General features: G+C 36.0%; 4 protein-coding genes, 2 long non-coding RNA genes and 1 pseudogene across 14 annotated transcripts in view; 3 read left to right on the top strand and 4 right to left on the bottom strand.

The window, feature by feature from the left end:
* Positions 1 to 634, bottom strand: part of LOC121805752 (probable leucine-rich repeat receptor-like serine/threonine-protein kinase At3g14840) — an 11,493-nt gene extending 10,859 nt beyond the window's left edge. For 3 of the 5 annotated variants that reach the window (XM_042205735.1, XM_042205736.1, XM_042205737.1), the window contains exons 1-2: positions 475 to 633; positions 164 to 350 (exon numbers count right to left, since the gene is read on the bottom strand). In XM_042205735.1, the coding sequence (XP_042061669.1) occupies positions 164 to 350; positions 475 to 562 (275 nt within the window). In that variant the 5' untranslated portion in view covers positions 563 to 633. Of the gene's footprint in view, positions 1 to 163; positions 351 to 474 lie in introns of all 5 variants that reach the window. The other 2 variants (XR_006051524.1, XM_042205738.1) reach the window with 1 other exon arrangement.
* Positions 635 to 16,508: 15,874 nt separating this feature from the next.
* Positions 16,509 to 19,423, top strand: LOC121803125. Of its 4 annotated transcripts, none has more exons than XR_006050920.1 (6): positions 16,509 to 16,711; positions 17,336 to 17,472; positions 17,884 to 18,034; positions 18,137 to 18,811; positions 18,929 to 19,018; positions 19,108 to 19,423. It is a non-coding gene; the product is annotated as an uncharacterized LOC121803125 (long non-coding RNA). The 4 variants fall into 4 exon arrangements; XR_006050921.1 differs by having other exon boundaries at positions 17,336 to 18,034; positions 18,137 to 18,218; positions 18,579 to 18,811; XR_006050922.1 differs by having other exon boundaries at positions 17,336 to 18,034; positions 18,137 to 18,218; positions 18,485 to 18,811.
* Positions 19,424 to 21,413: 1,990 nt separating this feature from the next.
* On the bottom strand, positions 21,414 to 21,932 carry LOC121804236. The gene has a single exon (XM_042203752.1). It carries the CDS (start codon positions 21,930 to 21,932, stop codon positions 21,414 to 21,416), a length of 519 nt encoding a protein of 172 aa, XP_042059686.1.
* A 6,190-nt stretch (positions 21,933 to 28,122) lies between these two features.
* Positions 28,123 to 30,802, top strand: LOC121802211. Its single transcript, XR_006050749.1, has 3 exons — positions 28,123 to 28,557; positions 30,146 to 30,205; positions 30,740 to 30,802. It is a non-coding gene; the product is annotated as an uncharacterized LOC121802211 (long non-coding RNA).
* A 20,953-nt stretch (positions 30,803 to 51,755) lies between these two features.
* Positions 51,756 to 55,364, top strand: LOC121805750. 2 transcript variants are annotated; one of them, XR_006051523.1, is made up of 4 exons: positions 51,756 to 52,367; positions 53,664 to 53,950; positions 54,861 to 54,981; positions 55,050 to 55,364. XR_006051523.1 is itself a non-coding variant. In XM_042205733.1 (3 exons), the coding sequence occupies exons 1-3, from the start codon at positions 53,645 to 53,647 to the stop codon at positions 55,346 to 55,348; spliced, it is 726 nt and encodes a 241-aa protein (XP_042061667.1). In that variant the 5' UTR covers positions 53,471 to 53,644; the 3' UTR covers positions 55,349 to 55,364. The 2 variants fall into 2 exon arrangements, 1 of the variants encoding a protein (XP_042061667.1); XM_042205733.1 differs by lacking the exon at positions 51,756 to 52,367 and having other exon boundaries at positions 53,471 to 53,950.
* Positions 55,365 to 55,766: 402 nt separating this feature from the next.
* On the bottom strand, positions 55,767 to 68,441 carry LOC121805749 (pre-mRNA-processing protein 40A-like). Its single transcript, XM_042205732.1, has 29 exons — positions 68,290 to 68,441; positions 68,022 to 68,080; positions 67,717 to 67,785; positions 67,344 to 67,607; positions 67,065 to 67,259; positions 65,870 to 65,943; positions 65,532 to 65,601; positions 63,496 to 63,548; positions 63,305 to 63,362; positions 62,895 to 63,232; positions 62,737 to 62,809; positions 62,301 to 62,399; positions 62,158 to 62,226; positions 62,004 to 62,081; positions 61,818 to 61,904; positions 61,505 to 61,539; positions 61,321 to 61,426; positions 60,654 to 60,734; positions 60,471 to 60,563; positions 60,246 to 60,299; positions 60,051 to 60,167; positions 59,800 to 59,898; positions 58,944 to 58,991; positions 58,763 to 58,855; positions 57,610 to 57,717; positions 57,426 to 57,490; positions 57,227 to 57,329; positions 56,262 to 56,570; positions 55,767 to 56,157 (listed from the first exon to the last, which is right to left on the bottom strand). The coding sequence occupies exons 2-29, from the start codon at positions 68,052 to 68,054 to the stop codon at positions 56,023 to 56,025; spliced, it is 3,006 nt and encodes a 1,001-aa protein (XP_042061666.1). The 5' UTR covers positions 68,055 to 68,080; positions 68,290 to 68,441; the 3' UTR covers positions 55,767 to 56,022.
* Positions 68,442 to 71,958: 3,517 nt separating this feature from the next.
* Positions 71,959 to 72,089, bottom strand: part of LOC121804235 — a 2,533-nt pseudogene continuing 2,402 nt past the window's right edge.

Here is a 72,089-nt window from a genome sequence, read left to right as displayed (position 1 = left end):
AGTCACCACTCGTCAGTTATATCGATATTCCGCTTTTTTCATGAACAAATATCGGTATCAAAGATGAAATAGTCGGCGGCGGCGACAAATTCATAATTCGTCTAATTCATTCGAGTTGCAAGAATTGACAGATTTAGCAAGTGAGTAAGAGTAAGTGACTCACATCTGAGTAACATGACAAGTAGCAGTATTAGTATCATTCCCAATGGCGATGAAGCTGCAGTTTACTCCCTTTCCATCTATAACACTATTATCCCACCATGGGAGCTCTTTGGTGCATGGATCAACTACACCATCGAAATTCCAATCCATCTTCCCCAGCTTCCTTGCTACCACCGACAATGCTTCCACTAACCATAATTTATTAAACAATGGTGTGTTAATTTTAAAAAGGAAATGAAACAAAAAAAATATTGATTATGATCTAAAAAGTAGCTAGAATAATTAGTTAGAGCACGTATAAGACTGACTTACATTCTTGAGGAGGCAAACAAGATGATGCCACATAATTAGCAAACCCCAGAAACCAAATCAATGCTATAAGCCTTGATGCAAACAACATCACTTTGTAGTGTTTTGTAAATTTGAAAATTTGATCAAGAAACGATATGAACAATGTATATGTATATGCATTTTAAGACTTAGTTTATGTTCTGATATATAGATATATGTGGGTAAAATTTTAAAATAATAAAAAAATGCGACCAAGACTTTGACAAAGCATGGTATCATTTCAAAGCAAGCCAATATTGAAATCAGTTAAGAGAATTAAATGCAGTTGAATACTTGGTTTACTTAAAAACGACCACAACGACGTAGAGAAATGAGTCAATTATGAGTGAACTTCCCAAAATGATAAAATGACTCAATTATGAGGGAGAGAGTATTAATTAAATACTACTTTACATTCTAAAACTTATAATCTAAAGTTGCATAAAGGATGGAATGACACCTAACGTGTACACATGTAGTCAATGTTCATGTCGTCTTCTAAGCCACCTTCATATACCCTAACTAAACAGAACTAAGGCTTAATTAATCTTCTAGGATTATAGGTAAAAACCCTAACTAAGCTGATTAACTAAGGCTTAATTAATCCAAACTAAAATCACATTTTCACCCTTCAGGCTTCAAGGGCAAGATAATAAAAAGCGACATTGATTTTAGAATTTTTTGTTATTTTTAACTGAAAATATAATTTTCTTCTAATTCACTCCTTTTCTTAAATAAATATCGCAACACTTGAAATTAAACTGGTCCTACTACATGTGAACATCGTCATTTTGTTTGGACTTCGACTTTTCCCACTTTCTAACTACCAAATCAAATTCCTTACGTTACGCATAATTGATTGATAGATGACATTTTTAATTATTTATGGACCCGTTTATTTTATTATATAATTAATCACTATAAAAAACAGCACTTTTACCGACAGAAATATCCGTTGGTAATTTTAATTTTTCCAATAATACTCCATCCATTCCTTGTTAATAGAGAGTACGTTTCTTTTCCGCATGAAGTTTAAGAATAGTGTGTTAAGTGGATGGTTAATAAAGTAAGTGAGATGAAAAAAAATTAAAGTAAGAGAGATGATTACTTTTTGCCAAACATAGAAATGACTCAATTAACTTGGAACTTCCCGAAATAGTAAAATGAACTATTACCATGGAAATGAGGGAATACTATCAATAGAAATTTTCCGTTTGTAATTTCATTGTCGACAATATTTAACGATGGAACTCAATCCGGCGGTAAATTTCCGTCGGCAGCTCCAACGGAAAACAATGTCGGTAATTAAATCCATTGGTAATTTAATTTCTTATGATAATTTTATCGACGGAAAATTATATTCGGTAATCATGTTTCTTATAATAAATTACCAACGGAAAAAATCTTGTTTCTTTGTAAATTTCTTCCAGGTTCATTTTGTGATTCTGTCGCCGTTATACAATATCGTATTTTCAGTTATACCATTAAATCAATAACCATAGCCAAAATGAAAATCAATAGAAAAATCTGAAGCTATTAGTTAGACACAGCCAAAGTACGAAGATATAATATTAGTTCTTACTCCTTCCGTCCGCCAATACAAGGCCAATTTTGACCGGGCACGAGTTTAAGAAATGTAGTAGAAAGTAAGTAGAAAATATTAGTGGAAGGTGAGTCCTACTATTATATACTCCATCCGTCTCACAATAATTGTCACTCTTATTGTGGGCACGAGTTTTAAGAAATGTAAAGAAAAGTTGGTTGGAATAGTTATTGGAATATGAGATCCACTTTTTTATATTATAATAAAATATGAGTGAAGTGAGTTAGTGGAATGTGAGACCTACTTACCATTTATGGTAAAAATAAAGTGTGACAATTATTGTGGGATGAACCGAAATGAAAAAAGTGACAATTATTGCGGGACATATGGAGTATTAGTTTTATACTAAAATGTGTGTGAAATAAAGTTAGTTAAATGTGGAGTCCAATACTAAAAATAGTAAAAGAACAAATGAGACATTTATTGATGGACAAATAAAAATGACAAAATAAGATATTTATTGGTGGACCGATAAAGTACATGTTAATTCAACTAAAAAAATAGAGTGATCTACATAAATGGTATCTGATCTTTCACTTTCGCACATAAATGGTACCTGATTTTTATTTTATATCATTTTTGGTACCTATTAATCACATTTTTAGTACCTGAAAAGATTTTCACCCCAAAATGCTCTTTAAACAAATGCATTTTTCCATTTGTGTCATGGAGGATATTTTGGACGTAAACAAAATTAGTACCAAAAGTGATATTATAATATCTTATTTCATTCTCCTCACTCTTTATACTATTATTATTAATTAATATTAATATTATAAATTAATAATTAATTTATTTGTTAATATCATTCAAATATACTTAAATACAATTATAGTTATAATTATATTTAATTATTATAATAACATTACTGTTATAAAATAAAAACTAGTAGTAATTAATAAATAATTATAGTATAATTATTTAAATTATGAATCATATAATATTATATAATAATAACAATTATTATTATAATTTATATTAAATTAATAACTAATTAATATAGTCTTAATAAAAATTTAAAATTGTGAATTGTATTCGTAATGATATTAAGAATTGAATATTTTTAGTTAGGTGTTTCAACCCTAAAATGAGTATAAAATAATTTAATAAAAAATATTCAATTGATTTAATTACTTTAAATAATTAATTTAATTAGGTATTTTGTTCTTGATTTATATTATGAATACAATTAGATGTATGTATAAAACACTAAAAAGAAAGAAGGGAAAAGAAAAAAGAGGAAACATAAACTAAGGAGAAAAAAAGAAAAAAAAAAGATAAATACTAAAAAGAAAGAAGAAAATGAAGAAAAAAGAAAGAAAAAGAAACTAAAAAAGAAAAAAAGAAATAAGAAAGAAAGAATAAAAATCACATCTTTGGTACTATTTAATTGAAATTTCCAAAAATATCTCATATAACAAAAAAATCACATGTTTGGTACTCATGGTTATTTTTGTCATGGGATACCAAAAATGATATAAAATAAAGATCATGTATTATTTATGTGCGAAAGTGAAATATCAGGTACCATCCATGTAGTTCACTCAAAAAAAATAAGGCAACTACTCGGTGCCAATTTGAAGAATTCTTGCTTATGGTGCTGATTCTCAGATGAATATTCCAATGTAGGCACTTTTCTCTACTACTATCTTCTTTTCTTTGATTGCCAACTTGTTTGTGATGCTAAAGGCTTACTCATGGGGGCGATGTGTCATCGGATCAATGCTCGGATCAATGCATGCTGCTAAACAAATGAGTGCAACCATGATTATGAACAAGGACAGAACCAGAAAAATAAATTAGTCAGTACTGAAATTTCATACTTCCTCCATCCGCTATTGCAGCGCCCGGATCGCCCAGCGCACCGCCTAGCGCGAAAAAATAAATTTTTTTTTTCGAAACACTATATATACGCGCTTTGTTCGTCATTTTCATTCGCACCACTTGTTTTAACGAGTATTCTCTCTATCTTAATTTCTGTTCAAGATCAACAACGGTAAATGGATCTCAACAACGAGCCTAGTTCCGGAAGTAGCGGGTCACAAACTCCGGCGATCCCTGTGGGAAGTGGATGGGGAGTGAATTGTCACTCCTTTTTATTATTGTATTTTTTTAAAATTTATGTACTTTTTTTATTATTGTATTTTTTTTAATTAATGTACTTTTTAAATTATTGTACTTTTTTAAATTTTAATAGTATTATTAAACTTTTCCCGTATATGTCTCGTAAATTAAATTTCGCATATTGTGTGATTGTTAATTATTTCATTTTGTATATATTTGTTAATAGTGATGTGGATATTAGTGGCTAGGCTATGGCTGGGCTATTGATGGGCTATTTGCTTGTTTTGATGAAGTGGCAGGAGGATTTTTAGTGCTGCTGATGTGGCAGTGGCTGGGCTATGGCTGGGCTATTGCTGGGTTATTCCTATTGTGGATGGCCTTAAGAAATGGACCCGTCAATGCGGAAGACAGCAATCGGCCCATTGGTCCTCCCCTCGGCCCGGACTGACACTAAACCAGCGAAGACACTCTAGAATTAGGGTCCCCGTGTATTGTCTACACCATACCCAAAAAAAACAAAATTTTCATAAAAATATGATTGATCAAAACAGAAACAAGAAAAATCATAGGGTATGGTGTGGCATAGGAGCTGACAGTGCCAGCCGACAGAACCCGGAGAGACAAGCCAAATCTCGAGCGACCGTCGGCACGAACGGTGGCGACCTGCGAGCTATCAGCGCTCGTAGCTAGAGCTACAACCGGCGACGGGGTCCATTCCACCGAATTGGTTCGGTGAACTTTTGGCATCTTCATAGAATACTCCAGATTTAGGGAAATTTTAGGAAATATGTGCGACGACTGAAGAGAAGCATCAGAAAGAAAATGAAGTGGGGACAAAGTAGGGTTTAACCTATCCCGGGTCGGATTTTATTCAATTTCTGTTTCCGGGTCTACATCAGTCCACTTAGGCCTATCTATCTTAATCCATTTGTTTGTGTTTAGGCCCAATCATACTTTTTTCTAACTAGCTATAATAATTAAGTAATACTGGAGCAGTAGATATTTAAATTTAGTTATATTGCTTAAGACAATGTATTACTTAGTTCTAACTAATTGTACTAAAGTATAGTCGAGAATCCAAAGCTACTTGCAATTTCTCTCGTAATTTTAAAGAAAATCGTGGATCCGAAGATTACCTAGATAGTACTCCATGTAGTCTCATAAATTCATTGATATATAACTCAACTAATTTTTCTATTGAATAATCAGTTTTTCATTGCAATGAAATGAGCTAACTTGGTCAATAGATTAACAATCACCTATAGTGAATCTTTCTTTGGAGGTGATAAATCACTTATTTCCATTCGGATATACTAATTGGGTGCAACAAACCTGATGGGACTTGATGTTTAGTTTTAACTTATTGAATTGTTAAGCACTTTGATGCAAATTCTATGTCATATCTCTTCATACCAAGCTACCAATAAAATTCCCTCAAGCCACAATATATTTTAGTACTTCCATGAGGTATTGAATATGAACTATTGTGCGCTTCATGTAGTATTTCATTTTTCAGCTCTTTATCATCCGACACTCAAATCTTCTCTCCATGTAAATAAGCTCTACTCTAAATTAATCTTTAGATTATCGCCAAGTCTTTTGAGAATGTTTAATCCACTTATTAAAAGTATCCCTCTCAAATGCTCCTTTTGTCCTACTCAAGTGTTGTTTTGTATGTAAAGTAGAAAAATTAAAGTAAGAGAGAGGAAAAAAGTAGGAGAGATGATGTTTCTATATTTAGAAGTGTGTCATTTAGCGTAAGATATCCTAAAATGAAAAATGTGTTACTAAAGTGGGAAGGAGAGTGATTTCCTTGTTGATGGACAAAAGCAAACAAAATCTAACTGCATTATGCAAATGAGGAAACTATGTATTATGTTCTCCCAAAATGGGGCTGAGGTATAAATTAAGTAACGCAAATGGTGTGTTGCGTGCAAATATACAATTTCTCTAATCATGTAATGGAATCTTTTTTTTTCAAGTCTGCTAATTAACTTTTCTTATTACCTCAAATTGGTCATTTTTTGGGATAACTTCTTGCAACTCGAGGTTTAAACTACATAGATTATTTTATGTAGTTTGAACATTCAAAAGTTTGAACGTTTGAGCATCCTTTTTTATCTTTAAAGATTTATCAAAATCCTTATGGTAACATTTAATCTTTGTTGCTAACTGAAGTTGCTAACTGTTTTAATTAAGTTGGGTGTATGTTTTATTATATCACTCCATTCTTTGTTTTATTAGTGTTGATACATTTCTTTTTTCCATTCATTTTGAAAAAACGATATAATAAATAATTAAAGTGGAGAGAGTAGAGTAAGAGAGATAGTAGCGTAAGGGAGACTCTTCTCTACGTTGTTGTCTCTCTTACTTTACTCTCTCTCCACTTTAACTATATATTACTCCTTCCGTTCCATGTTACTTGCATTGTTGCTTTTCGGCTCGTCACAAACTCCTTACACTATTTATAGTTTAAGTTAGAACTAATGCATTTAATTAATATGTTAGTTTAAGTTAAGAGCTCATTTATTAAGTAATGTCTCATTACACTTAAAATTATAATTTAATTACACTAAAAAATCAATCCCAAAGTTACGGCCTAAAATGAAAAGTGCAAGTAACATGAGATGGAGGGAGTATATTTTTTTCAGAACGAGTGCGATAAATAAATGTGCCACACTAATGGAATGAATGGAGTATTTTTTTATTGAAATGCACTTCAATCGATATGCAGTGGATGGCAGCTACTTTTGGTTTCTCTGGTTATCTTTTCAGCATTTGTGCCTCCGCTTGAAATGGTGTTTCACAATGGATCATGGGGTGGTCTTTTATCTGTTATGGACAATATTTGCAATGCTTTACTCGGAACTGATATCATCCTAATTATTTTCTTTGCTTATGTGGACGAAAACACGTATATCTTATTGTGGACAATCTCAAGAAGATTGCAACCACGAAAACATGCATATCATATTGCGGGCAATCACAAGAAGATTGCAACCTAGTATGTCATTTCTTGGTTGACTCTGGATATCATCTTCACAATCCCTACTATTGTTATTTGGTCTATTTCACCGATGACTCTGAATGAATATGGCTTAATCAGCTTGATTCGTTTGTGGTGTCTTAAATTAATATTGAACGTGTTTAACAAGTAATACCCCAATTTATTATCTCATAATACAAATACCATGTTGTATTGTATTGCTTGCTATTTTTTTAATATCAGATTGAACTACAATTGGGTGAGTTGTGCCAAGTTTGTATCAGTAAGTATATTACTCCCCCCGTCCCATGTTGCTCGCACTTTTCATTTTAGGCCGTAAATTTGGGATTGATTTTTTAGTGTAATTAAATTAGAATTTTAAGTGTAATGAGACATCACTTAATAAAGGAGCTCTTAACTTAAACTAACATATTAATTAAATGCATTAATTCTAACTTAAACTATAAATAGTGTAAGGAGTTTGTGACGAGCCGAAAAGCAACAGTTCAAGTAACATGGGACGGAGGGAGTATAATTTATAAACTCATGATTAGTTTATTGATTAAAAATGATTTAATTATTGAATCATTCGATGTTGTGTACAAGTAGGTATTTATGCTGTTAATCGTGTTGTATGCTTCTTTTATGTCCTTGTTGGTTACAACGATATCCAACCAACACTTTGACCAGTCAATCTATGCCTCTAGAAGTTGATGTTCGCCAACACAATCTTTGGTCTTTATACATTATATGGATGTACTGGTCCATCACGTCATTTTCCACTGTTGGTTATGGGAATTTTCATACATGAATTCAATGATGAGGGTGGCGTGCATTAATTATATGTTCTTGAATTCGGGGCCACGTTATATGTGATTGGTAATATCATACAACTAATCAGTTGATCGATGTTACTATGAAAACCAAAAAGTATGTAAGTAGTATATCAAGTTTATTTTCTTTGAGTATTTTTATTTGTATAAATAATTTTTTGGTTTAATAATAGAGAGAATCGATTCAATCTGCTATGAGTTTTGCACTAAGAGACCGACTGCCTTTTCATCTTGAAAAACATATTATATCGCATCTGACTTTAAACTTTAGAACCAACTCGGAGGGGCTACAACAAAAAGTGGTACTCGATTCACTTCCTAATGTCATTAAGATGTATATCTCACACATTTCTTTCACTCAGTAATTGACAATGTTTACTTATTTCAAGGAGTCTCAAAAGGGGTTACTCTTCCAACTGGTAAAATCATAATAACTAACACTTTTTTTTCCTTTACCACGTCTTTCAATCTCGTATGTCACACTATTTTGTAGATTCATGTGATGAGAGCAGAGTATTTCTCTCCCAACCAAGATGTGATCTTGCAAAATAAAAAACCAACCGATTTTTATATTATTATCTCTAGGGCAGTGATAAAAATAGGATTCATAAACTTCTCTCCTCTCTTTCATCAATATGAACTATGATTAATTTTCTACTTTATTAAATGCTTAGCTTTTTATAGGAGCTATTGATTATGAAAAATGAAGCTCAAGTGACAAGTTTATTTCGTGTACATCTTTTAGAGTACTAATGTTTATAGCTAGAGATGTCAGTGTAGCCTGCAACTTATAGGCTGATCCGAATAGCCCACTAAAGTGAGAGTGGTTAAGGTTGAAAATTTCCAAACCCAATAAAAGTACAACCGAATTAGCTCCCATCCGATTAGCTTATAACCCAAGTGGGCCAGACTCGAAATCCGATGGGTTGCCCCAGTGGATTGACCCGGTGGGTTGGGCCGGTGGATTTGACCTAAGTACAACTATTGTCTACTCCCCCCGTCACCCATTAATTAACACCAATTTTCTTTTTCGTTCATCCCCTATTAAATGACACTCTTACTTTTTACTATTTTTTATAATAGATCTCATATTTCACCAACTCATTTCACTCACGTTTTATTATAAAATTAATATATAAAAGTAGGTTTCACATTCCACTATACTCCCTCCGTCCCGCTACAAGTGAGGCGCTCCAAATCAGACGTTGTTTTGCAAAAATGATACCAATAAATAGTTAGAGTAGAGAGAAAGTAAATTAAGTAAGATAATAATATATATACGACTCTCTTCTATATTATTCTCTCTCTTACTTTATTTTTTTTCCACTTTACCAAAAAGAAACGCCTCACTTGTAGTGGAACAGATGGAGTATTTCTTAAAACACGTGACAAGTCAAACGGTACCAATTAATAGGGAACGTAGGGAGTAGTTTTTTCATATTTGACATCTAATTCGGCACTCCATTAATTATTTTTATAATATAAACAACTATAAGAAAAACTTTAATTTTATATTTAATATTAAATTGAGATAGTTATATGCATTTAAAGTTTTGAGATATTTTTTAAAGTTAGTTATAACTAATTTGTTGTTAATTGACATACAAACCCTAACTGATATTTTTTTTCACTGTATTGATACCTAGAACTGAATGATCATGAGGCTTGATTTGAATATCTAAAGTCTATCATTTAGTTGTAGTTAGCAATTTAAGGATGAATTAACAATATAATGCATCACTATAAACAAATAAAATGAGAAAGAAAAAAAAAATGAGATTTCATAAAGTAATTAACATAATAATTAATGATAAATAGACATTACTATCAGTTAATAAATATCTTCACCAATAATTTATTATTCCCTCCGTCCCATTATATGTGACACTTTTTTACAAGTTTTTAGGTAATACTCCCTCCGTCCCAAAAGATTTTACATTTTAGGTTCGACACAAGATTTAATGCAAAATTGATAAAGTAAGAGAGATGTAAAGAGAAAAAGTAATTAAAGTATTGTTAGTGGAAAATGAGTCTCCCCTTATGAGGGAGAAAAATTTTTCAAAATTAGAAAGTGCATATTCCTGTGGGACGAACTAAAAAGAAAAGAGTGCATATTCATGTGGAACGGATGAAGTAGTGTTTAGTAGTTAAATGAAGAGAGAAGTAGGAGCGAGAAAAAAGTAAAGAGAAAAAAAATGGAGAAAAGGATAACGTAAGAGATAGATAAAGTGTTGTTTTTTTGCCTAAAGGAAATGTCTCATTTATAGTGGGGCAGTCCAAAAAGGAATACATCTCACTTATAATGGTACGGACACATTTTTGTTTTTACATTTTTCATAATAATAATAATAATAGTACTCTTATCTAATTCCATTTAATTGATTTACAATTAGGAGTATAAATGTTTTTAAAATATCTTAATTTATGCTTCATTAATACTAATTTTTTTAATATTAAACATTTTTAGTAAGAACTAAAACATAGTACTCCCTCCGTCCCACCGAAGATGACTCACGTTCCTTTTTAGTTTGTCCCAACCAAGATAACTCATTACTAAAAATGGAAACACCTTGATACGAGTCTTATCTAGTTTAGATATTATATGGATTTAGCATATCTTCTTTTATTATTTTGTTTAGATATTATAAGGATTTAACATATCTTTTTGTATCCACACATATTATAAATATGTGTGGAGTATTCCATAATATTCAGTCAATCAATCTATGAAATTATTTACTTGGCTCAATTCATTGTGCATCAAGAAACGTCTTTATCGCTGCCGACGAGAACCTCTCTCGCGCCCAACACCCCCCTCGACCGACGTCATCGCCGACCCAAACCTCTTGGGCGCTCGACGAATACGGTCTCTGTTTCTTGATTGTGAGGATTCCGACCGTTAAGGAAAGGCATTCCTTAACAACTGATGCTTTCATTGCGTACTCACCATGGCTGGATCGGATGAACGTATACCGCCGACGGGGCTCCTCACCGGAGGCAATGCGCAAGTCCTAATCGGAGACTCTTCGCGCCGCGCGTCCACAAGCGCTTCACGCGGCGACGATCAGCCGCGATATCCGCGGCGCGATTTCCAGGCGGCCGAGGCGCCGCACGATGTGGCAGGAACAACCGCGATTTCCTCCACCGGGTTGGAGAAGATCTTGGCGCGATTTGACATAATGGAACTCAGGCTGGAGAAGTTGGAAGCGCCGCGCATTCCCGAACCGGATCCCCCCTATTTCTCGGACGAACTTGATGACTTGTCGTACCACTCCCCGCGCGACGCTTGGGCGGAAGACGACGATGTCCACCGGCCTTTCATCCACGGACGACACGACCATGGTGGGGATATCCGTCGTCGACGAGGCGCTGCCCGTGCATTACATTGGCGCGACGACCGTTTTCCGCAGCAGAATGTTCATCGGGTGCCGTACCACGATCGCCCCGAGCCTCGGCACCGCACGTGCTGGGACAGGCCGCGGGACCGATATCTGGGGGATGTCGACACGAGTTTTCGGGGGTACCGCCACCCGACGTCTTGGGACTCACCCCTCCATCGGCAAGATTACGGTACCCACATGATGGAGAGACCGAAAGAGCTTTCCATGAAGGCTCCTCACTTCGACGATGCGACGAATTGGATTTCGAGGGTCGATTATTATTTCGACCACCTGGGGATGGACGAGTCCGAATAACAACACTATGTGGACTTCTATTCCGGATCGAGGCACCCCATATTCCCAAGCCCCCGTACCCCCACACATCCACAGCTCGTTCTCGACCAGAAGCCACCACTGCAGCACGTGCTCGACCAACAACCACAGCCAAGTCACCGCCGCGCAGCAACGCCACCGGCCCCCGCCTCTGCACATGGATCAGCAACGATCTCCATCCTACGACTCACCTCCGTCAAGCTGAGGCCTACCTCGAATGGCCCACTACTGTGAAGCAGCCCCTGCTCCAACGCCCGCCCTCCTGCCTGCGTCCCCCGAGCCTCCACTCCACTACGAAGCTTGTTTCTTGCGAAGAGAAATACTTGGGAATTGAGGGTGATTCAAAAGTGTTGAATCAAGTTGACTTGCGGCTCAATGAGAAGAAATTAGTAGATGCAGAAGTACGAGCTATAGAGGTGGATAAAATTGATGACGATGATGGTCTTCAAGATTCAAGTAAAATTGCAACATTTGATTTCGATGGTTGTCTCGCAAAGACATCTGTGAAGGGAGTGAATACAGATACGTGGTCCCTCGTGTCTCATTCAATACCAGAGAAGCTCCATAATCGGTACAACGATGAGCTACAGGATGCTCGCGAAGATACGGTTAATGGGTTGAAAGACAAGTCCATATACTCTCCTATGGGTGTGAAGAGGATAGGGGAACTTGATAACAAGCCATTTCATGTTACGATCATGAGGATGTTCATTGAGGATGTTTATATCGATTTTTCAATAGTAGGTTATTGGAGATTGAAACAACGACCGTGCACGTTTACATTTGATCCCGGAGGAGATAAATCGCCAAAGCTTTTTCTTTCAACTCTTCGATGCTCCGTGGTTTCCACCTTGAGGACAAGGTAGATTTTAACCGTGGGGGAGTTGATACGAGTCTTATCTAGTTTAGATATTATATGGATTTAGCATATCTTCTTTTATTATTTTATTTAGATATTATAGGGATTTAACATATCTTTTTGTATCCACACATATTATAAATATGTGTGGAGTCTTCCATAATATTCAGTCAATCAATCTATGAAATTATTTACTTGGCTCAATTAATTGTGCATCAAGAAACGTCTTTATCGCTGCCAACGAGAACCTCTCTCGCGCCCAGCACCCCCCTCAACCAACGTCATCGCCGACCCAAACCTCTTGGGTGCTCGACGACTACGGTCTCTGTTTCTTGATTGTGAGGATTCCGACCGTTAAGGAAAGGCATTCCTTAACAACTTAGTTTGATAAGGACTATCTTCCTTAATTCGTTCGAGCCGTGAAACAATCAAGAAATGAGTCCGTAGCAGTCGAGCGCCCAAGAGATTTGGGTCGGCGAAGGCTGACGGCGGAGGGATGCTGAGCGCGAGGGAGATCCTCGTCGGCAGCGGTGACAATGTTTCTTGATAGACAAGTCGTTTGAGCCAAAATTATATTTTCATAGATTTATTGACTGCCTAAAATAATTACATTCTTCCCTATTTATAATACTAAACCCTTAACTTACCAAACAAGAAAATAATATAAAGATATTCAAATCCCTAATATATCTAACTAGATGAAGGCTCGTATCAACTCCCCAACGGTTAAAATCCACCTTGTCCTCAAGGTGGAAACCACGAACCAAGGACGAGAGTTGAAAGCAAAAGTTTTGGCGAGGCATTTCCTCCTGGATCAAACACATATCGAACAACTGAATGCCTTCCTTTACCACCTCCAAGAATGCTCAAATATGGCGAGTCATTGCGCAGAGGGATCAACCTTGCATCGGTGTCGAGCGATGTTGATCGATGATTCATACTTGGTACATCACCGACACAAGCAATGACTAGTAAACCGGTGTAAGCACCATCTCCTTTATTGCTCCAACAATTTCCAACAACATTTTAAGATGGCGCTTGAACAACATTGAGTAAGGCGACGACCTTCTTCACTTCATTAGTGGAATCGTCCTCCTCTACATCGTTCAACAATGCCTTTTCCTCCTTCTCTGTACTCATACCGGGGTTGCGCGGTGGGCAGATTTCCACAAAAGATGAACCTTGTTGGTCTTCGAGTCTGCCATCACTACCTTTGCTAGATTGATGCTCTATCTCTATTAACTCACCATCATTATAAATGGCCTTATCACTATTATCATCTAATATGGATGATTTTGATTCATCAACCACATCAAGAAAACTACCCCTCCAATTTAAGGAATCAGTTAGTTTCATTGTTGGATGAGCACCATCGTGATCAAGGCTTGAAGAATGGCTGCTTGGAATCCCTACTGTTTCATAACAAACTTCTTCATCCACTAATTTCATCCCGTTGAGCTGCAAGTCCACTTGATTTAACACATCTGAATCACCTTCAACTTCCAACTACTTCTCTTCACAAGAAACAAGAAACATCGAACGTTGGTGACTAGGTGAATCAAACACCGGGCGATTAGGGTGCCAAGGTTGTGTGCCAGGGCATGGGTTGCGCTGCTGCCGGAAGTGATCGGTTTGTCGCCTGGGTGTATCCCCACAACTAGGCAGACACGGTGGTGGCTGATCATAATCCGAGTATCCCTGCGATGCACGGTGAGGCAGTGGTTCCCAACAAGAGGGCCGCCATGACCGTGGTGGGTCGAAGGGCTGGAAGCTCGGTATTGGACGGTTACCGGGAGGATCCCAACAGGAGGGCCGGTTAATGGGGGGTCCCACGATGTAGGTTGCCGGTACCACTGAAAGCCCCTATCAAACTCCCGAGTGTACCGATCGGGCTGCCTATCCCAACTAGAACGCTGCAGAGTCTCCTGGCGCGAGCGATAGGGGGCAGCTGTCGTGCCGAACTGCGGAAAACGGCCCCCTCGGCTGCTTATATCTTGGGCAGCCCCACGCCGGCGTCGGATATCCCCACCACGGTCATACCGGCCGTGGTTGAAGGTCCCGGGAACATTCTCGTCGGCAGTCCACCCGTGGTGCTGGGAGCGTTGGCCGTCCAAGTCCGCGTCATCCGAGAAATAGGGTGGATCCGGGTCAGGGATGCGCGGCGTCTCCAGTATATCAAAGCGCCTATCCATCGAATCCAACCGGAATTCCAATCGGTTGAAACGTGCCATGATCAAATCCAAGTCTTGGGGCGAAAGATCGCCCGCCCCTGCAGCGCCGCGCTGTGTGTTGCTGCCCTCCGGTGTATCGCGATGGGGCAGCCGTGGGTTGCTCTCGCTGCGTCGGCCGCCTGCCTGGAAACGCCGCGATGTGTCACCAATCAACACTTGAGCGTTGCCGTCCATTGAGAGTTCCAATGATAGCACCAGTTTGATAAGGACTATCTTCCTTAATTCGTTCGAGCCGTGAAACAATCAAGAAATGAGTCTGTAGCAGTCGAGCGCCCAAGAGATTTGGGTCGGCGAAGGCTGACGGCGAAGGGATGCTGAGCGCGAGGGAGATCCTCGTCGGCAGCGGTGACGATGTTTCTTGATAGACAAGTCGTTTGAGCCAAAATTATATTTTCATAGATTTATTGACTGCCTAAAATAATTACATTCTTCCCTATTTATAATACTAAACCCTAACTTACCAAACAAGAAAATAATATATGGAAAGATATTCAAATCCCTAATATATCTAACTAGATGAAGGCTTGTATCACACCTTTTATCTCTATTTTATTCCCTCTCTCTTACTTTATTCTCTCCACTTAACACACAAAATAAAGTTACATAAAATCCCGCGCCGCCCAAGGAAGGGGTCATCTTCCTTGGGACGAAGGGAGTACTATTTTAACTTTTTTTCTAATTACTCCCTCCGTCCCGTGCTACTGGCACGTTTGCTTTTCGGCTCGTCACAAAGTCCTTACACTATTTATAATTTAAGTTAGAATTAATGCATTTAATTAATATGTTAGTTTAAGTTAAGAGCTCTTTTATTAAGTGATGTCTCATTACACCTAAAATTCTTTTTTAATTACACAAAAAAATCAATCCCAAATTTACGGCCTAAAATGAAAAGTGCGAGTAGCATGGGACGGAGGGAGTATTATTTTTATAGCAATAAATTATAAATAAATACTCGTACTGTATTATGATAAATTTCGGAATATGTAATTTCGCTGACCTTTCGAAATTTAGGATTAAATTCGCAGACCTTTCGTAATATGGATCGAGGCATGCGATTTTTTCAGAATAAGGGGTTTTTCTCTTCTTTTTCTAATTAAATCCCTCACAAAATATATGAATAGACCATAATATCCCACATAGATTTCTTTTTGTAATCGGTTTTTTCATCTTCCCTACGCTAATCGTTAATCTTGATAATGAAACCCCAATTTTGAACCTCAAGCTCGCCATCTCTCTCCCCTTCATTCCCCACCCTCATATTATTATTGTACACTATGTATTTGTTCGTGCCTTTAAACTATATATTGTTGTTATTTATCTGCATATACGTATATTATTGTTTTTTTCTTAAGCAGCAGAAAGAAACTGAGCAACAACACTATATCCTTACATATCAGTAGGGCTAGTTTTCAAATTTGAAATCTACTTAATATCTAATTGTTAATATTACTTGATGTTGTGGAAAGTAGAAATACTCCACTTGATTCTTGGCTTCTGGAAAGGCAAACGTGAGTTTGGGGGAACTGGGGAAATATATGTTAAATTTAATAAATGGGTAGTTTGGTCAATATATATATTTTGTGAGGAAAATAATAAAAAAAAGATTAAAAAAAATAAAAATCCATTATTCTGAAAAATTCGCATGGCTGGATCCTATATTACGAAAGTTCAACGAAATTAATCACATATTCTGAAATTTTTCTTTCTTATTCAATATATCAGCGAAATTAATCTCAGAAATTTGTCTTTCATATTCAATATCTCTCTGTCATCCTGATTTTGACGTTTTTTTCCCCTCTTCTCTTGTTTACTTAACCAAACGAAATCAGGCTATTTTCGAGCACTATCTCATCGGAGGAACGGTTGATCACAATTTGAATAAAAATACAGGAGCAGCAATGGAGATGCATATGCCAGATCATGCAGCGAGGTTGAGTTTATTGATGCTGGATCATCTTAGCTTATTGCTGTAGTTGATTTTTCTTTAAAACCATTGTATACTCGTTCCCCTCTTTGAGAATATGTGTTTTGTTTGTCTTAGTTTATTTATATTTATCTTTTTCGATTCCTCTTTTGCTTTTAAACTATGGAACACTTATACAACTTTAGTTAATCAAATCAGTTTCAATCAATCAGAGGTTTGAATAAGCAAATCAATTTGATATTCGCGGTGAATTTTACCTTCCTCTTTGTCAAGTACTATTCCTTTTTTAGCTAAATTGGTTTATCCCATTGAAAAGTGGACAGTAGTCTGTAAGACATGGGCATATATATGTTCTATATCCTCTCATACACGTACCTATGAATCATTACACATTAATACTTGGAGTTATTATTTATAAAGGAGATACGGCATTTTTTTCTGTGTTATTATGGATAATAACTTGTGAGGATGGCCACTGTTTCTAGAATTTTAGGACACTTGTTGACTGTACCTTTAGACTTGTATATGAACTCGTCCTTGCTTTGTTGGTTGGAATCACTTCTGAAGTTGTATAGGGCTTCATGTATGAGCAGAATGGGAGGATACTAATTTCTGACATTGCTGCAACAGGTACTCCTTTTTGGCGACTTGTGCTGAAACAATTTGATGATTTACTTGTGCAGATACTAATTGTAGTTGCTATGGTCTCCTTCCGTTTGGCATTGGCTAATGGAGAGACAGGGTTATCTGTCTTCTTAGAGCCTTCAGTAAGATATCATATTTATCAGTTACTACAGCGCATATCCATTTCATTTATAGCATGTGATATGTCAAAATAACTTTATTGAGCATAGAAAATGCTATTAGCTTTCTGAAACTTGAGTACGAGCGGATTGTTAGCAACAAACGGGCACACGTGTCTGTTTCATGCATTAATTACATAGCTGAGTTGCAGTGTGATGAGAAAAAGAATGCATCAGATATTATTTGCAAGAATTTTTTGCTCCAGTATTTTGATCATTCCTTGTTTATCCAAAGTTTCTGAATGAGACATATCCATGGAATTATTAAGGTTCATGGGAAAGAAATTCAAGGGATTATGCGACAATAACATCAAGATTGCCAAAAGCATGAAACGTTTCATCAAATCTTTAGCTTCTTTCTTGTTGGCATCACAGGTCGTTTAGTTTAGAGACTTCAGTACCTGGTATGCAGGAACTACGTGCATACCAAGCTGATGTTGCAACTGTCCTACGAAATGGTAATACAGACTCTTCTGTTGTTTCTCAATCTTACCCGCTGTCCCTGGAGATATTGTAGAAGTCACCGGTATGCCAGCATTACACTTTTATATTTCCTCCCTATCTCCTTGTGTGGCCCTTTTCCCTATCTCCCATCCCTCCCTCTTTCTAAATTTTGTCAATCACACAGTTGGATGCAAGATTCCAGCAGATATGAGGATGATAGAAATGCTTAAGTGATTAATCACATGTTGATCAAGCAATTCTTACAGGTACTTTCATGCCTTAGAAAAAGAACTATGAAGGTATCCACTGTAATATTATTGTTGATTTTATGAGAACTATCATTAGAATCATTTTGTTTCCATATATATGAAAACTCAAAATCACTGGTAAGTTTCACGGAACAAACAATGTGGGGTCTTGATTCCCTTTTTTATAGTGTTTTTCGTGTTCATTTGCTGAATTCTGATATACATATATTTTGGATGATACAAAATTCAATAATTGCTTCAACGGGCCATCTTGTGATGTGAAGAAGAACAAAATGAAATGACGAATTGAGATCCGGTTCTTTTTATTGGACTTTGAAGTATCTCAATCAATTTTCTCATGAGACAATCACATTGCAGTTGAGCTTGTTCGTTATACTTCGTTGCTGGGATCTCAATCCTACTTTGAATTGCCTGTTGTGTTTGACTTGGGAGTTGCAAAGGTGATATTGCAAAATCTTCTGTTAGAGGGTTGATTGCAAGGTCAATCCTTCTGTGAGGACGCCTGCACAGTTCGGACAGATCTAACATGTTCACATTTGCTCTGTATATTGTCCCTTTTCTTTAGGGTTATTGCCCCTTTCTAGTTAAAGGTAAAAAGAATTAATGTCAGTTTTTTTGTGATAATTTCCACTTTCCATCGAGAAAATTTTCACTTTTATCTATTTGCACCATACAGACACGTCCTTACAGTAGTGTTTGCATTTCAGTTTCTAGTTCAGGAAAGGAACAGTATTTGTAAACATCTTTACAAGACAAGAAGCTTCAAATGTTACTGTAGGGTTATGGTGAATAATGTGGTCTGTTGCACCTTTCCTGTTTATTTCTTCATGAGAATTTGTACCTACTTGGTATATTCTTGTTTGACTAATGTTTCTTTAAACTTCAGGTGGATTTCGACACTTGTTCCACAAGGGAAACAAGCTATCCTTGCACCGTGTTTAGTGATAAGCATCCTTCAACGGTTTCAATGACTATACTTGTTGTTGAGATGTTGAACAACCTTAGTGAAAACCAGTCACTCTTGTGAGTACGTACCCACTCATCTGTAACTTAATAGCATAAACCTTAGGTGTACACACACATCGGAGCTTTTTGCTGCTCCGTACCTAATTGAGTTGATATGTTTGAGCCACATTGCATATTGTTTGCTTCTTAAAGCTAGCTTATGAGAATGTTTAATCTGAAATATCTTCTTCCTCTTTGATAGCTCTCTTCCTCTTTTATGAGCTTAACACAAACATGCTCTTGAAACCACTAGCTATTGCAGGACTGCAGTATCTCTTTCCCTTAAATCTTGTGAATTTTAGAAGCTCACATTCTGAAAATATCTTTGAAATAGTTACTGACCACGAAAGTGTATTGTGCACCTTGGTTGAGTTACATTTATAAACATTGATAAATTAATTTTTTTTATATTGTACTACATAGCTTTATAAAGAGACAGTGTTAAACAGATAATTTTGAAAGCAATGATCATATGCACGTAAACACAAGCAAAGGCAAAATGAACCAAATAAAAACTGGATAAGACATTTGCATACTCATTTAACAGCGATAAACCTGTGTTTGATGTTCAAACACAAGTAGATATAATTGATGAGATATTGAAGTTCTTTTCAAGTAGCTCAAGAGGTAACTTTCTTCCTGATCAACGTTTTCAATTCATCCTAGAACTCAATTACAATGGTATATGTATGTTTTTACTAATTTGGAATTAAATAAGTTGTTGGGTCCGCTTTTATGCTTGGTTGGCGTTTACTATGTTTGGATAAGCGGTGCCCAATATGTGTGGTCCGCATGGGTAGGCGGCATCCGGTAATTGTTTTGAGAATCTTCGATTCCGACGTTCAGTTGCATCACAGGCATTCCGTTCAACTTAAGATTGAGGAGAATGGATTTACCTTATCAGTGGATGGAGTTATTTTCGACTTGAGTGCTCAAGAACTGCGTGCCAGAAACCTTTTTGATCGACAGATTTGCTTCAGCTATAATGACTGATTCAGCTAATCTAGAGACCATAATTATTATTCAAAGAAAGAGCTGTCATGCTTGTGGAAACTAAAAAGATGTACAGAAGAAACATTTGTAGAGATATTTATAGAGGTAAAAGTAAAAGGGAGATCAATACAATACTACTACTATTCAAAATAATGAAAATATTAGTTTCTATTTTGATACCAATTTTTGTTTATTACTACATTTTGTGGGATTTAATTCATATTTTATTATGCAATTCTAATGACTCTTGAACATGGAGTATTAATTAACTCATTGGAGTATATAGAGCAAATGCCAAAACTGGTCCTGAAAATATGCTCATTTTATGATTTTCGGCATATACTTTATCTTTTGAATTTTTGCATCCTGAACATTTCAACTCGGATCACAATTGTTCCTACACTAACAATTCCGTCAAATTTTAAACGGTTTAAACCCGATTTTGACCAATTTTTAAACGGTTTTAACCCGAATGAGACTGTTAAAACCATCAAAATCGGGTTACAACCGTTTAAAAATTTATGGAATTGTTAGTTTAGGATCAATTGTGATCTGAGTTGAAATGTCCAGGATGTAAAAATTCAAAAGATAAAGTATATGACCAAAATCGTAAAATGGGCATATGTTCAGGACCAGTTTTGGCCTTTAATCGAGTATATATATCATTTGTTTAGATTAGTATTATAAATTACCTTAATTATATCATTACAAAAATTATCTTAATTAATTAGATGAGCAATATATAACGTTATTAAATTACCTTAAGTCAGAAACCGGTTTAAATTACATATTCACATTTACACATACAATTACAAAAATGACACAAATAACTATTTATATAACGAAATTTGTCCTATTTTCAAATCACAAAGTTCCAAAGCATGATTAATTTCAGTTGTCATTATATGATTCAAACACTCTCCGCCAAATCAATCTAACTACAACATTAATACTAGATATAATCATTAACAACAATTTAATTTGTAATTTCTTATGCTCCTACCGAAAAACACAAATCTAACATACACTAATATTGCAACCTACCTATATTATTTCCAAAAATGAAAAAAAAGAGGACCATAAATGGTTACACACGAGCTTGCAACCTAGCTATATTGAAGTAGGAGTATATTAATTTCTTGCAAAAAAAGAAAAAGAGGATAAATGGTTCCACACGTGTAAGTAAACAAAATATCAAAGCAGTGCGGTTCTCACCGCAGCATGACTTTTGCTTCTTGGATACTTCAATTCACACTTCCTATCAACAATTTTACTATTATCAAATTTATTAATATTACCAATTTTAATATCTTCACCAAAATATCCAGTTGGCCTCTCCTCATCAATTCTCCCCATTGCCACGCTGGCGCTTCTAGACGGCAGGGCCCGCCGGCCGGGCTTCGCCTTCCGCTCCTGCTTCACGTAGGCATCGAGATCGACCCTGCCGCCTATGGTACGGGCCGAAGCAGCCCGTACCAGCTCGCGGTAGTCCACGTCGTCGTCGCGGCGAGACCGTGACGACGACATGGTCGCGCTGAAGCTCCGAGGCAGGGCCGGGCCGGGCTGCACGGAGCTCTGCAGCCCGATGGCGTTTGAATTCGCGCAGTTTAGCATGCTTTTCACGTAGAAGTCGCGGGCCTTGCAGAGGGCCCGGTATGGAGTGGTGATTATGAACACAAACAGGCTTTGTTGTTGGCTCGCTTTTTTGTTCATCTTGGCGCCTCTCCTTTTCTCTCTCTTGAGACTAGAAATGGTTGTTTATTTTGTATGGCAAAAAGAAGAATGGAGAATGAAGAAATAGTTGTGTTGGGACCTATCTCTTTGTTTGATAATAATGAAGTCAAATAATTTAATATAGATGAGGGATAAACTTTAATGCCAACTGACTCTATTAGGAGTATTAAATACACCTACAACCAAAATAGTATTTTCTAAATAATTACCCTAAATCAGTGGCATAAAATATCTAATGCATGCCAACATCAACGATAATAGTATTAGTAGTAGTACACATGTTTTGTGCTTATTATAATTTAAAAACTTTTAAATACTGAGTGATATAATTATATTTGCTGACTCGGTAAAAATCAGTATTGAAAATTTTGCATCAGTTACCGATAACAGAACCGTTGAAAATTGTGCATCAGTTACCGATAACAGAACCGAATAAGCAATCCTGTAAAATTGACGGTCGGACCGCCATGCACTGGTCGTTGAAAAGGGGCGCCGACTGGAGGACGTTGATGTCGTTGTTCGACCCGGCTATTCCAAAATAGGCATGTCAAATCCATAGCCGGTAGTCAGCTACCGCTTCAAGGATCATCGTGTGATTCTTGCCCTTGAAACCCGTAGTGTACACCCCTTTCCAGGCAGCTGGGCAGTTCTTCCACTCCCAATGTATACAATCTATGCTGCCTAGCATCCCCGGAAACCCGTGCTGAGTCTTGTGCATATCCAGCTGGGCCTGACAATCTTCGGGGGTAGGCTTCCGAAGATACATATCCCCGAATATCTCCCTAACGCCCTGACAAAAATACTTAAGGCAATCGCGGGCAGTCGTCTCGCCGACATGGAGGTACTCATCGAACATGTCGGTCGTGCCTCCGTACGCCAGCTGCCTCACTGCGGCAGTGCACTTCTGAATCGGCGTGTGGCCGGGTTTACTAGCCGCATCCTCCCGCACCCTGAAATACCCGTATCGACTCTCTAAAGCGCTCACGATACGCAGAAAGAGCGAACGATGCATCCTAAAACGTCTCCGGAACACGTTCTCCTCAAATCGTGGCTCTGGAGCGAAGTAATCCTCGTACAACCGACGGTGTGCAGCGAGGTGGTCCTGGGGTACTATAGATCGACGATGGATGGGTCGAGGTACCACCGGCGCCAAGGCAGCCTGTATCTCCCTCTCCGCTGCCTCCCCCGCACACGTGCATGGATTCGCCCCATAATGTCATCATACCCCCCACCACTACCACCCGCACCAAAACCACTACCACTACTACTACCAGTCATTCTGGATATATAGAGAGAGATACTCATTAATACAAGTGGTGCGAATGAAATGAAATTCAACGAGCCGTATTTATAGAATTTTCGAAAAAAAATATAAAATAATCGGAACGTCCGCGCGGACGTCCGTGGGGTCAACGCAATGGCGAACGTCCGCAAGGACGTCGCGACGGACGTCCCGGGAACGTCGGTGTCCGCAGCGGACGTCCGTATCCGCGTCACCTTTGCACAATGGCGGACGTCCACCTGGACGAGCGCCATTGCGGATGCTCTTAGTTTCGTGAATGTATATTTAATTTGTACTATTTGAATATTCAAGTTATGAAATTCATTTTTGATTTTTTTAAATATACGTGGGTGACACATTTTGAATTTTGATGCCAAATAGACTGATTTTTCTAAGAAGCGAGAACGACAGTTTTATCACTCAATATATATGATACATGATCGAAAGTTCATATTGATTTCAAAAAATTGAAAGTTCAGATATTATTAGTAGTATAAAATATTTTAAAATACACACGTATAGATAATTAGACCGCGTATATACTATTTTCTAAATACAAGTACACACGCATATACGTATAACAGAATTTATTGAATGCGTTTATGTATAAATATTAAGTACTCCATGTCTGCGTTTATGTATAAAGAGTAGTGCTAAATGGTCATAATGTGGCTGGCCATAAAAATAAAATATTGTTACCTTTAATGCTTATTTACTTGGATTTAGTTCATCTTAAAAGTAACAATTATCTAAGACTAATTTACCCCTTGTCCCGAAATAATACACTTAAAAGACTAAGTCGTCAAATCATCGTGGAACTTTGAATACGTAGCTCATTTTCGTTTCTTATGTTAGATATCCACTCGGTTTTTTAAACTTTAATTTATTATTTTATATTTTATAATTTAATTGTTTAATATCTATAACTACTTTTAAATCAGAATATATGAATATCTTTATGATTTTATTAATTTATTAATTGTTTGGTATGTATATTGACCAAAATATCCTATTATGGCCCGCCATAATGTGGCCACGTAGCATTTCCCTATTAAAAAAGAGCAAAATTAATAGGCCGCCGACTAATTAGGAATTAGTCAGCCTGATGTGGAATATAATAGTGGCCAAATTGAATGAAAGAATAACTATAAATAGGACTTTAATTCTTTATTTTATATCTACTTCCATGTCAATATTTACATGTTTCTTTCTATTTTTATCCGTTCCTAAAAATTTGTCATATTTCACTTTTATCATTTTTATTAGTGGACTCCACATTCCACCAACTAATTCTCACTCATATTTTTTTATACAACTAATATATAAAAATAAGACCTATATTTTATTAACATTTTTAACTCATTTTCTATTACTTCAAAATATTTCTTAAAACTCGTATCGGATCAAACGGTGACAAATTATAATGGAGTGATGGAATACTAGTATTAGTTGTCAAATGCTGTCATAATCCCTCACTCATACGTCAGCTGACGGAACTTGAAAGCTTCAATTTCACTTTTTTAGACATATTAGGGCATCCACAGCGATGCGGATGTCCCGACAGACATCCCCGTGGACATCCCAAAAACACATCCTGTCATGTCATAAGGGCTTCCCACTGCACTGCCACGTCATAAGGATTTCCCACTGCACAGTGGCGGACATCCCAACGAACTTCCCACATTAAAAAAAATTCACAAATTCACCAAATTAAATAATTTAAGGAATTAAATAATTTACGGAATTAAAATTTACGGAACGATTACGGAATAAAATTTTCATTAAATAAAAAAAAGAAAGGTACATTTAAAAAAAACTAAAAAAAGTACATTTCAACAAATAAAAATTTCATCCACGACGACCCCTTCGCTGACATACTTCTTCAATTATATAAAATATGAAACTTTTGGAAAAAAATATAAAATAATCGGGACGTCCGCACGGACGTCCGTGTGGTCAGACGTCCCGGGAACGCCGCGAAATTCCGATGTCCGCGGCGGACATCCGTATCTGCGTCATAGTTTCATATACCACCATCCAAAGAAGGGTCACCTTCTTTTACACAGAGAGAAAACCCATTAAAATTTAAACTGAATGTAAATACATGATTCATGGTCAAATTTAAATTCATCTACCACATAAAACAGCCTAATATAAAGATTCATAGTTTCATACCACCATCTATAGAGGGGTCACCTTCTTTTACACACAGAGAAAAAACATTAAAATTTAAACTGCATGTAAATACATGATTCATGAATCAAATTTAAATTCATTTCATTGTTCATGTGAATAAAAGCCTTTTTTGCCAAACAAAAAAAAATCTATAGTATAACATACCAAATTTCGACAAAAGGATAAAGTTTAATTAGTGGCATCAATTTATAATCATAATTCTAATTGTTCTAATGACCAAACTCAATATTATGAATATCAATAGTAGAAAATTATGTCTTTTGATAATGTCTTTAAATCAAATTTCAAAATTTGAGTTATTGACAAATCAAATATTGACTCATGTTACAAAAATTTAAAAGCTTACATTTCTGACCACAAAAACAGGATAAGCTAAAAACTAAAATTTATTTATAATTCACATATTTATAAATTGAGCATTTTAAAAGATATTTCACCTGATATTTATGATTGGACGAAATAGAAGTATTATTTCTAAGGGCTTAAGAGTCTTAAGACAGTGATGGAATAAATTAAACAAATGAATACTAAGTAACTGATTGAGGAGGTTAGGAATTGCATTTAAGCTGAATTAGGCAGGTTTGAAAATTAAGGTGAGTTGATGTAATGTTGCGTGACACGAACTAATTACTACAATCATTAGTCTCTGAAATTATTATTGCGTGACAGAAACATATTATTAACTATTATGCTTTACATACGTGTGACTATGTCTGCTCGTAATCACTAATGTATTAATATATGACAAAATTAGGTGCAAGATTGTAGGAAGTTTAATAGAGTATTGGAAAAACACGTTACTCTAGTAGTATGTAGTACTATGTTACTGTATGTTTTAATTAATGAGACGATATTTTAGTTAGTCTAATATGAAAAAGTAAAAACAAACAAGTGTTGATTTTAGTTGTTTTGATAATCATCATTATTTTTGGACTCTATTCGCCACTATTCCTGACTTTATACCTTTTGCTAAATAAGATAGAGATGGACATGCCGTTATTGTTGTTTGATTTTATAGTTTGCCAGTTGGATTTTATATTTTGTTAAGTGTATTGTCTAATTGGTATGCAAAGGTGATTTTGTTTTGTATGGATTGTCACCATTTTTATGGATTTTGTTCCTCAGTTTTCGATTTTAATCATTTTTATTTACACTCATCGTGAAAAATTGAACAAAAAAGAAGTAAATTTATACGAAAAATTAAGTATTGAATTATCCATAGTTTAGCACAGTACGCGAGCAATAACAAGCTCTTTAAAATGATTTTCTTTTTAAGGTATTAATAATAGTCTTTAAATTAATGAAATTTTGCCATTGAGTGCATGCAATTTCATTTTTAATTTAATGAGTGGGAAATAACAATATAGTTACTTGGTGATAGTATTAATCCGGGATAAGATAGTAGTATTAAGATAGTGTTTTTATATGGTGTTTGGTTAATAAAATAAGCAGCAAATTATTATGTGATATAAATAAAAAATATCTTTAATACAAATATATACCATATTTTTTTGTTTAAATATTTTACACATATTTTTTATTATGTTAGCGTAGTTAATGTTTCATTAATTATTTTATGGCAACTATCATGTAATTAAAAGCACTAATCAAAATATCAAATACCGATAGACGATAGTCAATCAGTGAAGAATTTTGACAAGGGAATGTGGGATTAATATTAGGAGTAATTAATTTTTCAACTCCATGAATTTCATTTCAAATAAGAAGCTTTAATCCACTGTATCTTACTTATTGAGAATCGGTTTAGAGAAAATAAATATACACGATTATGTACTCACAACATAGATCGATCTTATATCATTTAATTTCACAAAATAAACATTATTACTTATACAATCCGGTCAAACTGTGTTGATCGGGCACGATTCTATCAACCTTCACATTTACATTAAAATATGATTAGGTTTGATTTTATGAAATATACTCCCCCGTCCCAAAAAATATGCACTTTGGGTTCGGCACGGGTTACTGGGGTTTGGTGTCCCTTGCACAGCGGAAGTCATGCATAAACAAATAATCAAACACATGGATCTATTTGACCGATCATGGGATCAATTGGCACATGTTAAACAATCAATTACATGCTAAAACACACATAAATTCATGCTTAAGGAAATTTAAACCCTAATACATGAATTCCTATGGTTTAGAATTACTGATCCGATTCTCCAAAGAATCGTCGATTGCTTGCGCCTTCTCCACGTGATATTCTTCATACTCAACCACGAACCTTCGAATCTGTATCCCGAACTCAGATAATGACCTTTGGGTGGGCAAAGCTTGTCAGAATCGAAAGGACTTGACTAGATAGATGTAACGACCCGCTAAGACGATATTATTATAAACTATATTATTAGCTTGATTATCTATATAAGTGACTTTTATGCGATTAAATCCAAACTGTGATGGATTTCCGTTGTTGTTTGTTTTGACGTTAGGCAAGTAAATAGAACACGTAAATATATATTACACCTATATGAATATAATAAATTTAAGTAAACAAATAAAGTCCCATAATCAAAATTTTAATGATTCATACATCCAACAAAAGTCCAACAAAATTTAATTTATACGTCGTATGCTTTAAGAAAACGGATACTTCAACGCGGAGGGCCACGAACTTGGACAAATTATACCTACACCAAATTAAATGATTAAGTAAGCAAATACTCAAATAATTAATATAAAAAATATATATAATAATAATTATTATTTTTCTAGCATATCCGAGAAGAACCATAGTCATGGCAGCATTAAATGCTGCCTTGATGAGTAATAGACATAATGAAGGCTGCATTAATGAAGTGTGGAAAAATTCTTCATCCTCTGACACATGGTAATTATTCTTTGCAATAATACTTGCAAGTTACATCATTTGCCATCTTATATAAATCGGTACATGCACTTTCTTTCACCATAAAACATCACCATCATATATCCTAATCATCCCTTCACAAACCCCACATAATCCCTTCACACACCCCACATACTATTTCCTCTGCCACTCCAATTCCACATCTAACAGAGGAGTCCAAGGAGGAAGATTTGCACACACTTGTAGAATCAAGTCCCTAATCCAACAACACCTCGTCCCCACATAAAAAGGTAACCCCAAGCCTCCTTTCATTTTTTTCTTTATGCATATACATCAAATTACAGTAGGAATGAGAATAGAAACATGCTAGGTAACCACTGTACCACATATTACATCAGGGACTTCAAAATTCACCCAATACTTACAAGTAGCATGCTAAAACCAATTATTTTCCCCAAACTGTTGAATAATAGAAATAACATAGGGCAGTTAGAAATACTTATCTTAGGAGATGAATCTCCCGGACTTCCGGCAACAAGCTCGGCACTCCGTCGCCGACAATCGACAACCAACGCTCCGATGTTTTCATTCCTTTAAAATCTGAATAGTTAGAACTAACAAAGTTTAATAAAAAAAATGTAATCTTTGGGGTTTAAACAAAAGAGAAGAGATGAGATAGACGAACAAATTTCTGACCACCCTACCTGTCGGGAATCGGCGTCGGGGGCGGGGGAGGGGTCTCGGCTGTGGCGGTGGTCGACGGCGAGAAGCAGCGACAGAGACGGCGCTCGCTGGCTGGTGCGAGCTGCTGACGGCGGCAGCTCGAAGAGCAGCCGCGACTCCTGCTGTGAGAATGGCGGCGGCGGCAGATCCGGGAGAGAAAGAGGGAGCCGAGGGAGAGAAAGAAAGAGGGGGAGAGGAAGGAGGCGACGGCGGCAGATCGGGAGAGAGAGAGAGGACGGCGGCATGAGGCTTGAGAGGAAGAGGGAGAGAAGGGAGGAAGAGAGATGAGGGGGAGGAAGGAACGCCACCGGAGGTGGCGGTGGCACGACGGCGGCACGAAGGGAGGCTGGCTGGCGGCGGCGGCAGCAAGGTGTGAGAGGGGGGGAGGATGTGCATTTTGGTGAATGAGGGATGAGGAAGAAGAGTTAGGTTTTTAACTTAGTTTTTTTTTAAATTGGGCTTTATGGTTGGGCTAGTTTTCTTTAAATTGGGCTAAAGAATTTAATGGTTTAGGGCTGGCCTTTTAGTTTGTTTGAACTAAGGAGTGGAGTATATAATTTGAGCTCAATTCTTCTAATATTTGGGGCTGCGGTAAGTAATTGAACGAGGGCCCGATTTCGAAATTCACTTATCTTTTGGGCCTTTTTGTTTTTTTTAAAGAAAAAGAGATTGGGCCTTGGTTTTTCTTTAAAGGAATTGGACTCACAAATTTTGAATTGGAGAAATAAGGTGGATGGTGATATTTAGTTTGGGCCGATAATTAAATAAATCTTTGATTGATAATTGAATTAATTGTAGGGAATTATTTAATTAATTCTCGGAATAATTCGATGTACAAATAAATTTACCCCAAGTTTCAAAATAAATGTAATTTCGAGGGGAAATACTTGCGATAATTCGGTTAAGCGTTTATATAATTTTGGGGTTTTAATTCGATATCGTGGAGGGAAATACGAGGAGCCAACGGAGGAATTATGGGCGTAAGCGGCCGACCGGCGTCTCAAGCGACGCCTTGGGCGGCCGTCGAATAATCGAAAATACGCGAAAATCGAGAAACGAGATAAAAGACTTTAATGAGGGTGCATGCATTCTAATTTAAGTAGTTTTGTCCTTGAGTCTAATTAGTGTATTATTATATTGTGATATTTTCAAAAGGGTACGTCCGCAAGTAAAGTCGGAACGAATGATTCAAGCTAAGGGAACTAAACATTCCAGGTGAGCTTTCTTATAATAAAATACAAATCGTATTTTATGAAAACAAGAACACATGTTCGTGATTTTAATGATGTTGTCATTCCATAAATGTTTTGTGTATGATGCCTATCTGTTGGCTACGGCCAAGTGAATTATGAATGATGATATAAGTCGAATTCGGGTCCCAGTGAGGGTGGTGTCCCCTCTCGGACTAGTGTACACAAGCTACCTCTGACATGTTGGGCAGAGCAGGTGACCGTGGAAGGTGGCCACCTTCCCGGCATAAGGATACCTCTGACATGATGGGTAGAGAAGGTGACCGTGTGAGAACACCATCTCAACGGCACAATGTGATCAGATATGGCTAAGTACAGGAAAAAGGGACTGCAGTCCAATGTGAATATGTTTAGTAAGCTCGGGTCCTTTTCAATAACACCCCGAGTGTTACTGTGATGATGGCTTGACAACATTTTCAAATGTATATGTGTAATTTTTGGCAATGTGTTCACTGAGTACTTTTTGTACTCAGCCCTGCATATATTTCTAAATGTGCAGGTTGAGCAGCGAAGTGGTGGAGGAAGTGCTATTGAGACAAGACATTTAATTCAGTCAGATTTTGACTCTCGGAGGTTCATGTCTTCATACATGGAACCGCGTTCATTTGCTTCCGTTGTGCATCTTAAAAGACTTAGGTCTATTTTGTTCAAAACTCTGATATTTTGAATTTTTTTTCAAACAATTACTCGAGTTTTCATGATCGAGTATCTTTTCTTCTGTGTATCAGCACTTGATTAGTCATGTCTCGCAACCAATGTTCGATTTTATTTTCCCCTTATTTCTTTCCCCGCTTCTTTAACCCTCCCCTAGTCGCGATCAACCGTGTTTTCTATCCTTAGAAAATGCGGTCGTGACAATAGAAGATAGAACTTCAGTTCTGGAGAAATGAAAATTTCACCAAAGAGGGGAACGAATTTAATCATTAAAATTGATTAAAATCCTCTTTCTAGTCTCCTTTATATAGAGTTATAATGTGCCAGATTAGAGATCCATGGAGGTTGGACTTGGACCAAACCTGTTGGACTTTTACTAATTAAATTAAGCCCCAATTTAATTTAAATCCAAACAGAATATTATTATCATCCACTATAGTATAATAATATTGACTGTCTGTCCAATCCCAAATTACGAGTAATCCGGGCTTTACCTTTTTAATTTATTATTTTCCGTGTTTAAGATATAAATATCAATTAATTAATTTAAGTCTGCTATTTGACTTTAATTAATTAATATCTTTTTTCCAAAAGTTGTCTAGTTCAAAAATTTTATTTATTATTCTGGAATAAATTCCAACTGACCGGGTTTCTGAATAATAAAACCTTTTTCAAACACCTCTTGAGAATATTATCAAACTGGACTCACCCAGCACACGATTCATTGCAATAACAATACTAGCACCTCTAGACATTGATCACCACTACCCAAGATATCAGGATTCTTGGATTGCGAAATATCCGCACCATTTGATAAATCAAAGTAGTGCATAATCAATATCGTATGCTCAATGCTATGTCAACAATGATTAAGAAATAACAATCACCGAGACCTCATCTTTCAATAAATAGCAAGAAAGACTTATCTCAAATGTTAGATCCTTCAGTACTATACCACACTAGTGTAGTTTATTTCCTAAGGTAAGGGAACATGTGGATTGACACTGCAACCTTTCACGATAGGTAGCCAAAGTCTATCTAGGTTGTGAAATTCTATTTCTCTTCTACAAAGAACCGACTGCGTCACCTTCTGTGAACATCGTTCACGACCAGTCTACTATGCAGAAGAATTAGACTTGCTTGCTTCTTTTACATTTAAATGTTTGAGAAACATCTTATAAATGCATAAACAAACATTAATGCAATAAAATTACTTCTTCTCGATTTAGGTTAAAAGTGGATTATAGAGTTTATTGTATACAAGCAATTCTATTCCTGCAACATGCTCGAAACATGCTCTTCAGTATACCAATCATAACACGGGTTTTAATGTAAAATTGGAAAAGTAAGAGAGCGGTAGAGAAAAAAAAAACAATTAAAGTATTGTTAGTTGAGAATGAGTCTCAACTCATTAGAGAGAAAAGACTTTCCAAAATTGGAAAGTACATATTCTTGTGTGACGGACTAAAAATGAAAGAGTGCATATTTTTGCGGGACGGAGGGAGTATCTTCTAAAATTTTCAGTTATTTTTCTTAAATAAGTTTATACAATTAGCTAGAATACACATATATTCTCAAATATTCTTAATTTATTATTCTTAAATAAGTTTATGCAATTAGCTAGAATACACATATATTCTCAAATATTCTTAATTTATTTTTCTTAAATAAGTTTATGCAATTAGCTAGAATACCCATATATTCTCAAATATTCTTAATTTATAGTAGTAACTAATAAGGGGGAATGAAATTTCAAATAGTTGACAGAATTCGTATGGTAAATTTCATAAATAAATGTACAAAATAAAGGCCGAATTATATAGAATTACTATTTTACATCAATTAATCTTGCTGGAATATGTATAATACATTGCCTTTAATTATTTGTAATTTCCTTTAATTCGTATGCATTGGATTTTTTTTTTTTTTCAGATTTCCTTTTGAGGTAGATGAGGATGAGATCATCAGAGTCGGCCTATAACTGTTTCCTAATTATCACGAGAGAGAAAGTTGTGTGGGCTCAGATTAATTCAGTTTGGGTTCGATAGCTTTTGTCAGACAAAAAGCCCATAATTATTTATTCGCTACTATATCAATGATAGTTGAAAATTGTTTGTGTAAATATCAAGTAGCGACAGTCCATTTCTTTCTTTTGAGATTTTACACACTCGTGCACATACATGATATATAATTGGAACCTCCAGGGAAACGTTCTATTAATAAGTTGCATTCGTCCACGAGGACTTCCATTCTGAAATTATAATTCACAACTATATTTTTAACATTTTGACATTTTGTATCATAATCCATTCGTCCAAGTATAGGAGTCCAAAGTTGAATTGGCACAAGTTTTAAAAAATATAAAGAAAAATAGTGAAAAAAGTTAATGGAATATAAGTTTCACTTTTATATAGTTTTATAATAATATGTTAATTAAATGATTCGGCGTAATATATGGTCTGCTTCTATTTATTGTAAAAAGTAAAAAGAGGCTCTTAATGTGTGACGAACTAAAATAACAAAGATGACTCTTATTAATGGGACGAAGGGAATATATTACTATTGTTATTTTGAAAAAATATTTTATATAATTATATTACATTACCTATACTTCTTGGTAATTTGCACCGTTTTCAAAACTAATGTGCAGATAGAGCTTTTATTTTTATCTATATTACTATAGAGTGCTTTAATACAATTAAAGATCATACATAGTCAAGATCTAAAAATGGTTCTAACAAGTTCATACATGCACAAATACAAATTACGCATATATATTAAACATATAAATTCTATGAAAAAGAGATGAACAAATAGTGAAGGCTTCGAATACCATTAGGTGGGAAAAATTTTATGTTTATTCGTTTGTATGAGTAAAGTACTATTTTGGTCTTAAACAAATGACCGAATTACGATTTTAGCCCAGAACATTCACTTTTTGAAAATCGACTCTTAAACATACGAAAATGTTGTCGGTTTGGTCCTAAACATACGAAAACGCTATCGATTTGGTCTTTTTTTGACGATTCCGTCAATTTTTTTACAGTCAACCGTGAATTAGCAAAATTTGACCAGATTAGTAATTAATTAAAATAAAATAACATAAAAATTCTAAAATAAAATTTCTCTCACATCTCTCTTCCTCTCTCCCTTCTCTCGCCGGCGACACCCAATTCAACACTCTCCCTCATCAATTCTAAAATTTGAGATTTTTAGTTGTAGGCATAAGCCATTAATTCCATCAAATTGCTTCGAACCCCCAACTCTAGCTATTGATTCTTCAATGGCGTTTCAACAATTTCCACATCCTCCCCCATAATGCAAGGATTCGATAATCCATTCCACGAATTCAGCTTGCTCAGCTCACCCAAACACCTCGCCACCTCCTTCATCGACAGTCTCCTCTCTCTGCACGTCCTCACGCATTTCGCCGCCACCGCCGCCACTATCTTCCTCACCCTCGCATCCCTGGGCGCCAGAACCCTAGGATCGTACCCGCTCATGAATTTCCCCTTTCTTATCAGCAGAATCGCCCAATCCACCACCAACGGCGACGAATTCACCATATCCAGCTATGGCGGTCTGGAGAGCTAATTGGAGGCGGCGGGGCCAGGTTGGGGGGCAGGGATTGGTGTGGAGGACGTCGTACAGAGTGGCGTTGCTCATGAATTCACCGAGGAGGCGGCGAACGTGGGAGTTAGTGGAGAAGCCGAGGAGGTTGACCGGGGGGGGGGGGGTTGTAGAGGGAGGAGAGGATGTTGATCTCATTGTCGAGGTCGTTGGCGGAGGGCTTCTTGATGGCGACAAGGCGGCCGGAGCGGATTACGACCTTGTAGACTCGGTCGAGGAGCTTGGAGTCGGAGAAGTTGGCGGTGGCTAATTGGAGGTCTTTGTAGGTGAATTCTTGGATTTTGATGGGGTGGGAATGAGAATCGGATGTGGAGATGGAGAAGTCGATTTTGCAGGAAAGGTACCCCTTTAGAATTGATGAGGGAGAGTGATGAATTGGGTGTCGGCGGCGAGAGAGGAAGAGAGATGTGAGAAATTCTATTTTAGAATTTTTTTATTTTGTTTTAATTAATTACTAATCTAGTCAAAATTTTGCTAATTCACGGTTGACCGTCAGAAATTGATGGAATCGTATGTTTAGGACCAAACCGACAACGATTTCGTATGTTTAGGAGCCGATTTTCAAAAAGTAAATGTTCTAAACCAAAATCGTATTCCGGCTATTTATTTAGGACCAAAATAGTACTCTACTCTTATATATAATACTTCTAGGGTTTGGAATTATCTCTTTAATTAGTACAATTCACACGGCATAACTTTTCTATAAAATAAAATAAAATAAAATAAAAAAATGTCATTCCTAGACTATGTGAAAAGATCGAATGCATGCATGTTACTCCCACTCTGTCTTCATTAATTCAAATATATACTTATATCTGTAATATAGTAATAAATTAATAGCGCGAATAAACCAACAGAACCCAACTGCCGATCTATTGAATATAGTAATGAATAGAAAATCTGATGAGGAATATGCTCTTGGAATGCGTGGCACAAAAAGATAGACATTAACATGCACATTTAACTGAGGAAAAAACAAGAAATTGGGATCTAGGCTAATGATGCGTCCAAAAGCATAGGATTTTTATTAGTTGAAGAATTTTTTGGGGCATTTGAGACTTAATATGTATACTAATTAATGACATGAAATTTGAAAAATAAATTTGCATTTTTATGTATGGTAGTTTACAAATATTATAGTTACACTCTCAACCATTCTATTTTCGCATGCACTTGATGAAAGACAATCTTCGTGAGACAGAAGATTCATTCTTAGGTATATATATTTTCTTGTATGAAAGATGATTACTTATTATATAAATGTAATGGAATTAATGATCATTAATTCCATATTATAACACCGATGAATTACCAACCGAGTGCATGAATAAGGAAAAAAGTGTGGAAATCAATAGTTCGAAAATTGGAATCGCCATACGTATAATACAAAATGGAACATTTTAATTAAATTGAGCACAGAAAGTAATTACAGTAGAAATTAACGAATTAAATAAGTAAATGAATTTATAGCTATTTCGTGCCTAAAAATGAGATACTATTTCAAAAGAGACGGAGGCAGCAATTCTTAATTAAGTTAGTCATCATATTTTACGGCTAATATTTAGTACTACATGATAAAACATATAGCATTGTCCTCTCTTGTCTATAAAGATTAATTTTAGTTTAATTTTAGGACAGGATAATCTATTTAAAATAAATTTATTGACGCTGAAATACATATCAATTAGTGAGAGCATCCACTATGCTGTCCTCCCACCGTCCCTTAAACTACTATTTGAGGGCCACACTGTACTTTATTCCTCCATCCTTAACTAAGGGACGGAACCTGCAACGCTCCGTCCCTTAACCGTCCCTTAAATTACTATTTATTAAATTTCATTTTTATTTTTTTTCCAACCCAATTCAATTAAAACAAACACACTTTATTAAAATTAAAACAACATTAAAATTCAAAAAAATAGAAAATGGACATAATTAAAATCCTAAAAAAATAAAAATGATATAATTTAATTTTCTCCGCCAAAGTTTTCCCAAATGTGCTCAATTAGATCCTCTTGGAGTTGGGCGTGGGCGCTAGAGTCGCGTGTCCTTGCCCGAATAGACAATTGTTTTTGTATTGACGGATGCGCTCCACTTCGCGGCGGACTACTTGCGGTTGAGCTTCCGGGGGATTCGGGGTCGAACCAATTTCCCGCCCCGGGTCCTTCGTCTTGGACAATCATGTTGTGCAAGATTATGCACGTTTAAAAAATAAAAAAAAATTATTAAAATTTGAATTTAAAAAAAAATGAATTAATGCATCATCCGTGAAGACGCCCACTCGCGGGCCAGCGAGTGGGCGTCACGCATGCATCGGGGGCGCGACACGTCGCCCGGGCGCGTGACGGGACGGCGCGTCCCTTGTCTCGCGGCTACGGGCTACGGGACGGGACGAACGTTGCAACGCGTCCCGCGGCGGAACCGTCCCTCCGGGACGGAACGCGAGCCGCGCGCGGGACGCGTAGTGGATGCTCTAATATACTCTCTCAACTTGATAGATCTAGAATTCGGATCATCTATTTAAAAAGCATGTGAGTAATTGGCTATAGGTCTTTCGTTTCTTAAGGAGTATCTAAGAATATTGTACTAATATCAACAATGTGAGTAATTAGCTAGAGGTCTTCCATTTCTGAAGTATCTAATCATATTAGAATACCACTACAATATTAAAAAAAACAGTTAAAAATATTTTTTTGATACAATTAAGGACGACAATTTGTGTTTCTAAATATACCACCAACATTTTAAAAAACATCTTTATTGTTGGTGTCTCAGCTAAAATTAGATGATGCAAATGAAAACGTATTAAAAAACTAAAAGATCCTTAATTTAGGAATACTTTCTTTTGCGTCCTAAGTTATTGTTATTATTTAAATTTTTCCAACGCAAATGAATGCGTCTCACTTTTTTTATCCTTAAAACTTAAAATTTTTATAGGGTACTATTGATAATAATTAAGTAATAGGAGTAACAAATATGCATATTTGTTTGAAAAAGACCTAACTTACATGTGAAATTAAATACCACGTTACTTTAACTTTTGTTTTATTATCAACGTGCCTTTGTCGTTCTCATCAGTATTTTGCTTTTATATTCTATTTATATATACGTTTCTAAACACACCACTTTTTTTTTTAATCTATGTTCTACACTTAATATTTTTCGATTTTACACGCTCCTAAACAATCCCTTAGTATGTATTGAAGCCTCCCAAAACATAATTTATGTGTATATTAAAATATACTCATAAAATACCTGAAATTTTGATTTTCAGTCCAAATATAATTAATAGGCAGTTTTAAGTTGAATAAATCCTTAAAAGTTGGAAGAAAAAGTGTATATTTTGTTAAAACACAAAAATAAAAGGCAATGGCAATAGTAGTATTCCACATGGCTTTTTATCCTCTGAATTAGAAAAAAGAAAGAGAGTGGTTGCATATTTGGATAATTCTGATTTGTGAAATGAATCTTAGTGATTAAGCTAATTCTCACAAACACAGAGCCCCCACCTGAATAAAGCCGACTCTGACCCTCCAACCCCCACCAATACACACATGCATGCCTAAGTATATTAATTATACGTGTGCATGTTATAACATATACTCCACTACAAAATATACTATTTTCAATAGTTTTTTCACTGTGGTAAACTTGTGTCGGCATCATAATAGTAGCTTATAATGTTAAAGGTTCTATAAAGTCATTACACTTATTTATTAATTAGGATCTTCAAAGTTCAAACAACTAGTATATATTATGCATGTTTCAAAGAAAATAGACTTCAATAAATTCTTTTTTCAAAATTTTATGTAAATTAAAATTATGTCAAACCATCAAAATTTCCATTGTTCCCTATATTCACAATTGAATAAAAATTCAATAGTCTCAGCATATTATCAGATAATGTGTTCAATCAATCTCAATTGTATTTGCCTTCTTATACGTATTTCGATGGCTCAATACACTTAATTAACTAAGAAAAGATAACTACTCCTATTTCTTTTTATAAGATTAAAAGGTTCAAATCGTCTAGAAATAAATGAGAAAAGTAACATATAGATCTAGTAAAAAATAAAGATGTGCAAGAACAAGGACGAAGAACAACTAAATCAAGCAGGACATAACCAAAACAAAACCAACATGTATATATATTCTCTAGTTTTTTTTTAATTGATGTAGTTACCAATATTTTATTAGTTTATGAGGTTACCAACAACTCCACTCTTCCACATATCATTGTATTATTCCCTCAACAAGGTAATCCATCTTTTACCTCTTTTCAAAAATATTTTCTTAGTCACCTTATAAGTTATAACTCATATCTTGGTCTCCTTTCCTAACCCCTTTTCATAAATATTTCAACTTTAATTATTCTACTTTTTTCCTATTGTGAAAATCATCTTCTTTTTTAAAGTTCAAAATTTTGTAGGCCAATTTGTCACCCTCCACCCCTCCATAAATACCCATTCCCTTCTCCTCACTTCTTCCCTTTTCCCCTTCTTTCCTCTCTCCGGTTTTCAAAAAAAAAATATTTATATCGAAAACCATGATGGCTACTGAAAACCCGGTTCTTTACCAACTCCCGGTTCTCGAAGAAACCATTTCTCCTTCCGAAATTCACCAACTCTTATCCCTACTCGACTCCAAACCTAAGACCGGTCCAACATCCAGCTCGGAAACGAACCGGTCGGTTTACTCCTCCGAGGAACGGAGGCGCAGGCGGATGATCTCGAACCGGGAATCGGCCCGGCGGTCGCGCTGGCGAAAGAAGAAGCACCAAGAGGACCTCGCGACCGAGGCAAACCGGCTTAAACTTACTAACCGGGAACTCGAAAACCGGCTATCCACGCTCACTCAGCAATGCCACTGGGTCCAACGAGACACGAACCGGCTATTATCCGAATCGATTTATCTTCAGCACAGACTCGCCGGTTTACACGAAATCTTAGCAACAACCCTACCGCTACAATAATTACCACCGTGATTAACGTTAAACAACAACAAATTACGGCTCAAACTAATCCTAATTGTTTTTCTCTCTTTTTTTTCTTCTTTGATAAAATCTTCTCTTAATCATGCATGCATTATATTTATGTGGTTTTCATTATTTTGATTAACCACTTTTTGCAGCCTGATTATGTAAAAATCGAGTCTTTTTTTTTCATTTTCCTAGGATTCTTAATTATAGTTAGGTTAAGTGATTAGTTTGAGGCCAGGATGTGAGATTGTCGACCGCTTGGGACGGCTTTAGAATTATTTGTTTTTGCTTTCTAATCTATTGTATATAATCATAAGTTGTGTCATTATTGAGAAGAATCCACTTAACAACCTGACGTAAGAATTAAAAGTTTAATTCAACGCAGACAAATCGAAGGAACACTTCGAATCTTTGGGGATATGTCCGAAAACAATAATTAAGGATATTTATTTGATTAATTATTAATTGATAGTACAAATTAAATTGATATCACGTTATATGTACATGTTTCATAGAATTTCTTCTCTAAGTGGAATTATTTTTCTCCATGGCCAGCGTTTTGAACAAGATGACAATTGAGGGGTGCTTGGTTACTTCAAACTAATTAAGATATGGGATTAATTTTGTTATACGAGGAAGACTAATTAGACAATAATGTGAAAGTGTGTCCATGCAAACTACTGGAGCTCGGCTTCTGAGCTCGGAAATGAAGCTCGGCTTTGAGTCCGGTTGTGATCGAGTGGTGGAGCCTCGGCAGCTCCGAGAAGAGATCAAGAAATAAAGCTCGGCTTTGAGCTAGCCGAGAAAGGCAGTTCGGTTGATAACCGAGAAAGGCAGTTCGGGTGATAGCCGAGAAATGCAGTTCGGTTGCTAACCAAGAGTGGCAGTTCGGTTTTAGCCGAGCAGCGGTTATAACTAACTGTGAGAAATAGAGTTAGTTGGATTTTATTTCTTGATTGCATCTTGTATAAATAGCTCGATAGAGCTTAGTAGTGAGAGACGCAGAACACAGATTACACACACAATTAGAAGAGAATTCTTGCACTAGCTAGCGTTTGCTTAGAGTGATAGATTGTGAGTGTGAAGTTCTTGTATTGAGAGTTCCATCAATAAGATTCCGGTCATCTTCTCCGTGGACGTAGGTGGATTATCACCGAACCACGTTATATCATTTGCGTGCTTTATTTCCTCGTTCGTGCGTGTGTGAGATCGGCGGTATCACGACCCAACAAGTGGCGCCGTCTGTGGGAAGACTTCCACGATTTGCCGATTGATTGGTTTCTGGGTGAGTTCGTGTCTAGAGGTTCCGTTGTATAAGCTGATCTTGGCGATTGCCCACCGCTCGTTTTGAGAAATGTCTACAGCCAAGTTCGAGGTGGAAAAGTTCACCGGGAGAAACGATTTTGGGCTGTGGAGACTGAAGATGAAGGCCATCTTGATGCAGCAAGGCCTATGGGATATCTTGAAGAATGAAGGTGACGCTAAAGAAGGCAAACCTGATACTGATGAAAAGGAGAAGCAAAGGCTTCAAGATATGCAGTATAAGGCTTATAGCACCCTGATCTTGAACCTCACGGACAGGGTGCTAAGGGAAGTTTCCAAGGAGGAGACGGCTGCAGGAGTATGGGGGAAACTTGAGTCATTGTACATGACCAAGTCTCTGGCGAACCGGTTACATTTGAAGCAAAGGCTTCTTGCTTTCAAGTTTTCAGATGGGAAGAGCATTTCTGAACAGCTCGAGGAGTTTGGGAAATGCATAGATGATCTTGAGAATATCGATGAGGTCATTAAAGATGAGGATAAGGCATTGATGTTGCTCAATTCCCTGCCTAAAAGTTATGAGCACTTCAAGGATGCAGTGCTTCTTGGAAGAGAAACCAAGGTCACCTATGAAGAGATTCATTCTGCATTGAAGATGAAGGAATCGCAGAAGGCTAATAACAAACAAACTGATCCAGTAGCTGAGAGTCTGCATGTGAAAATAATCAGAATAAAAGGGGTTCCAAGAAGAAGTTCCAGAAGAAGGAAGAAGGTGGAGTATGGAAGGAGAAGAGAAGCTGTCACTACTGTAAGAAACCGGGCCATTTAAAGAAGCATTGTTTTGCTTGGAAGAGGAAACAAGAGCAAGAAAAGGCTGGGAACATAGAGACTGCTGATCTGGCTCAGGATGTTGAAGATAATGAAGCTTTGAATATCCACTCAGGGGCCAAGATTGAAGAATGCTGGATCATGGATTCAGGGTGCTCCTTCCACATTTGCTCACACAAATCTTGGTTCCAAGAATTATCAGCTTGGGAAGGATCAGTGATGCTAGGAAATGATCAAGTGTGCAATGTAAAGGGCATTGGGAACATCAGATTGAGGATGAAGGATGGGAGTATGAAGACTCTTACAGAAGTCAGATTCATTCCTCAAATCAAGAGAAATTTAATATCTCTTGGAATGCTAGAGTCAAAAGGGTGCAGGTTCAACTCTGGTGATGGGATCCTCACAGTAACAAAAGGCACCAGAATTGTGATGGAGGCCCAGAGAAAGAACAGCCTATACTATTTGCTGGGTGAAACCGTGGTTGATGCTGTGAATCTTGCCCAGACAGAAGACCTGCATCTATGGCATGCCAGGCTTGGACATGTGGGTGAGAAAGGCATAAGAGAGCTGGCTAAACAAGGAGTGATGAAGTTAAGTGCATCAGACAGCCTAAAGAAATGTGAATCTTGCATTCTAGGAAAGGCAAAGAAGCTGCCATTTTCTGGTGGGAAACACACTTCATCAGCCCCATTTGTGTATGCCCACAGTGACTTGTGGGGGCCATCCCAAACTGAATCCATAGGTGGAGGTAAGTATTTCATCTCCATCATAGATGATTACTCAAGAAAAGTGTGGATTTACATTCTAAGAGAGAAGTCCCAAGCTTTTGAAAAATTTAGAGAATGGCATGCTAGATATGAGAATGAAAAGGGCTCAGTGCTTAAATATCTAAGGACTGATAATGGCATGGAGTTTCTGTCTGCGGAGTTTGATAGATTCTGTAAGGTGAAAGGGATAAGAAGGCATAGGACCGTGCCAAGAAATCCTCAACAGAACGGGCTGGCAGAAAGAATGAATAGGACATTGCTAGAAAGGGTGAGGTGCATGCTATTCTACTCTGGAATGCCAAAGAGATTCTGGGCAGAGGCTGTCTCTACTGCAGCTAATCTGATCAATAAGTGTCCATCATCTGCTATATCCAATGAGACCCCAGATCAAAGATGGTATGGAAGCCTAGGTGATTACTCAGCCTTGAAGGTGTTTGGGTGTGCTGCTTATGCACACATTAAGCAGAGTAAATTGGAGCCAAGGGCAAAGAAATGTGTGTTGTTGGGATACCAAGATGGAAGGATACAGATTGTGGAATTTGGATAGAGAAGGCAGAAATATCATTGTGAGCAGAGATGTGACATTCAATGAAGAGGAGATGCCATTTAAAGATGATGGGAAGCCCTCTGGTGGTGGCAGTAGCTCTGAAATGCAAAACCTTGAGTTTGGTGGAGAATCTGCTGGAACAGACACTGATGAGGATGTTGTGATCACAGGAAATCAAGAAGAAGGTGGAGCAACTAGCTCTCAACATACTCAGAACACAGAGTCACCAGTGCAGCAAGCTGCTGCAGCTCAAGGGGCCAGAAGAAATCCAAGAAGAAATGCAGGCCTACCTAGCAGATTCTCAGATTATGACATGAGCTTCTTTGCTCTATGTGTAGCAGAAGTACTCATGTTTTCAGAACCCTCAACCTATGAAGAAGCCATGAGTTGCAAGGAAAGTCAGAAATGGATCAAGGCCATGGAAGAAGAAATAGAGTCCTTGCTGAAAAATGGGACTTGGATTTTGGTGACTGATCCAGGGACTCAGAAGCTGATCAGTTGCAAATGGCTGTTTAAGAAGAAAGTAGAGGTGGGGGAAGTTGAAAGCATACGGTTTAAGGCAAGGCTGGTTGCTAGAGGATTCACACAAGTAGAGGGTATTGACTACACAGAGGTGTTCTCTCCAGTGGTGAAGCACACTTCCATTCGGATCTTATTGGCCATGACTGCTCATTTCAACTGGGAGCTGCATCAACTTGATGTGAAGACAGCATTTTTGCATGGAGATCTAGAGGAAACGATCTATATGATGCAGCCTAAGGGTTTTGAGAAGCCGGGAGAAGAAAAGAAAGTTTGCTTGTTAAAGAAAAGCCTATATGGGCTCAAGCAAAGCAGCCGGCAGTGGAACAAGAAGTTTCATGAGCAGATGGAATTGATGGCATTTGAGAGATCCAGTTTTGATAGCTGCGTGTATGTCAAGAGAAGTGGAAATCTAATACTGGCCTATCTACTGCTGTATGTGGATGATATTCTGCTGGCAGGATCAAGCAAGAGTGAGCTGCTGTCTGTCAAGGAGGAGTTGAAGCAGAGATTTGATATGAAAGATCTTGGGGAAGCCAAGAGAATCTTGGGTATGGATATTGTCAGGAACAGAAAGAAGAAAGAACTGAAATTGGTTCAGGCTGATTATATCAGAAAGGTGGTAGAAAAATACCAGGTAAGGAGTGAAAAGTCAGTATCCACTCCATTGGCTAGCTGCTTCAAACTCAGTAAAGAACAGATGCCAAAGACAGCTGAAGATAGAGAAGAGATGAGCAGAATACCCTATGCAAATATAGTGGGAAGTGTGATGTACTTGATGATATGTACAAGACCGGATGTGGCTCATGCCATAAGCGTTGCAAGCAGATATATGGCTGATCCAGGTAGGGATCACTGGGCAGCACTAAAGTGGATTCTGAAATACCTGAAAGGGTCTGTCATGGTTGGCTTGAAGTTTGGTGGTGGAGTTTGGTCTGAGGAGAGGGAAGTCCTAGAAGGATTCTGTGACTCGGATTATGCGGCTAACTTAGACAACAGAAAGTCTCAGAGTGGTTACATCTTCACACTATATGGCACAGCAATCAGCTGGAAATCAAATTTGCAGTCTGTGGTTGCACTGTCCACAACCGAAGCTGAGTATATTTCTCTGACTGAGGCTGCAAAGGAAGGAAAATGGTTGCAAGGAATCTTGGAAGATTTAGGAATGAAGCTGGGAGCAGTAAAGATTAACTGTGACAGCAACTCGGCTATATGTTTAGCAAAACATCAAATGTTCCATGAGAGGTCGAAGCATATAGATGTGAGGAGACACTTCATCAGAGATGAGATTCAAAGTGGAAAGATCAATGTGGTGAAAGTTCCTACCGAAGAAAATGCATCAGACATGTTGACAAAATCTCTGCCAACTTCGAAATTCAAACATTGTTTGAAGTTGGTTGAGATTGTGGAGTGTTGAAGCTTGTAACAAGGATTGAGAAGGGAATCCAGATATTGATGGAGTTTTGCAAGGACAAGGTGGAGATTTGTGAAAGTGTGTCCATGCAAACTACTGGAGCTCGGCTTCTGAGCTCGGAAATGAAGCTCGGCTTTGAGTCCGGTTGTGATCGAGTGGTGGAGCCTCGGCAGCTCCGAGAAGAGATCAAGAAATAAAGCTCGGCTTTGAGCTAGCCGAGAAAGGCAGTTCGGTTGATAACCGAGAAAGGCAGTTCGGGTGATAGCCGAGAAATGCAGTTCGGTTGCTAACCAAGAGTGGCAGTTCGGTTTTAGCCGAGCAGCGGTTATAACTAACTGTGAGAAATAGAGTTAGTTGGATTTTATTTCTTGATTGCATCTTGTATAAATAGCTCGATAGAGCTCAGTAGTGAGAGACGCAGAACACAGATTACACACACAATTAGAAGAGAATTCTTGCACTAGCTAGCGTTTGCTTAGAGTGATAGATTGTGAGTGTGAAGTTCTTGTATTGAGAGTTCCATCAATAAGATTCCGGTCATCTTCTCCGTGGACGTAGGTGGATTATCACCGAACCACGTTATATCATTTGCGTGCTTTATTTCCTCGTTCGTGCGTGTGTGAGATCGGCGGTATCACGACCCAACAAATAAGTCTTGACTAATTCCATGTAAATAACACTGTTATAAAAATTAAATATTGGGACAAATTCACTTAATCAAACAATATTCATATAACGCAATCATGTTTAATCTATCAAATCGAATAAATCGTGTCATTCTTTAAACTCCAGCATATGATTAATACTATGTGACTACAGATAAAGTTACTTTAAAATATTATGATAATCTCTGTCTTCATATGCCTTCAACAATCAACATTATTAATTATTATTATGATTTTTAAAATTTTTAAGTTTTATAAACTCTCAACTGTGTCTGTTGCGTGACTTGCGTCCTTTTCCATAACCTTCTTATTATTGTTACTGTTTCAGTTTGGTTTTGTGTTGTTTAATTGCCCTTAATTTTACCCCAAAATCATATCTACATGCCTATGTAGAATCAATATTTTTTACCGAAGTGATTGGGTTCGTATATTTATGAATGGGATTTAGTAAAAAATTGTAGAGATCTTCCTGAAATTATATCTGAAATATCGGTTTGTCGTTTATAATAGGGATATTGACACCTAATATCATGAAACTTAAAGTTGGATTTTCGCACGAACTTTGAAATTGACAACTAATATCACGAACTTTACCCCGAGTTTGTTATTTTCCACTGATAGGCTAGTTTTCGTCACTCGGAAACGATCACTTTTCGCACTTATTAGTTGAATATTTGCATGAAAATAGATGTTTTTTGGCAGGGTATGGATCATTAAGTTCGGAAGCTGCTTAATGAAGGCGTGAAAAGGAAAACATGCAAGAAAGAGGGCAAAATGTGAAAAAATGGAAGAAAGTGTAGGAAGAAGGCAAAGAAGACTCAAACTGCCCAAGCTGTTGGACTGGCCAGTTTGAACCTGACGGGAAAATGACTAAAGCCACTTCCACACACTTATGAAGGATGTATCCCACTTGCTACACACGCCCATTTCTTCCCTTGGAAAGTAAAAAAGAAAGGAAATATCTTTTATTGGATATATGTATTAAAAATACTTAACTTTCCAAGGACAAGAACCACTAGTCACTTTACCACTTAGCTTTAGTTTAGTTTAGTTTATTCTCTCTCTAGGAAACTTTTCTCTCTTCCTTAAGAAGAGAGATTTCAACTTCAAGGCAGCCAAGATCTTTGTTCACCATGGGTTGAAGCTTGTAGTGGATATTAGTCTTTAATGCTTTAGTTTCTTGTAGCACTTGTGTTGAAACTTGTTTCCAATATCTTAACTCTCTAGTTAATGGTTGTTGGAGGCTTATCTTTAAGAGCTTTGGTGTATTTATTTCTCTAGTGTTAAAGCTTTTACTCTTAGTTCTTGTGTTCTTGTGAAAATCCTTATTTTTTTAAGCTTTAACTTTCGGTTCTTGCCTAGTTAAGTGTTGTTAGTGTTTTGCTTATTGATTTGAGTTTGTTTTAAGCTTTCAAAATGTCCTTCAAAGTTGCTATTGTTGATTTCAAATTTTAGTGGAGAAAAGAGAAAATATTTCGTATGTTGCAAGTAGCAAATAGGTAGTAATTTTTCCTTGTCTAGTTCCTTTTATTTTTATGTATGTTTTAGTGTAGATCTTGTTGGTTTCGTATTTTTAGTTATTTTAACTCCATTGTTAAGTTCTCTTTGTTTTCTTGTTCATCTCTATTAAATGGTTAATTTTCAGCTTTTCATTTAGTGTTTTCAATGCATGTTTAGGTAGTCTACTTGTTGATTTTGTGTTTCTCCTTGTATTTTTAATTATGTAGCAGCCAAGTAGTCTCTTCTCTCACTTCCTTTATGTGCTTTTAGTGTAGGATTAGTAGTTAAAATTAGCTTTTAAAAAGTCAAGTGAAAGGACCATTAGTTGTAATCTTTTATCCAATGGTTTTACACCTTGGGTAATAGAAGCTGGGAGACAACAAGTACATGCTTTCATTTCACTTTTGGCAGCCCTTTTAGCTTAGTTAACCTCTGCACTCAACCTCCACTTACATGTGATTTAGTTTAGCTTTTAAGACTTAATTAGTTTAGCTACTTTTTAAGGTCACAATCCTAGTTTCTAGCTTCCTTTAGGTGATAACACTTAGTTTATTATCCTTAGTCTTTTAACTTAGTCTCTTTTGCTCTCTAATCTTAGGCATGCTCATGCAAGTTGTTGCTCTGTTTTTATTTCCGAATGTTCTTATTTTCGCTAAGTGTTGTAATTTTCTCGCCACTGCTTTTATTTTCTCTGCCAAACTGCCCAGTTTATCAACTTGCCCAGTCTGCGTTCCAGTTTAAATGCTTTCTTTTACTTGCATGTTATTTTCACTTTTAGTTCCCAATCTTAGCTTAAGTTTTATTTGCATTTCGTAGTTTAGTTCCCACCCCAATTTAGAGCGTGGCGGCATCGCCAAAACCTTTCTAAGTGTGGAAATACATAACGGATGCTACCGTTCCTCGTGGGTTCGACACCCTAACTTACCATATGCTAATTAATAGTATGTTGGAAAGTGGGAACTTATAAATCTTGTTGAATAGGAAGGGACACGCGCTTACGACACGCGTGCGAAACCCCGTCCTTTCATCCACCAATGAAAAAATTCCGGCAAATAACATCATGATACGGATTTTTTTCGTAATTTCTCAACAACAATTTCGAGAGTTTCAAGATTTTCAATATTTGATAATAGTTTTTCTTGAAGCACATCCTCTAAATTTGTTCTTCAATCTACTAATATAGCCGGAATTTTTTCACTGGTGGGAAATAACAAACTCAAGGTAAAGTTCGTGATATTATTTGCCAATTTCAAAGTTCGTGGGAAAAATTCAACTTTTTGAAAGTTCCATGATATTAGGTGTCAATATGCCTTTATAATATTGTGGAGTTCACTACTATAATACTCCATCATTCTAAAATAGATGTCACACTTTCCTTTTTAGTTTATTTCAAAGGATGTTACATTTTATATTTGTTGGAAAAAGTTTTTTTTACCATATACTCCCTCGGTTTTTTTAAAACATCAATTATTTCCATTTTGGTCATTCCTTAAAAATAGAAACTTTAGAATCTTTCTATTTTAGGATATGAACCCCACAATCCACTAACTCTACTTTCACTACTTTTTCTCTTATCTCTCTTACTTTACTCATTTTTCTTTTCCTCTCTCTTACTTTACCAATTTTTCTCACCTACTTTATCAATTCGGCATTAAAACACGTGTCGTTTCAAATGTCTCTATCCACTTAACACATAAAATAACATCTTCTAAAATCTAGTGTCATCACTTAAGTGTGATATCTATATGAGGATGGACTACTATACTGTATCAATAAAAGTTCTTTTTTGAAATGTCCATAAAAATTAGACTCTATTTCTATTACACTAGAATGTGGGTAGAAGTTTCAAAAGCAGTAACTTTAGATACACTTTATGAAAACAATGTTTCTAACATTTTTTTTGTGTTTGGGTATATAACAACTTTAAATCCTTCAGTCAATTGTCTCACCTTTTGAAAATGCCTTCAAATCAATACGGAGAATAGTAATTGTATCTGCTGATGGATATTCTTGGTCTAGCCAAAAAATGTTTATATTAATATATTTGGTAAAATTTCAATTAACAAAATATAAGCATGTTAATGATATTAGTGTTAGAAATAATACGCTTGCTATGGCGTGAGATCACACAACTTGCAACACAATACAAAAAAAAGGTTCTAAAAAGAGATAAATCGTATTAGAGTTACAAGAAAAAATTTAACAGCCCAGTATATAACTGAGTCGAGTTAATCCTCTTTCCCGTTGAAACTTTGTTGGATTACAAACAGGATGAGTGAGGGAAATTGGAAACTAAGTGTTGTCCAATTCCAATTAGTTGGAAGCTATATATACGTGTTGTCCAACTCCAATTAGTTTGAGACCTTCCAATTTTGGAAGTGACCCGAAAACAATTCTGTGCGAGCAAACTTGACCAAAAGCGGACAATATCAAATTAATATGCAGTCAACTGTCCTAACAGAAACCTCAATGAAATCCTATACATATATATGTATAATGTATGCGCGTGTGTGTCCTATTACAATATACAGAAGTTGATTTAAAATACTTGTCTAAGGTAAATAAAACAGTTTCTATCTATACTTCTTGATTGGTGGTTAGTAAAGAGCATGTCCTCTTATGTTATTGAAATATTGATGGTGAAATGTGTTGGCTTATTGTCCATCTTTGGTGGAGGATTTGGAAGAACAGAAATGAGTTTGTTTGTTTTTAGGGGGAGCTTGTGGCGTTGCCCCATTTTTTAGTGGTTGAGAGTGATGATTTTGGCTGTTTTACATATGTTACATGATTAGAATTGTAACCACACCTTTGCATCATTTTATTTCCCAAAATCACAATTTTATTTATATAAGCTCATATAGTAGAACATGTGTATATGAATTAGTCTTAAAGCCAATATTTTGACACGTCGTCAGTTAAAATAAAGTTTCCCACGAAAACCATAAAAGTCCGAAAAATGGCCAAAACTTTACCTAACAATTATGCATTTGTCACCTCAAACAAAGGCTAGTAAAACCTAAACTTATGAAGATTCTACACAAAATCTTGAAACACGAATAAAAATCAACATAGTGCTAGTTGAATATTATCCACATATCTTAATCAGCTTTTCATGAGAATCACTATTCTATATATGAATCTTGAATGGACGTGCATGAAAATGAAAATAAAGGAATTTTAGATAAGTATACTTGAAAAATAAAATATTCTTACGTGTTGGAAGAATATGATATATAATAGGCAAGTGAATATATGTTGCAAAACTTGTGTTGGAAAATTGCTCAAAATCATAAATAAATTTTGTTTGCATTCGGGTTAATGATGCACTCTGCATCCTAATAAAATTAACTTGATTTAGAATTTATTGTCTCAGTAAAAATTTATTAGTTATAGTTTATATTTTATTTAATTAACTACAGTAAATAAGTAAATTAAAAGGGGATGAGAGCCTTGAAAGGAGAGAGAAAGATGTGTGTAAACGAGGAAAGAAACGAAGAAGAAAATGACGTATAAAAAAGGGCTAAAAAATGCAAAAGACCTCAAACACTACATTTAGATATGTAGACTATTCATGTAAATGGTGCTGAAAAATATAAGGATTATTTATATAGTACTTCACTCTAACTAAAAACAAGAAATAGTAATAAAAAAAATTCCTTCGTAAATCAGCTAATGCTCCACCAACTTTAGAGATCATAATTGCAACAAAACGTTCATCCAAGTTACATGGGTCAAAAGAAGATTATTGGATATGATTGAAAATCATATTCATGCATGCATGTATATATTTTTTTTATCTAGGACATCCAATTTGCTTTATTCAAAGATCTAAAGTTTGTATTATCATTTCAAAATCAACTTTTACACTTTTTTAGTACCTAGAGTGTATTGTCATGGTGTGGAAAAATCGTTGCATGTCACTATACATATCAGATATGTTAGATTTTTAAAAAAGACTACAACGGAAAAAAAAAGATTTTGGCATCAATGAGCTATGGATATGCAGTCCCATCAAATTAATGAAAATTTAAAGTTGTGACCAAACATAAATTAAAAAAATAACAGACAAACGGTTGGTGGAGTTCATCTTTTTTAACTTTTTCTTTCCCCTTGTGCATAACGCGTGTTATGATATACTCCCTCCGTCCGCCGTCTCATTTTTTTACGGCACGAGTTTTAAGAAATGTTAAGAAAAGTGGGTGAAAAAAAGTTAGTGGAATATGAGTTACACTTATATATATTAGTTTTAAATGAAATATGAGTAAAATGAGTTAGTGAAATGTGAAACCCTATTACCATTTATGGTAAAAGTGAACCGAGACTTCTATTCGCGGACGGACTAAAATGGAAAAACGGGATTCCTATTCGTGGACGGAGGGAGTAATTAAGATCCATCCATTCCTAAAAATTTGTCACTTATTTCTATTTTCGTCTTGTCCCTAAAAATTTGTCACCTTTCACTTTTATCATTTTTTTAGTAGATCATATATTCCACTAATTCATTTACACTCGCATTTTATTATAAAACTAATACGAAGTATATAAAAGTAGGATCCACATGACACTAACTTTTTCAACTCACTTTTTATTATATTTCTTAAAATCCGTGCTAAGTTAATTAATGATGATAAATTATTAGGTACGGATACAAAGGCATTTGGACATGAAAATTCTAGTGCTGTGTATTTTGTTACTTATAATAACTCAACTAGATATAATATTTTTGATATGCTGTATGGAGATTATGATGCTGAACTTGATATATGTAGAGAATAACTTTTACTATATCAATTAATTTCAACATTTATCTTTAATTGTATGGTAATTTGAACTTGGATAATTGACGTTTAGGCATTAGTAGGCACATGACTAATGGTTAAACGTCAATGACGGTGGACATACACAGAAGAGCAAAATCCACTTCGGCAAGAAATTATTGATTCCTATCATTATTTAGAAATTGGAGATGGATCTTTAAATTGAGAAAATATTTAAGTGCATAATGTTTGCATTTCTATTTATGAATTGAGAAGATATTTAAGTGCATAATGTTTGCATTTATATTTTTTTCATAAATTAAAATGCTCAAGTAAGAGGGCGAGCTGTACAGCAGAGAGACACAAAATATAAAAAAGTCTCGAAAACTAGCAAAACAAACAAGGCCAAAGACAACCATCTACAAATCTATCACAAACGAAAAAAATAAACTAACCAAAGGCGGTCATAAACTATAAAACCAATTAACGCAAAAGGATCACCTACCACGACAGAGGAAAGAAGAAGCCGAGAGTCACAAAATCTGTACAGCATCAAGATTTTCTTCCTCTGATCCAACTCGTTGCATCAGCTTAAGGCCATATTTGATGTATGTTGCGTATGATTTTTTTCCAAATTTAAAATTTATGCTGTGAATAACATATAGCCTGATGATGCACGGCCGTGTGTTTATATCAAATCTCTTTATACTCCATCCGTCCCGGATAATTCGTCTCATTTTGACCGGGCACAAGTTTTAAGAAATGTAATGAAAAGTGAGTTGAAAAGGTTAGTGGAATGTGGATCCTACTTTTATATATTAGTTTTATAATAAAATGTGAGTATGAATGAGTTAGTGGAATATAGGGTCCACTACAAAAAATGGTAAAAAGTGAAATGGGACAAATTATGTGGGACGGACCGAAATGGTAAAATGAGACAAATTATCTGGGACGGAGGGAGTAATATTTAACCAAATATACTCCTATTATTTTTACTTATATCAAAAAATGATTGAATATATCTTGTGTTTCTATATTATAGTACAACTTTCAAATCAATTGAAATATGAATTAGATTTTATTTTTTAGAAAAATAACTCCAAAATAAAATATGTACTATCAAATTATATCGAAGGAATGTAATTTAAATTTTAAATGATTTCCATAATGATAGAATAAATTAATTTAATTTCTTTATAATAAATCAAGTTTATTGTAATCTTCAATCTAAAATAATTAGAAAATAAAAGATATGCCAAAAATAGGAAGACAAGAAAGGACATGTAATGAATTTTTTTCTAGAGGCACTGGATATTTTTCAATTTTCAAAGTCAATGGACTTTTCATAATTTTTTCCATAGATCGTAAATATGTAAACAATAAAATTCAGATACTATTTATATAATTGTAATTCTATATGATATCATGAGATGAGTCCCCTACCACAACATGCAGAATTGGGTTTCGGAGCTATATGAAATTAATGCCGTCTGTTACATGCGTTTAATTATTAGGTGAAAAACCTATAGTTGAGCTCATTTTTGCAGTTTCATTGTTCATTTATTTCATATACTATTATATAGCTATATCTAGCTAGCTTGATAATAACTTACATAGTACTAATAATAACTAAAGAGGCACATTAAAACAGAAATTTTGGTCTTATACACTAATTGACATATGTTTGTCACATTTAATGAATATCCAAAAATGTAACTTGTCAAAGCCCATCCCTCCAAATTTGAATCTTGGCATCACTATCTAACTCCATCCTCCTTGTATTCATCAACCAACAACAACCATCTTCTTATCTCTTTATTTGTTCATTTTTCCATCAAACCACCTAAATAATCTAAATTGTAGATAGCAGCATTTTCCCTTGACCATGCCTAAATTGCTTGCAGATTTTCTCCAAGAGCAGCAAGAGCCATTCGCCTTAGAAGTTTACCTTGTCGAAAGAGGCCTTACCTTTCACAATTCTGCTAAAAATGTGACGCCAAACTGCTCATACTTTGTTCGAGCTGCATTCAGCCGCCTTGTCGTGGCTAATGCCAATGGGGGCCCGAGAAATTTCCTTACCGTGAAGCCGGAAAGCGCCTCTTGCTCGGAATCTGATGGCGGTGGCTCACATTGCTCCGAGTCAGCTATTAGATGGTTCGTTAAATGCGGGAATTGCTTCTTCGATAGAGAGGTACGAGCATCTTATTTTATACATAAATCATTGTGTTAATAATACTATAAGGTGTTAAGGTCGGCAATATCACTATTGATGAGTTATTTCAAATTCAAGCAAACTACTATTCATCAAAAACATATTGTGAAATTCCGTTTGTAACATATAGTATGCATGAATTAACTTACATGTAAATTTGTGTTCACATTATATGGAGTAGCAACTTTTTTAATCTTGATGAGTGGAGAAATTTTTTTAGTTTGACTTATGAATGTAGTCATCGGACTTTCTCCCTAGTGACTCGATTCTTTTTTGAACTTCGTCAGTCAGGGGCAACTATACATTCAATTTTTTCCCACTCCACTTTAGTCGACTAATGATTTAATTATTATTTATTTAATTTCATATATTTTGTCTTATTATTTCTGATTATAGATACATTTCGCGGTAACATATGAATTAGCGAATAAAGTCACAATATATGCTAACCATATTCGTTCAATGTTTTCTCATATAAAAACCTAGGATGAGTTGGTGAATAAAGTTATAATTAGTATGTGATACCCATTTCCTTCTACTTTTCTTATATACATCCAATATTTTGCTTGCTTTAGTGATATTGTTGACGTTTATTAATGTTTGTTTTTTGAACTAATGTTATACTTATACCCCATATGTCCCTCGTTATTTGAATCAGTATTTCTTTATGGATTTTTTTTTCATAAATTTTATTGTCTCCTACTTTACACTTCTTTTTCTTTCTTATTCTATTCTCTACCAATTCACCTGAGGAGTACTTTCCGTTTGGATTTTTCATTTTCTCATCTTCGTAACTTGCCTTTTGCAATGTCATGAGAAGAAATGTGCTACTAGCAACTGTTTTCGAATGTGGCAAAAGTATATGGTTAATAATGAAGCTCCAACACAGGTTGAAGATGCAGACACAAATTCCAAATCGAGGGCTGAGGAAGAAGACAGCAAGCAGCAACTGAGTCCAATCTCCGTCTTCGGAGAAACAGATCCAGATCAAGATTCACCAATTTATTACAGTAAGATGTCATTCCTGAAAAAAATCTCAAATTTATAATCAAGAACTAATGGCTCAATCTTTCAACAGAGCAAGGCAGCATCAAGACTTTAAGCTCAACAGCACAATGCAAATTGAAGCAACCACAACTTTATGTTACGAGAAAATCAAGAGAACCAGAGCCATGCAACAAATACATTGTAAACAAGATGGCATTGGACCAAATAGTGCGGCAAGAATTGATAGAAAAGAACAAGGAAAAAGGAGAAAATGCTGTTTTTGAGCAACAAAAATGGGAGATTTCTATGGAGATTGAGAACGAAATACTTGAAAATGTTATCCATGATATTGTAATAACATGGCTGGATTGGAAATATTTCATGGCATAAATTTCGTGGTTCTAAAGTTAAAGAATTTAAATAATGTACTCTAATTACTTTTGTTTCGAGCGCATCGAGCAAAGAATGAAATCCAGAAAAATATACAAATACCTAAGAAAGAATATTGAACTTAAACTTAGTCAGCCTCACCATCAATTAAAAAAAACCACAAACAACATATAAATGGTAGGAGTATATCTTCGGTGACTGCGTCAAATATATACACAATCAAGGAAGCTTAGTATAAACTCCACCCATTTAAACCAATCTCCCCTTCAAAGAGTGAGATGAGACCAGTCATCGTCTCCTAACCCGACTCCGAAAAATGATGTAGTGAAGCTGCATTTGGAAGGTGAAGCTAATAAAATACAAACACTACCTACTTCGAGACCCTAAAAACCAGCTCAACAATTCAACATGCTTTAGATATAGAATAGGGGAACATATTTTCATCTCAAATCTCGAAGTGTATTGTCTAACAAAAAGTATATTAATACACACAAAGACTAAAACTACCCAGAGGTTAAACATCCTGAAACAAAGGAAATTTGGAAACAGGGGATATTCAAGTATGGGGTAAGCATATAGAAACAAGCGTTATCATGTTAGTGGTGTTCTCAATACCGTAGCTTTAGTGATTTGACAAAAACTAGTAGCCCGATGAACAAAATGGACAAAAGTGTCTATTGGATCTCCCCATCCTCACCCAATTCGCCATCTTCCAGCTCCTCGTCACCACTCCGTTTCGATCCATCACGGTGATCTTTTCTGTGTCTTTTATGCCTGCTTTCGCTGTCTGATTCGGGTGAATATGCATGCTAAAGGATAGATAGAATAACAAGTGTATTAGATTATTGCACTGATAAGCTATCCAAATACAGAGGTGAATATGCATGCTGAAGGGTCAAGGTGATTGCTTTACCTTTCTTGACTTTCTACGGTCACTGCCATGCCTGCGGGACTTCTTTGTTTCCTCTTTATCTGAACTCACATCATCAGCCGTGCTCTGATGCCGCTTCCTATGCTTCTTCTCTTTCTCCTTTTCCCGTTTTCTATCATCTTTGTATCCATGAGATTCCACAGAATCCACATTTTCAGTAGTCTCTTCATCCTTTTTTGAATTATCTTTCCCCTTCTCCTTTTCTCTGTCGTAGTCCCTATCTTTATCTTTCTCCTTTCTTTCTTTATCTTTTCTCTTGTCTTTCTCCTCCCGCTCTTTCTCCTTTTTCGTCTGCAAAGAAGCATATATGGGAAACAGTTAGTGGAAATCCATCAAAGTGGTCGATTAATTAGTTGAAATTCCCAGACAATATTCCAGCTAATCAGTATGTTCGGCAATACATTATCAACTACAGTACAGTACAAATCATAATTTGAAATGTTTCCACTACTTATGTGGAAGGCATCATTTGTACCATCTATATGTATTTACTCCTGCTAGTGATGTGGAAGGCGCTCTACAAATTAGGCACAATACCGGATCAAGCAAGTTCTTAGAAAAAAATCGCATCGTAAGATAGCTAAATGACATTTAAACCAATCTAGGACGTGCTGAAAAATAGACTGGCTTCCGTTAACACATGGAACAGGCCAGCAAAATCTAAAGGATGTCATGTGACAAATGCTCATATAATTGAGATTATTATGATGACATTTGTACAATATATTGATAAATAGAAGGTTTACCATAAGCATCTATCCATTCCCAGATGTAACAAGAGAACCCAAGGAAAAATCATAGAATGCCAAGGAATAGTTGCTATTATACATATGTGATGCAATTACTCCCCAAAGTTCAGTTCAATTACTGGTCAAAAATATTTTTCCAGCAGGTACATAAATTTCAGTTGAGTAATCTGCAATTAGATAATTTAAGTTTTTAATTACCTTTTCTTCCTCTCGCTTTCGCTCCTTTTCCTTCATCTTCTCTTGTAGACGAGAGATATATTCATCAAATACTTCTCTGCAGAGGTCTTCTTCTCCCATGGACCTAGAGAACACATAACAAAATCAGATGGAGGAAAATAATTAGTACTATTTCTCAAAACCGATCGAGGCATTTCCTAACCAATTGAAAAAAGTGTACCTGTACTCTGAGCTTTCCTCAAGTAGCGGTTTGCATTCCTCCCACGTGGATAGCATATTTAATTCCTAAGATGAAGTAAATAAAAGTAAGAATAAGCTAAATTATGAAAAATTTACTGGGACAAGAGTAGATGGAAGTTGGAACTAAGTATAATTCCTTCCACCATCAAGCACATCTCTAGTACCTTTATGGTGCTCAATTTATCAGTTAAATCTTTGGCTAGACGTTTATGTTTCTTAACCTCTTTCTCTTCTTTCTCTTTAGCTCGATCAATAAGATCTTTGTATACTAGCTGCAATATCACATGGACGCAATTAGAAATCTCAAATGATATGCAAAGTTCACAGCTAGCTTCAAATGTCCAAGTAAATTCAAAATATCAAAAGTTGAGATGAGGTTGGCACATGGAGAAATAAGCAATCTAAACTTGAAGAACCTAAACTTCTTGAAGAGAACAAGATTTTGCCTACTAAAAAACCACATTTTTTTAATTTCAAAGCTCCCATATCATGAAAAATACAGACAGACAAGCAGACAAGCGCTCATACACAAACAAAAATAGGGAGGCATTGAGTACTACTCCCTCTGTCCCATAAAAACATGCACAAGTCCATGGGCACGGGTTTTAACTAATCCAACATTGTTTGTACTAGTAGTGGAGAAAGGGTCTCACTTTAGTGTTACTTGTATTGTGAGTGGAGAAAGGTCCCACTTCAGGGGTATTTGTTAAGATTGTACAATGAATTGTAATAGTAAATAAGTAAGGTATTATTGTACTCCCTCTGTGGCTCCGCCTCGCCATAAGTGATTTAAGAAATTGATATTAAAAGAGTTAAGTGGAGAGAGTAAAATAGGAGATAGAAAAAAATAGAGTGGAGAGAGTAAAGTAGGTGAGAGAATAAAGTAAGAGAGAGAAAATGTATTATTTTTTGCTAAAAAGGGAATGACCCACTTATGGTGGGTCACCCTAAAAGGGAAAGTGACTCGCTTATGGTGGGACGGAGGGAGTAACAATTTATGGTAGGGGTAGTGTGCAAAAAAGGGGGAAAAATGAAATGTCCATGTGTTTATGGGACGAACGAAAAAGTGTGCATGTTATCACGGGACAGAGGGAGTGTATTGGTAGTAGCCATTGTGGCTGATTCAATTAGAAGTTAGGATAAGGACGATTAAAAATTCAGGTCTCACATTCTACAGCAAAAACAATGAGACAGCCGAGTTTAACTATCAATGGTAAAAAAATGACTGTGAAACCTTTTGTTAAGGAAAATGAGTAGTGTTTCACTGTTTCTCAAAAAAAAAGAAAAAAGAAAAATGAGTAGTGAAAACACTGATACCTGCAAATTAATGTCAGATATGGAGGACAAAACAGTATTATCTCCAAAAGAAGACTTAAAGTCTTCAAATGTCCACGTTGAAGCAACTGCAATCTAAAATTGAGAATAAGCAATAGGTTAAGGTTCAGACTATCAACACAATAATAGACTGAAAGGAGGCAATGGAAGTCCCACATTCTACCTTTTCCTGCTTCAAAACATCCTTTACTTGGGTTTTGTCTTCATCATACTGCACACAAGTAAAAGGCACCAGCAGAATATATGGGGTCGTTAGCCATCAAATGAAGGATAGCCAATAGTGAGAGAAAGAAATATATAAAGTGTTTACTCAAGCAATATATGCTGAATTTAATATATAAATACCTAATAAAATTTATAAGTTGCTCAATTGAAATATATGCCAGTATAATTAGATTTTCATTGTGTAGCATCAAACATTAAAGATTAACACACAAGCATATGCATAGATGATACACTGCCAACCTCCCGTCCGAACCATTTGTCAGCACCGCTCATGTTTAACACCACTCACAAAAAAGAATTATGCTAATCGGGCAACACACATAAGTGGAGCTCACAAAAGTTTCTCACAAACGGTGGATGGCATATATATTCTCTTGTAAACGCAATCATGAGAAACCACAAAAAGGAGAAAAAATCTCATAGTGCAGTATTGCTTGAGTGGAACAAAATATGCCTACCAATGAATGAATCAAACTAAAAGAATATAGAATTTAGCTAGGAAAATTTGCATAACATTAGAGAAATCTGGCACTTGAACTTGTAACATACTAGAAAGTTAGAAAACAAATATAAGAATAATAACATGATATAGACTATGGATGAGATATAAGCACATAAGTCATGCAACATCCAGAAAATTACAATAATTTATTAGGGATCCCGGTAACAGTTCAATAACATCAGGAAGATAAAATAGAAAGTCCTTCCAGATCCATACTTCAGAACTGTAGGTCCCAAGGCCACTCAATTAACTACACAACTAGTTGTAGCCTAGTGACAATAGGTATAAGTACCTTTTTCTCCAATTCTTCTGTTAGATCCTCAAACAAATCTTTGGGGGTGGAGCCAGTAGTGTTTAATGCAACCGCCTCATAAGCCTCAGAATCCTTGACCTTCATAGAAAATGGTAACATAAACATAAAAAACAAGAATACAAAAACATATAGTAGTAAATAAACATAAACCAAAACAGAAACAAAAGACTAATCGATTCTTATAAAAAGGTGCTAATATGTATGATTAGGAATGAAGACAATATATGTACTTTTTGACAATAATCCCGCCAGGATGTTTTCGCTGTAATAGTGCAAGCAGCAATATGCTCCTCCAACATCATACGAAATGCATCACGGTTTTTACGCTCAGCTCGTCTAAGTTGTTCCTTGATATGCAAAAATTTATCAGAATCAAAGCAAACATGAGCAGAAGAGATTGAAAAGAAGCATATACATAGAAATACCTTCTGTATCTTCTTCTGCTCGTCCTCCTCCTTCTCCAAATCACGAATATAATCCTGCCACAGCAACATGCATGGCAGTAATTATTAATATGGTTGTAGGTTCAGATGCAGGACATGTTCGAATAACTAATTACTTGATTGAAAGGGAAAGTGCTTGAAGGCATATTATGGAGACAATAAGGACCCCTTACATAGAATGATGCCTTATTATCAATCATAATTCACCTGAAAGATGTCAAGCCGATCTATTTTATCTAGGCGTGTACACCGCTCATCATCTTCCAGAAGATCTTGAACCTTCCGCCACTGGCTATCCACCTGACGTAAAAAATAATACTTTAATATGTTAGAATGGATGAGGCCGCTACATATGAAAAGGTGAAAAGCTCAATAACAAAGCAAAGGCACCTTGATATAATCACATGATTCCAGAAATTGCCTAAATTCCAGCCTGTTTCGACGAGCCTCCTCCTGAGCCTTTGCCTTCTCCTGGAACAGATAGCCACGCATAAATATGAACTCAAGCGCAAGGCCATTGCAGCTTATGTAACATGCGATAAAAGTTGATTAAAACCACACACAACTCAATAGTACAGCTTGCCTTTTATAAATTGATTCTTAGATATTGAAGAAGTAGGCAGCGTGTAGATTCTGTTTTGCAGAACTCAACTCATGCAAGTTATATCAGATATCTGATTTACATTACATCCTCTAAAGTGTATTATCCATACCAAAAACCTAATCTCAAATATAAAGACCACAAGAATACTTCCATTGAAATCCATGATTCATCGCACAGAACAAGAGCTGTCCCTCAATCACTGAACAAACTCATATTCTTATATTCATAATTCATAAATTATATAAAGGTGAAGAACAGTATTTAGCCTGATATTCAGACAAATCCCGGTCACTGTCTCTAATACTACCATCCAGCAATAATTTAACATTGGTGGCTACAGTGTCTTCCCTTATATATTCTAAAATATTACTTCAATAATTTGAAGAGATAATAGGATGTAAGCTTCTAGAAGATGTTTCAACACTCAAAAGGACAATAAGATCTATTGCGTACCTTTTTCTGAAGGTCCACAAGATAGTTTCTAAAGAGATCCTCGCGATCCACTTCTAGGTCAACAGCCTTGAACCGGGTATCATCTTCAAACATTGTCACTGCTTTGCTGGTTGTGGTACAAGAAGTTAGACCAAAAAATCCTTGAATAAAATCAGAGCAAGAAAAAAATAGAAGTGTGAATAACCTCCATCGTGTGGATGATGTGAGTTCTTCGGACTCCTGAGGCAGACAAAAAAAGACTAAATAAGTCTCATATAATATATATCATATAATATATACTGTAAACCAAAAACAGCAATATACTCAAACAGAAACACGCTGTCCATGGGCGAGCCATGTTTCTATAGAGAATGATAGAAATCAAAGCAAGAACCAAGTGTTATATTCTGAAGATGCAAAAGAAATTGTTCCAAGCCAACACGTGTAAGATTATCAAAAGATACATACTCAAAATCACACAATAACGGCGAAATGTAGAATACGTTTTTAATACTTACTTCCAACATCTTCATAAACTCCTCCTTTGCTTTTCTTTGTCTGAGACGTCTCTCCTCGACCTCTATCTTTTTCCTTTGCATTAAGTACTGCAAAACAAATATCAACGATAAAAACACTTTACACTAAATAAATTATACCTACAATATGCAGGAAGATGTGAGTAATTTATTCACACGAGTGATTACCTCATTGAATGCTTGCTTTCTTTCGCCAAGCGTTTTCAGAGCACCATATCTTTTGTCATTAATTATCACCCTCATAGCCTGATACAGCATTGTATATCAACATATAAAAAGTTCAAAGAAATTATAGAAGAACAAAGCAGAAAATTCAATCCACCTGGTCCCAGGTCCAATCAGCCTCCACATTTGCAGACTCTAACAGTGCTTTAAATGCATGTTTCGCCTCCTGGACAAGCAATTATCATAAATACCTGTATAATGTTAGTGGTAATAATTGATGAAGCATTATAAAGTAAGTACCTGCTTGGTGGCATATATGACAGGTTCATCATCCACTGTTTTCTCTTCAACCGGTGCCACATTTGTTTTAGCTGCAACAGCAATTTCTTTTTTCTCTTCCTAAAAATGGACGGAAAAACAATTATCAACAGGTACTTTTTGCTAAATAATAAGTATACCAGAAAATTGTAGTATCTCTTATAGTCTTATGTCTTCTTCAACAAAAGAAACTTGCATGAACTTGGAGAGGAATGACTACAATTTGAAGACTTTTGTGAGGTAAAATAATACAACAAAAAAGTGTAAAGGGGGGATTGTATTTGTGAGAGAAAATAAGTAGTGGTGCAAAGAAAGCAAGAAAAATGTTTAACCGATTAAATTAGCAATCTCAACAACTATATATCACTAGGGTAAGAGAAATGGTTTGCAAATAAATGCCTCAATAAACTAGTCATACCTCTCCATCTTGGACCGAAGCCCCGACTGAGGGACTTGACCCCACTTGTGATGAAGGATTTTCCAAGCTGAACCTGAAACATTTTCAAACAGAAACCAATGAGGCCTCTAAACACCTGTACAGTGATCAGCCAAATAACTTCATACATAGGCCTTAACCTCGCGCTTGACAATTTAACTGGAACATCAGAAGGGGAGGATGACACTGTGTCTCCCACTGACACTCCAGTAGTACTTGCAACAGGTGTCTGCGCTGTAGGAATGACTCCTGTTTCAGAGGCCAACACAATGGGAGATTTAGCATCAGAAGCAACTGGAGTAGCTGGGACAGGACTCGAACCCACTGCAGCTCCTATTGATGTACTGGAACTTGGCAAGTTGTCCGCTGCAGGTAGTTGTTCACCAGAAGAACCACTAACTGTGGGTGGTGCAGAGCTAGCATTCATTTCCAGCCGTGATGTCTCAGCAGCAGCTTTTTCAGCCTGTTCACGAGCCAACTGGAAGCACAAGAGTGAGGATTAGTTCAACAGAAGGAAAAGCAATATAAAAGAAATTATTTCCGTACAAACCTTCAATTCATCGGGTATTGTCCATTTTGATTGCTTTGTCTCCTTGTTGTAATAATACCTGTGAAGTACCATTGAGATGTGATAACTTTGCATGTATTACTTGTCACTGAATACATATTGTAAAGGATAAATTCAATTCAGCAAAAAATATTGAAAACTTGCTAAGCCAAAGGGAATCTAGTCAGACTCACTTTCTACCCTCAGGAGTAGTGAATTCCTTCCAAACACTTGATGCATCAGCTCTCTGTCCAAACAGATTTTGTCAATCAGATAACTTGCCAACCAAAGCAGGCAAGAAATATCATTAGAATCTTCGATTCAAAATGAGGGTTGTCCGTGCATAACTCGGGAAATGACATAGTAAAAATACTTAGTAGTAGGGTATAGGATAAGAATCACCCCCTATAAAACCTAAGGCGAGAAGAAACTCCCAACTAAAAGAAGCAATGCCTAACGATAGTATTAATTAGTAAAACCAGTGCATTTTAGGAAATTTGAGATAGTCTATAATGTCTTAAGGTTCCTAGTTTTTAGAGTATAAAATTGAAAAATGACACATGCGAGGTAAACGAGATTCATTCCCCCCATGTCAAATTCAATATCAGTAACCCTTCAATTTATATGCCCATGCATGATATTCACAGCAGAGGCTTTTCTCCTTATATTTTATCCATGCCCAGGTTCCTGTATCTCAACCATATATCAAGGAGAGCAATTGCTTTTATAATTCTTCAATTTTTCTTCCCTCAGGCGACAAATGTAGATAGAACTTCTGACAAACAATAAGGACGGAAAGTTCGCAGTCATTGTTTGAATTATTAATACTCATCCTATGATCATCAGACAAAAGATCCAACAGTTACACAATCATACAATTCTACCACACCCCCATATTCTCAATTCATCATATCGAAGAAAAGCATACAAGGAGTTCTCCTCAAGCAGCAAACACTATCAAAAAACCACCACACTCTTGCCTTGAGATCAATGGCAAAATTATTATTTCCTGTGAGGTCATGAATACTAATAGTCTAATATTGATAGATAAAAATTCTTTAATCTACAACTTTCTAGATTTGAAAACATGGCATGCCTTATACGTGTTAATCCAGTTCATTGAACTTGATGATATCTTTTATACCGGGATCTAGATTAAAAATCACCAACCTCATTGCGTTTATTATACTTCATTATGGCAAGAGTAGCACTAAACATTCAACATAGTTGGGGATAGATAACATTTGAAATTTTAAATACATCAACTGAGACAAATTTCAAATGATTAAGTATTACTCAATGTAAATGAAAAAAAGTGCCTACATAGCCATTAAAATTCTAAAGTTCGCGTATTTGAAGAATCACAAGTCTGCAAAAGATTTAGTACACTACAGAACTTCTATGGTAGTCAGCTAAAGAAAAATAATCGGAATCAATTCATCATGCACTAATGTGCCGGTCATACATTCAGCCATTAGGTTAAGACCTGGACCTGTAGTGCTCTATGGACGCCAAATGCAGGAATTAGATAAACAGGGTACCACCACACAGGTATTGATAAACAATATATCAATCTATATGAACATGTAATTAAAAAACTGAAGGAAAAAGAAATATATATCATTGAAGTTATGTTGATATAAAAGATGGATGATAAAAAGAGCCTAGCATCAAACATAAGTAGAAGCTCAAATTCAATCTACAAAATTTCTCAGTTAATGAGTCAAGCTGTTATAATCAAGACCAAAATTCATTTAGTAATAAAATGTATATTTGCACTCCAAATGGACAATTAACAAAGCATATATTCTTCAATCAATTTTTGGCAACACCACTCAACCAAACAGGCCTATATTTAAATAAGTAATAGACCTTGTACTTTTCAATATAGTTGGGTACTGTTGCACCCACAGGTCACTATCATGAAAAATTTAAATCCCAACATTACATTTAAATGAAAATAGCAAATTGTTGCCTGCCTTGAGAAAGTGAAACCGTCTTCACATTAGGACAAAGAGCAGTCGTTATATTCCCCTGACTAGCCATGACATCTACAAACCATTGAAGGACATGCAAATAAACGAGAATACATAAACAAGTCTACAATGTTCAGTGTCCACGACATAGGACAGAGTTTGCACGAGATCAGAGCAAAATAATTAATGACTCAGAAATGAGATAAAATTTATCAAGGATCTCTTGGGAATGACAAAACTAGATATTCACTCACCTCTAGAGGGGTCATCAACTCAAGAGGCTTCTCCCAACTAGACTGCTTTGTAGCCTTGTTGTAATAATACCTGAGCAGATACACATTTGCATATACCAATTAGAGAATATGGCAGTAAAAAGTGATGAAACCGCACCCATAAGATACTCAAATGCAGACACACTAACAATAGAATTAATATTTAACTCTTACAACACATGAACCCAAAACTAACTTGGCCTTCTAAAATGTGAAATAGTGGCAGATCAAGCTGCCACAAAAGTCCGACAGAAATGTTTGGTAAAATTATCAAATCACTGAGAGCATGTCTCCTTAACAAAATCAAAGAATCAAATTACCTTCTGCCATCAGCAGCATCATATTCTTGCCAATCAGACGCAGACTGTTGGGCAGAACTAGAGCCATTAACAGCCTTCAAAAAATAACAGAGTGAGGTTAAACCCATGCCAGGGGTAGCATAAAGGAATAAAGAAATGGACTATGCTAGATCAAATTGAACAGTCGTCAAGAACTTCCGTGGAAATTTTAAATAATGCATCAATGGCACTGTGGAAACAGCATTGCAGGTAACTAAAAGTTGAAGATGAGAAGGTGAATGAACCACTACTTGTTAAGGAACATTAAATATACCAAACTAAGGAACATTAAATATACCCCCTCTGGAGAGGTGGCAACATCGATGCGGATCTTGGATGGCTATGGCAGTCATGAAAAATTTGACAGAGATGGATATGGTTTAACTGATAGTCCTATACCAAAGAAATCCCAGTCATGCATGATACAACCCAACCCAGACCTGTTAACCAACTAAACCACAAACGGGTATGATATGGAATCAGGGTTGGATTCAGCATTATACAAATCCCTGATCATGGTTTGACAGACCCGCGTATGTCATAATTCATATTTGTAGACTATAGGTATTGCATCACATATACAGGTCATGACATGCTTCACATATATATAGAATTTAGGGGAAAATTTGCTCATCATTGATAATATTTGCCGATTCAACTGTTCAATTTTTTAAATATGTCCACTTCATATAATAGTGCATACAACAATAATAATGTATGTCCAACAAACAGGCTTCACGACTAGCTCTACCAACAAACAGGTAAGTTAGATAATCTGAACAACCACAAACCTCCAACCTATCAATGTCATCAGAAAGGCATTCCCTGGGTCAAACAAAAAATAGGGCAATCCCAAATCGATCAACAAGCCGTGTACCATGTTATGAAAATAGTAAGAACAATGACATTGTCATGTCCGGACAGAGTGGCCATGCAACATAAAAGAATGAAAAATCCATTCAAATTGCAAGTTAAGTGTTAATAAATGAGATTCTATGATTAATTATGCAGACATAACTGAAAGGGGGGTAGAAAAGGAACTTAGCAATACATCAACTACCGATGATCAATTGACTTTTATACATGTCTGACACTCTAATTGGTATAAATAGTAATTGTAAGAAAAGGATCCCTTTGAGGGTTTAATGTGAAACAGAAACAGGATAAAGACACTCACTGGTACAGTTGCAGTGGTGGGGAAGGATTCCAAGCTGCCTTGCTGCAGTGGTGCAACAACAGGAGTACCTTGATTTGAGTGCATCCACGGTTGTGCCCCAGCAGAACCAACAGGCATAGGCATTTGGGAGGAAGGTTGGAACTGGGGTGGCATGCTGATGCCTGTCTGGGGCAAGCCAAACGAAGATGGAGCATACTAGAAGAGGAATAAAATAAATAAGATGAAGAAAAAATAGTATTCCTGAGACAGATTCAAGAATATATTGGCATATTTTCTTACAGTATGTGATGACGAATATGGAACTCCCTGGCCTGGAGGAGTTGACTGAGGCTGTGCCATGCCTGATGGCATAGGCATACTTTGAGGATATGAGGATGGAGCACCGTGGCCAGGTTGTGAAGGCCGTGACATAAACTGTTGCATTGGTTGACCTTGACCTGGAGGCATTCCCATATTTTGTGGTTGTCCTGATGGATGGAACTGTGATGTAGTTTGTTGCGGCATAAAATGTTGGCCTTGTGGCGCCTGTGCAGCAGGACGGAACTGTAGCAAACATACATGTCAATGATGCAACAACCTTGACATAATTCTGACACAGAGAAACAATTAACAAAATATTCTTCTTTACTCAATATATGTTCGAATTACATACTTGCATAGGATATGGAGGAGCAAAATTCAGAGGAGCCATGGATCCAGACGCAGGATGTGACCAATGTGGCTATTAAAGAAAGCAAGAGTCCAAAGAGATCAATTTCACAAATAAAAATAAAATAAAATTTCAACAACCTCAAAATGAACATAGTAAACAATTCCCAGATTGATATCTAGTCACGCTTCAAAAGGAAATAAACAACTCCACAACTACAAGAGTCTCCAAGTCCTGGTGCTAGCCATACACAACAGCATTACTACAAGGATTTCCCAAATTTAACAAGAAATGCTCCGGAAGTCTACCTGTGAACCAGATGGAGGCGGGTTACTCGCCATGCCTGCGGCGAGCTAACTTCACAAACCTGCACGCAAGAACACCTCAGAAAAATTATAATTGAGCAACATACAATACATATAGATATGCAAGGAGAGAGCAACAGTTACGTATCCGTAATCCATAATCAAATAATGAGCAACTTAATGCATTTGTTAGTGAAACAACAAGTCATCCTAAACTGAACCAAAAATATTCCATCAATCAACGATAATCAACTGGTATATGTATAGTTACCGGAACAGAAACAAATCGACGGGAATAAACAGTTTCAGATAAAGAAATCTCTTGTCTGGTGAGATATAAACCCTAGGAGCAAATCGGAAATATTCGATTCAAAGGGGTCTCGTGCGAAATGTTCAGTGCATTGGGTGACAGAGCTAAATGGGTCGGGCCTAATACCAAAATCCGGTCCAACGCCCATACCCGACTCGAGCAAATTTATATACTCTCTCCTCTGTCCCACAAGAATATGCACTCTTTGCTTTTTAGTCCGTCCCACGAGAATATAGACTTTCTAATTTTGGAATTTTTTTCTCTCTAATAAGGTGGGATTCATTCTCCACTAATAATACTTTATTTACTTTTTTCTCTGTACATCTCTCTTATTTTATCAATTTTATATTGGTGGAAGGAGTAGTACACATTATAATCAGACTTACTTATTGTTTGGAATAAGTTTGTGTATTTTTTTTACTCCGTGAGGCCTGCACTATTTTTCATACTCCCTTCGTCTTATAATAAAAGTCACATTTTGTCATTTTGGTCCGTCCCACAATAAGAGTCACATTTCACTTTTATCATAAATGGTAAGTAGGTCTCACATTCAACTTACTCACTTTACTAACATTTTATTATAAAACCAATATAAAAAAGTGGACCTCATATTTCACTAATTTTTTCTACATATTATTCTTTATATTTCTTAAAATTCATGCACACACCAAATGTGACTCCTATTATTTGATAGAGTCATTGAACCTATTAAAATAGTGGGTTTCTTATTTGCAATAAAAATCAAAGGAATAAAATTTAATTTGATTGCCTAATTATCCTTAATTAATTAATGATCTAATTACCTTGCAAAACTAACGCCATTTTCTCTCTGCAAACTCCAGCGCTATAATCTCTTTCTCCCTAAATTCATACGCGGCAATGGCAAAACCCTAACTCTTGGTTGAAACACACACTTACAATTAAGTTAAAGAGAGAAATTGCTATAAATCAGCTGGTGCAGAATCGGGGTCTCCGGTGGTCGGAAGAGTGACTGAGATTCCACCAATACGCAATGAACTACTAGAAGGAGTAGAGAGGGAAGGAGAGGAAGTAAATTGCATCAATTCATTCACATAAACTCCAATTTACAATAATGATCAGCTTATATAGCTTCTCATGCGTAAGTAACAACTTTTAACTACCTAACTAACTTGGTTCCACGTCACCTGCGCTCATGGTGATACAACTCACACGGATCATGTGTTGCATGCACCCATGCAACACCTTATTCCTTCTCCATCTCTTGCGCTTATTCTTGTTTATTCCTTTTGTCGCACCATCAGCATACTAACATACTCTTAGCAATTATTATTCTATTCCCCTTTCACAAAGTTAAAGAGAGAACACGTTATTTGAGACGTTTCTTTTCGGCACGAGATTTAAGAAAGCTGTGTTTAGTGAGTTAAATTATCTTCAATTTGATAGTAGTATATTTTTTTAAATAAAATAATTTTGATGAAGAGAGTTATTAAAATTTAAAGTTTGATAATTTTGATTGAGTAGACCCCACACCTCAATAAATTATTACACCTTTTATTATTATAATAAATTCAGTATAAAAAATAAGATTTACATTTTACTGCCTTTTTTCACCGACTATAGAATATGAGCACCCTCTATTTTTTCATCTCCTCGTTTCATTTTTATGTCTATATCTACAATTTTTGGAGCTATGGGTTAACTTGCGATCCGGCGAATTTGGTAGCGCATTGTTGAATTATTAATATAATTGTGTTTCTTTTTCCACATGCTCTTTGAAAGCTTGTCCATTTGCAATGTAAAGGAATTTGTGTTCCCTTATCTATGCTGATTATATTTTTCTTGATTTCCTTTGGTTTCCAGTGCTAACTTTTGTTGATGGTCATTTTCATCGATTTTCATGCCTGTGTTTCATGATTATCCTGATCATGTTGAAGAAGCATCTTTCATTATTTTCATCTTCCTTTGGGATCAATAGAAATCGCTAAGATGTACTCCAGTAAATTATATGTTACCAAAGGTCTTGTATAGGATGATTCTTGAGTGAATAAGCAATGTTGTGTACTCCTATATGTGTAATCTTATAAAATTATTTTGCAATCATAATCATGTTAAGAGCATCCACATCCATGCTCATGTATATCGGCCCGGACCCACATTATTTATTCTCTACTCTCTGCTCTTCCGCAAGAGCACAACACTCACATCCATGATCTTCCACAAGAGCATGCTCAAGGATCTCATCATTCTATTATTCAATTTAAATACTTCAATTACTAAAAACATTTTCACAATATTAAAATGCATTAAAAGTACCCGAAATACTATTACAAATTACTAGTAAAAAATTAAAATTACATAATTAAAATCCTAAAAATTAAAAATTACATAATTAAACTCATAATAAAAAAAATTTTGAAGTATGAATGAGAGATAATTTGATGTAAAAAATGGATGATGAGTGTGAGTATTTATAAATTATGTTGGGATAAATTTTTTATAAAAAAAATTGAAAAAAACGTTAAAGAAAAGGCTATATTTTTGGGATTCTGAAATTTTTTTTTTCTTTTTTCCGGATTATTTTCAAATTTTTATGAATTTTTTTTTAAAAATAACGGAATTAAAACGAGCCCAATCATGAGGTGCCATGCGTGTTCTTCGGCACGGCGGTGCTCTTGCTATCGAGCAGGGCCGTGCCGTCGGCAAGAGCATAGCAGCGAGCAAGGTACTCGCCGCGCCGACGGGTGCTCTTAGTTAAGAGCAACGCTGCGGATGCTCTAAGAATCGATAAATGTGTCGCATTACTACATACTTTTCTGCGGAAAAAGGATTTGGAATTTTATCAACACATTGCGCACACACTACACGTAATTTTGAATTGCATATAATCTACACACAATTAGTTAGTAAAATATCCCATTACGTGTTTTATGGAGTAATTTATAAGTACATGAGATTCTTCGTCATTGTCAGTTTCTATGATAGTTATAGTATATATTTTTTTGCTATAGAGTCACTTTACTATAAAATTTGTAAAATTTTAAATGCACCACGTTATTTGTATCCAATCTACAACTATGACATGTATAATTATTTTGTACAGTATGTAGAGTAGATTCCTGTTTAAATCCTACGTGTGTTTGATCTTATCGTCTGTATCAAAATAGACGCCTATGACATGTAATTTTCTTATTATTTGTATATTCCTAAATTCTAATTTATTTTCATTAATGTTGATAAATAAAATTAGAATAACTTGCTGAATTTAGAGAGATAGAAAGCATAGGAATTGTAAGTTTTTAATTAAAGTAAATTCCAGCCCTGTTAGGAAAAAAACGCTAAACGTTGTTTGGTTTGTGTCGGTTGAGGTAGTGTTTTATGATGGTGAGATGATATTTATTTTATCTCCATTGTTGGTAAATAAAAGTCATAAGCTGGACCACAGGAGCCTATATATCAATCAAAAAAGATTTCCCAACATGGTCCAAACCTAACCTACTAACGCCAAATCCAGGATTTTTAAAGACCATCTCACAATGGATACATATCCGATCTTCGACCACAAACATTAATCACTCAACCGTTAGACAAATGAATATTCGTGACATAAACTATATACACAATAACACAACCCATGAACCATTATACACATACAACCACAAAAAAGCATTGCTAATCATGAGCTCAAACTCAATTCCATCAAACAGGGATGCACACCTATTTAGATAGATAACAATGTCAAATACCCCACAGTTTCATCTAATGCAACCAATATATACCGC

This window comes from Salvia splendens, chromosome 5 (genome assembly GCF_004379255.2).
Source record: "Salvia splendens isolate huo1 chromosome 5, SspV2, whole genome shotgun sequence".
Taxonomy (NCBI): Eukaryota; Viridiplantae; Streptophyta; class Magnoliopsida; order Lamiales; family Lamiaceae; genus Salvia; species Salvia splendens.
The sequence above is the reverse complement of the archived record's forward strand: the minus strand, read 5'-3'. Positions and strand labels throughout refer to the sequence as shown.

What these genes read in the sequence shown, in the direction of transcription:
- LOC121804236 (XM_042203752.1), bottom strand. Translation starts at nt 21,932, where the DNA reads ATGAACAAAAAAGCGAGCCAACAACAAAGCCTGTTTGTGTTCATAATC.
- LOC121805750 (XM_042205733.1), top strand. Translation starts at nt 53,645, where the DNA reads ATGCCTAAATTGCTTGCAGATTTTCTCCAAGAGCAGCAAGAGCCATTC. An exon ending in ATTGCTTCTTCGATAGAGAG is followed by an intron (nt 53,951 to 54,860) that starts GTACGAGCATCT and finishes GCTCCAACACAG; the next exon opens with GTTGAAGATGCAGACACAAA. An exon ending in AGATTCACCAATTTATTACA is followed by an intron (nt 54,982 to 55,049) that starts GTAAGATGTCAT and finishes ATCTTTCAACAG; the next exon opens with AGCAAGGCAGCATCAAGACT.
- LOC121805749 (XM_042205732.1), bottom strand. Translation starts at nt 68,054, where the DNA reads ATGGCGAGTAACCCGCCTCCATCTGGTTCACAG. An exon ending in TATCTGACATTAATTTGCAG is followed by an intron (nt 57,718 to 58,762) that starts GTATCAGTGTTT and finishes GTGATATTGCAG; the next exon opens with CTAGTATACAAAGATCTTAT. An exon ending in ACCGTAGAAAGTCAAGAAAG is followed by an intron (nt 56,158 to 56,261) that starts GTAAAGCAATCA and finishes TCTATCCTTTAG; the next exon opens with CATGCATATTCACCCGAATC.